A 68,970-nucleotide genomic window follows, 5' to 3' on the forward strand; every position below is an offset into this window, starting at 1 on the left:
AAGTTATGAAGGTATAGCTATCCTCAAGCCACGAGATTGAAGCTTGTTTGGCGAAAGGAAATCGTTATTTAAGGCAAACACATCTGTGGCATTGGCATCAGCAATATCAGTGCTTGGATCAACAACATTGGAACATTTCCCCCCCTTGCTTCCATCTTTCTTACAAATTAGTATAAATTTTAAATGAAAAAAAACTGGAAAATCATTTGCTGAAATTTGAATTAAGAAGAAATTAAGTGGATAAGAATGCCTTTAGCTTATTGGTTTTGCAATTAAAAGTTTAAATTTTTATACTCACAAAAAATTTATCTATTTCGGACTTTACAGAACAATTTTTTAAAACTTGTGCTTCTGAATTATATGTTTAAATCCAGGTAAATATTGTTTACAAAATTAAAAAGAAGGACGTCCTCATCCACAATTCCACACGTACTACTCCTAATATAAACCCATTAACTAATTTGATTAGATTAAGGAAGTTAGGTAAGTTAGTTAATTATAAAAAAGTGACACATTTTTCCTAAAACACTATAATAATCTTTCTTATACCTCATGTCCTTCTTCTACTTGATTATAGTTGATGGAGTATTCATAGGGGTAATTTAGAGAAAATTGATAAATAGAAATGGATCTATATTTAGGACCAAAACCAACTCAAGAATGGGTCTATATTAAGGACCGGAGGAGTATAATAAAACCAATTACTTAAAGTCTTGCGAAAGCTATTATTTTATTCCTCCAAACAGAATGTATGGTTAACGTGTTAAGGGGAAAAAAAAGGACTGGGCGTAAATTTAATCAAAACCGAAGTAAAATTTACTGAGGGAAATTCGCTAGTTCATTGGCCAAGAAAGCGAGTCAGAGTGTTTGGAATGAGTAAACTGTAAAGTGGCAAGGGAAGGCAACTTGAAATTAGGCCGTCTTATTTACAGATTAAGACATCTCAGTGCCGAAACACACAAGGTGGTCCAATCCACAACCAACGTAACTCCCACCGCCTTAATTTGCCCATCCTCTTTCTTCCTCTGTTTCATTCCTTTGTTTTTCACATTTTGATGACTTTACACCAATTTGGGAATTGAAAATCGAGTCCTTCACAATAATCAAACACCCAACAAAAAGGATACAACCCTCTTGGATTCGTCCTCTGCTGTGTTTAATTTTGCACAGAACGAGTAAGTGGGGTTATCAACCAAAGCAGGTGAAGTAGAACGCATCAGTAATGTTTCATAATTGCAGGGAACAAAGCCACCACCCCAGAAGGGATAGTAAATCTTATATGCCTCAATATAATACCAACTGCAAATTTTAAAGCTTAGGTGCCCGGAGTGCTTTGGATCCAACACCTGCAATTTCAACGAACATTTTGACTGTCTCCAATTGCGGAATTTAATTCTGTTGGTGACATGGATTTAAGGCAGACTTCCGACAAAGAACAGTGCAATTAAGAGGGAGATAAAACTATAAAAGGGAAGGTGGGGGTCTACCATGAAGTTGGGAAAAGATATGTCCGCAGAAATGAAAAAGGAGTCAAGGATGCAAAGAACGTAGGAGCTCTTTTTGAGTTAAAAGGAGCACATCAAAAACTAAAGTTCATTGTAAAAGCACTTCAATCCTTGTTTGACTCATTTTTCCTGAACTGCCTCGAATTCAAATCTTCCTCCTCAATACTCAACTAGCCATCCAAAACATGACATCTGCAACGATCCATTGGTTTGCAAAACTTAAACTGAGTTACTATAATCATCTAAAATGGAACAATTTGTGAACAAATCTACATGCCATAATGGACCGGCCTGCCCAGAACAGAACCGGTGTTTCATAAACTCTCCTTTCTCACCTAAATCCCATCCAGGAATATTCCTAATGGCACATGAAAATAATATATAGAGTATTCATTTGCAGCAGAGAATCATTTTGGAGGGACTAAGATAAACAATGAAAATAATTTTAAATTATAAACTTCAAAACAAAAATAATAATATGTACTCGCTGTTTAATTTCATCATGAAAAAAAAAAATTGTACCAGTGCATTGCTTTAAAAACATTTTGTATTATGACTGTAATTGTTAAGGACCACATCAACACGCGAATCACTTTCTTACTAGAGACTGCTAACTATGAGGAACTAAATGATCAGATATAATCATGTGTTTGAAGGAATTGATACTTATACTGGCTAGCTTGCCAAATGCCTAGGTGAAGGAGATATCAACTTGTAAATGCTATATGTTCATTGAATTTGTTGGCAAATACTACATCTGGTTCTTAATATAAGAACTCATTTGACTTTTATTTTGATCCTAAATATAAAATTCAATTACTTTGTCTCTCATATTTATCCATTTTTTTCAAATTAATTCTTGTAATAATAGTGGTTTGAACCAATACACTTGATTAGTAAAGATATTTTAGAAAGACAATACCTAATTATTATAAATAACTAATTTAATTAATTTTCTTAATATGTTTAAATTAGTTAATTAATTTTTATTTTAAAAACCAGAGATAGTTTATATGTATTCCGTGAATTTGTTATTTCTGGGGTTATATTTAACTATCCCCCTCCCTCCCAAAAGAAAAACATGGTCATGATTCCATAGCCGTTGTATTTAAAAACACACACATTTTACACTCTTTGGAGAAAAAGATGTCTCTTTCTCTCAACAAAATTTTTCTTTCATATTATCCCATTAACACATATGATCAAATTAGTTCTTGTTCAGTGCTCTTTTAAAAATGTAAGCCAATGGAAATCACTGATTTTGGAGCGCATTAGAGGCACAGGGTACTTAAAGGAGACTTTATAAGAAGTCACTTGAGCTTAAAGAGAGAGAATTCCCTTTGCTTAGAGAGAGATTGCAGGTAAGAGGTTCCTTATTTCTCATGTTTTTTAATTTCCTTACTTGCACGCCAAAAATAGTACCACTAGTTTCATTAATCTGGATTATTATTTTACATTCCCAATGTCTAAAACTTTAAACACTACGAGCACCAGCACCATGTTGCATAAATAATTAGCTAATTCAGAAATCAATGCGAGCAGGTTCTAAAAATAATAAAGGAACCTGCACTTCACTTTTTAGTATATGAATCCGGCAGGCTCTGGTCTGCAATATCTCTTATATCGTGCCAAGATCAACATCATGAATGCCAACTCTAGTCTGTAAATTAATTATTAACATCTTTATTATTAAATCATATATATATAATAATAGAAACAGAGGTGGGGAAAGGGAGAGAGATTTTAAGCGGGTCCCTCATAAATACAAGGATGAGAGGCATCACGGCCATGGCGGGCCACCCTGCTGGGGACGAAAGGGTAAATATGCGAAAATGGCTAAAAAAAAAAAAAGAAACGAGGAAAGCTTCTAGGACATGTATTTATGGATTGGCATATAAAGGAATATTCACTGGGTGGACCAGATATCATGGCTATAATTAAGAATAAATATTTTGAAGTGATAAGAAGAGTATTAGCAAATTAAAGCCAGCTCATATGGCCATATCTACAATTGATAGAGTGACAAATTAAACCATAATAAAATGGATGAGTCGCTATCACCTTTGTTCAAACCTCAAATTATACAAAAATATCGTGTATTATTTATGTATCTGATTCAATATCAAAATGACCCACTTCAGACGTTAATGTATACGTGCAGGATCAACTAATTAATCCAAATATTACTATTTGACCAAAACATAACAATTCAAGTATTGTTGGAGTATTTTAATTTCTTTATTGTTTCTTCAAAGGCCTTATTTTCTCTCGGTTTGATTTTTGAGAGCCTTGAAGAGTTTCGCTCACTTCCCCTGTAGCTCTACATGGAACCGAGACATTTGGTGCTCCTTTCATTTGCTTTTAACTCGTCTCTTTTCATTATATTATAGTATCATCAATATAAAAAAAGGTAATTGTTTGTTTTTATTTTTATTCTAAAACGTAAAGAAAAAATTGCCTAGTCATAAAATTTAGTTTTATCTGGTATCCCAAACGCAGTCCAAGTGTGTGTCTGGGAGGGGTGAAGCTTGTATTGGACGGCTAGGGCGGTGGCTTTTTGGTTGGGGAAATGGACAAGGGAGAGACCCAGGACTTTATAACGAACAACGATATATTTTTTTTCCAGTTGGCGCGACCGCCACCACCGCCATTTCTAAAGATTCTTATTTTTCTTTTCATATTTTCTGTTTTCCGATTGGATCCATCAATTGTGTTTTATATTTAATAGTGTAAAATTCACATTAACCCCGTAGAAATATTAAAGTTGCGTGGATTTTTCGTGACGTTGGCGTATTTTAATTTCTTTATTGTTTTTTTAATCCTCTCCATTGGTATGATTTTTTTCCTCCGGCCAACTATCCGTTGATATGATTAAATCCATTTCAAGTACATGTATAATATAATTCTATACACAATTCCGTAAGCATTGTAGAGTATTATGCACGGATAAATCTTTTGATGTTTAAAACTTCACAACGAACCTCTTCAAACTCTAAAATTAGGGGATGTTTCATCAGCAGATGACTAATTTAGAAAATTAGGCAACAAATTTGACTCAGTTGACTTATAAAATTGGTTTATCAACAAGCAGTGAAAACTAATTATTTCCATATTATGGATATCCATTTTTATATCATTATCTTGTAATGTCGCAATTATATATAAAAAAATTTCAAATAGACGAAACAAATCAACCCTGTACAAGTGATAGCAGGACACCATTTTTGTGTCATGACAACTAAGTTGGCGTGCTTTCCTGTCAAGATAACTTGCGAGGGTGTGATTTGCTGTTCGCTCAATAATTTCCTCCTTTTTTTAAAAAAATAGAAGAAGCTACGTACGTACTTTCTGTTTAAATTCTTGAAACTTAAACGTATTATTTAAGATAAGTGTTTATTTAAGATTTTTTTATTGGCGTTATAATAATAAGTGCAAGTGATCAATAAAATCTATTCTAAATGTCTTCTGTTGTTAATTTTGATTTACACCATTACTTCATCCAAAAGTTATGTAATACTCTTTCGGTTTTAAATATAAAATCCTTATACTAATGTGTAAAAAGGTTTTACATTTAGGACCGGAAGAATAATACCTGATTTTGTCTGCAAGATTTTACGTGATTTTTATTTTTTTATTTTTTGAAAAGTTAAGATTTTCATATAAACTGATACAAGTCTACGTTAGTATACGGATTTTGAAAAATAGTCATTATTTAAATACTGTGGTTTGTCAAGTGTTAACTAGAAGAGTGACCAACGATTTCATGATAACGAACCCACCACCAAGATGTGCCTTTTATGATAATAATCCCACCACCAAGACGTGCTTTTTATGTCATCAAACAAGACATGAGTCGATATAACAACTTGTTTGGTAGTATAAATTTCAACCAAGTTAACACCAAAGAGAAGCAAAGGAAAACAGGTAAATTAACACTGAAGATTATAAGACGAGTACAAGGACTGACAGTAGTATAAATCCCTTAATATGAACAAAGTATTATGTGCTGGCCAAATAAAAAATCTTCTCATTTGGTTTGTTATCAGCTAAAACTCCTAATAATAATTTAGATTCAAATAGTGATGCCAAGCACTTCAAAAAAATTCTCTCTTGATTAGGCCAGGCTGATGTTAGATTACGCCACTGCAGGTTTTCTAAGGGAAATAATTTCAGCAAATGTGCTAAACTGCACACACATGCCCAAACTCCCATATCAAAAACCTGATAAGTGATAAATATATCCAAACCAATACATAGAAAACCAAAAAAGCTGGCGCAACCAAACTATCAATCATAGTTTAGTTCAGGTCAAGTCACTCCATAATAATGTACTACCTTTTCGGCTCCACCGGAACACACCACCGATTCCTGGTCAATCTATACATGGATACATTGGACAGCAAATACTAAACTATGCTTTACAATTGGTTTTATGGATTCATTAGATGGCTTGTATCTCGATGACTTTTTCTCCGCCATCATTAACACTGCGGCCATCTTTTTTTAAAAATTTTTTTTTTTAGTTATATCGCTAAATAAAAAGGAATTTAATAAGTTCTATATATCTACAAATGTATTTGGCCAGAACAATAAATTATACTCCTCTGCTCTTAAAAGTACTTAAAAGTAAAACCCATTTTGTAATATACTTTATATTATAAAATGAGTCCTACATTAAAGACCGGAGGAATATATTAATACCTGCAGCTTCTAATGTCATTATATTTACCCTCGAATGTTGCATGGTATGAAAAATTTTCCCGTCGGACCTCCAAAAAGGAAGCTCGTTGGTGTCTCTAATTACATCATATAGTGAACTTCTTTGGAGGCTGCAAACAACGCAAATTTTATATTTGCTGAAGCTCAATTTTTCTTGCATTTACATTTGTCTTTGATACTATGCTTGCAAAAGAAATATTCCTAGTCGAATACAATTGATGAAATGAGCGTGTTCTTACTTGTATTTCAAGAAGCACCGTTAATAGCACAGCTTATTGGTGCTGCCGCCTCAGATGAGTTTCTCATATGGCTTGCCCATGCTTCCAGTTTCTCCTTCAAGTCACAAAGGGTATTACTTACAAACGCACTTGTTTCCTCAAATTCAGCAGCAACTTCAGCGACAGAGTCAAATTGCTTGCACAACAGATCAAATCTTTCAATTCGAGGTTTGAGTTGTTTAACAGTGTAACTGGTCCTAACGTATGCGTGTCTCCTCTTTAGATCTGTTCTCCATCTATCCAAAACATACTTACATGGAATCTCTTTAACTCGCTCTTGGGACAGTACAGCAAGCGAGTGCCTACATATTATTCCTCTGAACTCAAACATGTGGCAAGCGCACTTCACATCATAGTTTATCCTGTCAAATATAACTCCAAATGAAGCTTCTTTAGGTTTACCTTCTACCATCACATCTTCAATAACATTATAACGACAAACAGAACCTTCATCATGAACAACCACCATGTTACAATCAGCCTTTCCAACAAACTCTTGCTGAACCTCCAAAAACTTTGCATGAGTGTAAGCAGTTTGAAACTGCCGCTCAAATGGAGACTTAGTAGCACAAGAAAGACTAATGCAAAATGAGCGGAAATCAGCTTCAAACTCTTTCTCTGCCCTGGCTTGCAATGCATTATCATATGCATCAAGAAATTGTTTCAATGTAGTTTGGCACCCAACAAAGCCATCAAAAAAAGGATGCATAATTTCACCATATCGAATGGTAGACATTCCAGCCCAAAATTCACTCTTTACAAAGGTAGGCACCCATCGATGTCGCTCAAGGTACAACTCATCCAACCATTCATTGTCCTGTAGACCAAATTCCTTCATGGTTGTTTTCCAATTCATCTCAAATTCATTGGGAGTAAGTGTGTCATATATAGCAGTTTTTAAACGACAACTTATCAACTTGTAGTCAGCACGCTGACTTAACTTTTCAGGAAATCTTTTCATTATATGCCATAAACACCAACGATGTCGAGCAAAGGGGAATACAATTTTAAGTGCATTTTGCAAGGCCTTGCATTCATCTGTTATGATGCCTTTTGGTGACACACCATGCATGCAATGTAACCATGATTGGAACAACCAAACAAACGACTTCATGTCCCTGCATGACATCAACCCACAACCAAAAAGTATAGATTGCCCATGATGGTTCACTCCAACGAAAGACACGAGGGGTAATTTGTATTGGTCAGAGACATATGTTGTATCCAATGTTACCACATCACCAAATGACTTGTATGCAGCTCTACTCCTAGCATCAGCCCAGAAAACATTCCTCACACATAAATATTCATCCAAATCAATCACATAGAAGAAATTGCAATCTTGTTCTTGCATGCGCATGAAATATTTATAAAGAGCATTACCATCTCCATTTGCACCAATCAACCGGCCTCCTGTCCGAATATAGCTTCCACAATCATTTGGACACAATGTCACATTATCATAAACCCCATTTCCAACCACTAAAGACCGGAAACTCTTGTTCATCTGCTCCTCAGTTTGATCTTCTGGGTCTAGTTTCCTCTTAGCTCGCATGTCAATATCCTGACCTGGACTCAGTTCATGATTGTGATTAAGCGTAACTGTTTGAATCCTGTAGAATCCATCTTTACATAAAGAAACGTTGATCCTGGCTTCACACTTCTGTTTCCTTGATGGAACACTTCTGATGGGATTTCTTCTACTGTTTCTTCTAAATCCTTCTCTAGAACATGCAAGTATAAAATACCCAATCTTGCCATCAGCTACCTTCCTTGAGGTTCTTGTCATGACGCCAAAACCTACTTGGCTGGCATATTTTGCATAGTATGATCTCACCTCATCCTCCGAACCAAATATCATACCGTTATGTGGTGTAGGAACAACATCATTTTCATCTGAATTACGGATTTCAGGGCCACGTTCCTTTGGTGAATGATATGCCACATCAACCGCACATTCATTGGCATTAATGTCTAATGGAATAAGTGAATCAGTGTGATTAGCCATTTCCTGTAAGACAAACAACTATTTTAAAGTTCAAATGATCGATAATCATGTAGTCTAAGCAAGTAACTTGAACAGTGTAACTTTTGCCTAGTTTAGAATTCGATTCATAACCCTACCTTTCATACATTGAATTATCACTAGCGGGAGATTCAATAACGTTTGCCCTTCAACATAGTGACTTAATGCTGGCCGCAAGATCTTTGGATTACTCGCTACCAAATTCAAACTTACAGTTAATAAATGCAAGCCCAGCGAAATTTAGCTCAATTCAGAATAGAACAGAGAAAATCAAACACTACACCAAACCAACCGGAAAAAAAAAAATTCAGCAGAGTTGCTAAAGAAAGAAACCTACCGAGAATGTAAAAATAACACAGAAATACAACCAGAACTTATCACAAAGGTAGCTAAATATTCTCCTTCCGTGCCCTAATTCACTTCTGCAGCGTGAGAACTGTGCGTGATCCTTGCCGTTCTTCAATCCTCACGCCTCCACAAGGGTCAACAAGGTTCGTTGGGCAGACCCAAATGGGGAACGAATTGAGATGCGCGCTGGGTGGAGGCAAATCGTTAAACGCTGCGTTTTGAACAATGTGAAGCCACGTGAGCGGGTTTGGGGTTTTTCTTCCGGGGCTCGTTGGCCCAATACATAACGAAGCCCACGTAGATGAAAAAAATCCAAGCCGGAGATCTACGAGACAGAGGGACAAGAGTAACACTATGCAAGATTGCAGGTGCCGGAGCACTGTCCCTGGGCGAGCTAGTTGTTGTTGAAGCAGGGTGGCTACTGAACAAGGAATGACGACCTCTGCACTGGAACAGAGCAATCTGGATGTGTCTCACTTCCATCACACTCCTTATTATTGGTAAATCTCTCTCTTCAGTATGTGATTATTTTAGGGTTTTCTGCCCGGGATTGTGATCATGCAAAGTTCTTTTTGGTGGCAATTACTGACTACTTGAAAGGTAACGTTATAAATGTTGATGGTAACTAAGTTTTTCATATCAATATGTGCAGAAACCAAATTCATTTTACAAATTTATTCTTCTTTGGGTTTTGTCTTTGGTGTTAAACAATGATTCGGATCCGACTTTTGCGTTTTATTACTATCTCAACGTTTTGAGAAGTGGTAGTTCACTCCGTATCTGCTATTGTTAAGCAACTGCAGTTAGCATTTTCATTTTCTTTTCAATTTTGTAATATAGACTATACTGCATTTGGCATGTAACTTGAGGGGAGGATTGTCAATAGCTTATGGAGCTTTCTATAGATTTTATATTATATATAAATATATAGATTCAGTAATGTACGATGCTTGTTGGTCCTTGGTAGTTGTTTTAAGGTTTTTATCTCTGTTTCAGCTGCTGTATCAACATATGATTTTCCTTCCCTGTTTTATTTGTAGTGAGGAGAATGTATACCTGCTTTGCAAGAAGTTATGCGCTGATGGAATAGCAGATGCTGACGGATCTGATCTTTTTGTTGTTTTCATTTCCAATGAAAAGAGACAGGCATGCTTTATTTGTTTGTTGACCTTATTTGAATGACACAATTTTTTGGGCTAGAGTTCAGTTCTTCTGAAATATGCCAACTTTATTTGTTGACATCATTAATAATCTATTGATGATGATGATGATGATTTAGAACATATTTACACTCGCACACGCCCAAGGTGTGAATGACAGTGAGAGTGCCACTGTTCTTGCCGGTGAATTAGGAACTGTCAATAATTGCTATTTATAATGTATCTATTTCTTATCTTTTTCATATTTGCTGTTGCTGTTGTGATGACATGGAGGCAGAGTACTGAGAACATTTGTAACTATTCTGCACTGCCTTTTTTATCCATTGCTCAGTGTACTTGACTTGTAAGGGTTGCTTTTTATTTGTTCAAAAAATGGAATTTGCTTTTCACTAGCATTTGTTTTTAACTCTCTAGATCGCGCTGTGGCATCAAAAAGCTAGCAAAAGAGCAGATGGGATTGTTCTCTGGGATTATCATGTCATTTGTATTCAGGTTTGGCTCAATACTTTTTGACTGTGAACGAGTTGACAAAGCCTGTTTACTAAGTTATATATCTAGATTTGGTGATCAAAAGGGTTTTTTTTTTTTTTTTTTTTATCATGCTTCTTTATGATTGATGTTACAGAGAAGTAGGGGAGGTGACTCACCTCTAGTGTGGGACTTGGATTCAAGTCTTCTGTTCCCTTCACCTCTAGCTTCATATGTGTTGGAAACGATTCGTCCATCTTTTCAGCTATTTCCCGATTATCATAGGTAATGCACCATCAATTTTTCTGTGATTATGTTCTGCTTTATCGGCATAGTATGGTGTGTTAAAATGTAGCTTCTTGTTCATGTGGCAATTAGAAGTCATATTTTCAGCTCTCTTTTTGTTTATGGGAAACGATTACCACGTTAACCTGTAATATCCTGATCGGTTACATGTTGATGTTGCTTGACTTGGGAAAATAACAAACAGTTGACTTTCTTTTTTACATATATTCTTTTGGTAAACAATGATATCTCATTGTTAACAATCATATCTCATTTTTTGTTTGAAGACAAGCTTAATTTTCAATTGATAGGTTTTGTCACCTTTGTTTATGCAATACTAGCATGTCTAAATACTAAATATGGGAGTACATGAAAAGGCTTCTCTGATTATCAGGTTATTCCGAGTTGTGCATGCTCCAGTATTTCTTCGTTGTTTTGCATCTGATAGAAGGCACATGAAAGACCCTGATGGAAAATGGATTGCAGAACCTCCTTTGCATGAGCCCATTGTCGCTGAAGGTAATGGCACAAGTGTTAAAAAATTGACTATTGTAGCTAGAAGCAAAATCAACCGCGTTGGATCATGACTATAATTTGGTAAACTTCAATCCATGGAGAACAAGGTTCTCCTAAAATCTTTTCTATATTATGCTCCTCGTTTTTTGAACATGATGATTGATACTTTGGGTCATACCCTGCTATGTATGGGATGGAATGAAAGGATGCCAATTTTAAGATGGTATAGTCTAATTTATGTATTTGGCATCAATAAATTTATTTTTCTGGATAAGTCGAATCCCATTTGTTTTGCTCATTAAGGAACTTTAACCACGCAGATGGAACAACACACAACCTGAATGAATACTTCACCATATCTGCTACCGATGCCAATGATGCTAGCATTGATTCTATCAAAGGTGCAGTTTTTACTCAGAAATACGGTGTGGTGGTAAAGGAAAATCGGCTGGAGGAATTATTCTCTCAGACCGCCTCACAGTAACTACCTTTTGATTTCTGGACATATACATACCAATACTTGGCTTTAAATGTTAAGATGCCGGAGTTTCTTTCTAAATTTTGGTGAACATTATTTCACATGAAATGTTTTTAAGTACAATTGTGTGCGCTTGAGATTGTGGGGGAGAAATGTACCGAGGAAAGCTTATCTAGCATGATTGTGTATATTTTAAACTCAAGGTTGTAAATAAAATGTTTACAATTATTCCCTGCGACCCCGCAAGTAATGATGAAATGAAAATAGGATTCATGTAACAAAAGAAGAGTTTTTCATTCCTTAGCCAATCTAGTTTTCGAACTTTTTTTTTTTTTGGCCTACTGGAAAAATCTTCCGTGATGCTATTGAGGTACTTTCCCTCTCTCTTGATTCGGTTCAGGCGGACCGAATTGAAATCTTGTGCATAAATTCTACAGGAGCATTACAATGTGTCTCGGCTTGATTGCAATAATCTGTTTTAACTGTTAAAGCATTTATTTTGAGGTGGCCAACGAAGTACATTCAGAGAAGGCTTCTCATTTCGAAGCCAGAAGCAACTACATAATCATTACCTTTTTTCTTTCTGCTCGGGGCAAAAACAATCAATATTTTAAAAGACCTGACATAACAGTATGCATGGTCATATAAATCGGTACATATTAAGATATTGATAAATAATAAGCATAAAGAATCAGCAAAAATCATTATGGTACTCTGACGGAGGCCAGGGAATCTCAGTAATCAATTCTGCTCCCCTTCCTTGGAATGACCGAGTAACCTCGAATGCCTCATCTTCACTGTCTGAAAGCGATCAATCTGAACCTAAGTTTCATCTTCGCTGTCTGAGAGCAAGCAATCTTGTATTTGTTCCCTGAAAACAAGAGTATTACCGTGTCATGATCCGACAGCAGAAGCTTTGAAGTTTACAAAAGTAGATCACAACCAAGAGGATATACTTTGTGAGTTGTGATCCAACAGCAGAGAACCACAGCAGAAATTATGCAAATTATATCGGGCCCCATGAAATAAAGAACGAGTCGACCTGTTAATTATTTGTGAAGATGATAGCTCACTATGGGTTATTAGGACGCGGGATGTTTTGCAGCATAACTGACGCGAGTTTCGATTGACAGAACCCCTTCTCAGAGAAGGAGGCAGAACCTGGAACGCAGTACCACAACAAAAGAATGCAAATTTCCAAATGATACGCAAGATTTTAACATTTTATATTTAATTTGGAAACTGTACTTCCTCAAAGATTAGAATCAGTCATGATAATCAAAATGATCCACTCTATTTGAGATATATCAGCCAGGCGATGGAAGACGGAACCACAGATTATATGAGAATTCTCAGTATTCAATATTTCTTCTGCTCTCCTTCCATTCTTTCCATTTCAAATACCGGTGAATATAGGGTAATGTGAATGCAGATTCTTATTCGCACCCTACTTATTCTAGAGATGTGCAGAAAATCCTTCGTCTGAAATATCACCGAACTCAAATTTAACCTATTGTGTTTTCAGTATCACCAAACTAAATACTCACCTCAGGAAACTCAAATTCTTGTTGTTTACTTGCTTTGATCGTGCAAGCATTAATTGAGGTAAAAGTGTATAAAATTGCTCCAATGACATGGTATCTCTTGGAAGTATCTGAAAGCGACAACTAGAACAGCAGGAAGCGCCAAAAATATCACTACTGCCGCAGTTCTCAAGATTGCTTAGCTCAACAGTCTCAGACTTGTCAAGAGGGCTATTGCAGAGATAACAGAATGATTCTGAGGAAACAGATTCGTTGGCCTTGAGATTGTATCTCTTCTGGCGTCTCTGAGTTGCCAAAGGAACCTTACCATCGACAATCTCAGGAATCCTGTTGAAATGGAATGGAATGAGTTTTCCAGCTGTTCTTACAATAGTGCTCTCTCGTGATGGGTTTTCTTCCTGCAAACATATTTTCTATTAATGACTTGCTTTAAGTTTAAAGGAAATAAACGCAACCTTGAATTCAACTGAAAAGGCAGGTATAGTTGCAAGCATAAGCATGTTATTCCACCCAAAATGGCAAACCCTAATGATGAATGACTAAAAATCTCATAAAAAGCACTTTCCAACCAGAGTTTAAACTAAAAAAGGCAAGCACTGAGCAGAATAACCATAGCTAACAAATAATCTTTTTCAACCCTGACGCAGAGAAGTGTGTTCCTAATATAACTTCAAATTCAGCGTTACAATAAGTTGTTCCCAAAAGAATTATACTCAAACTACCTATGCACTCGTCTGTCCATTAAGGAAAGGGGAGAAAATACTAACTCATACCTGCAAAAGTTGCACAAAGGATGAGACCAAGCTGTTGATGCCAGAGTGAGGATTAGCAGACAGCACCGAGGTCTTTAGACTGCTCTGCCAAGGACCAAGGACATCAGTTAAGAAAGGGATATATAATTTTTTTTGGAAAAATACGCTCACATGGACACAATACCCCTAAAATAATGTGGAATTTTAGAAAAGCTTGAGAAAAATGAAATTAGAAGAAACCTTTTTCTTTTTCCAAAAAAAAAAAAAAGAAGAAGAAAAGTTAGAATGTAAAAGGCATAGCCATGTAACTACAAACCCATCAAGACGGCAAAGCATGTTGATCTCTTGGGCAAAACAGTCACGAAGAGGAAGCACAACAGGGATTCCCCACCTCGCATCAACATACTGAATTCTGCAGGTAAGGAATATCCTTGGCCCTGTCAAAACATATAGATGGATATGAAAACCCGTCAATTATCCTGGAATTCAAGAATGCTTACTGACAGTCCTCCTAATTTGGAATGAAAATGGGGAAACATGGGTGAGAGTAAGGATTACTATAAAACGCAAGCAATTTGGTGGAGTGCATAACAATTAACCGCCAGTAACTACTTGTTGGAGTAAATCACATTAGAACAGGCATACTTATGAACAAGACTTCACGATTTACAACCTTACAAGGACTTCAAGTCTTCAACTTTATCAAAATTCAACAACATACCTTCACAGTGGCCGAAATAACGTGGCGAGCAATTCTTGAAATGCAAGAACCTAATACTAGTCTGTTGTATCCAAATTCTGATGCAACCTAGATGATGATAAAAAATTTCAAATGGATGAACTTTTCCAGCAAATGTAAGTTTGAGGCTAAAATGAGTTTTGAGATTCAGATCCCAACCTTTTGCAGGGCCAACATGCGAAGATAAAGCAACATATCTTCCTTTCCAGTTGAATCACTTACACCGTTGACCAGTTTGATTAACCTGTCCCTTCTATCACTAGATTCCGAAGAGTAAACGGCCTCAATTGGCACAACATGCAACTCTTTTGTTGGCGGAGCTAGACTTGCCACAATCGAAGTGATGTCTTTGACTACCTTCTCTAGCTCATTAGAAGGAATTGGAGAAACGGCACTCTCGTCAATAAATACAACTCCCACACCGAATACTGGCAATGACCTATCTCTACTTGCATCAAAGTTCTTCAGGGCTCTATGTTGCATGTCATGAACAAACTGTAACGCTACCCTGAAAAACATGCGTTTTCATTACAAGGATGATCGAACAAAGCAACCCTTTGCACTCTAAATCGTTTTTTTTTTTTTCAAATCAATTTCTCATCATTATTATGCTTGAGAGATTATTTATAAAACTGTAAAATATTAAACATATATATATCTTTGTATCTATCGCTGAATTATGGGTAATCAACAGTTTACTCAGCAACAACTCCACTCACCTACACACACATACACGAAAAAGAAAAAAGCAATTGCAGTAGACGGAAAGAAAGGAAAGACCTAGAAGAAGGGCCGCCTGAGAATGCGACGAGAACCTTGTCCGTCGGAGTAATCATGGCATTCGAAGTGACGGCGAATCTAAACTTCCCAAACAAATTATTCCTGAAGCAATCAGCGCAAAACCGCCCATCATCAATGCCACCGTACCCGGAAATGGACTCCTTTACCTTACACTTGATGCAGAGAGTGTTAGTGATTGAATTGGCTTCTGCAGCGCCTGACTTGGTCCGCTCAGCTGATTGGGTGCATGAGGCTACATCTGCTACTCCCGCTTCTTCGTCGTTGTAGCAGTTGGACTTGCATGCCAGGCCATTGCATGCCATGATCGTTGACGTCCCCCGTTTTAATTTTTTCCCCCCGGTTCGGCTAAGCTGATAGGGTTATAGGCGTTAATCGACCCTCAGTTCAGGGGATGTCGGGACGGACCGATCCTTTGCAGAACGACTGGTATGACCCGGGAAGCCGACCCGCACCTGATTCTCTCAAACTTTTCTTAAAAAAGGGCCAGCCGTAAGGTTTCAAAATTTATGGGCCGTTATTGTTATTATTCTTCTAAACCTGGAGACCCAATGAGGGATCCTTGGCCCAATATTAAGCCCGGAACGACGAAGGATAATCTTGCGACGACGGCTGAGCGTGCATCAATGGCCAATGTTTAATAAAAGGTTTTATAATTCTACCCCAAAAAAAAAAGAGGGTTTTATAACGTCTCAGTGAGTGCGCTTCGTCACATTTGTATGAAAGTAGTGAACTTTGTGCTGTAAATCCAAAATCCATCCATTATACATCCAGAAGAATGAAGAAATAAGATGAGGCCAGTATAAGAAATTGCAAGTATGCTAAAATACAGGTAAAAACAACATCAACTTTCTCACCACTGGCTACCAGTCCGCTAGGCATTGAATGGAATAGGAGCAGAAATGAAAGAGGAGGGAGAGACAGGAAATGATACAAGGGCCATGATGCTTGTCTAGTAAAGAGAGAGGGCGGTCTCTGTCACAAGAGATTCCACACAGAAAAAGGGCCATCTGCTTTTTTGTTTGTTGGAGGCCATATGCATCTCAATTACCCATCATCCATGCACATGCATTAGTGGAGTCATGTCTTCCTTCTTTTTTTTTTTTTACAATGTTTTTTTTTTAAATTTTCTTCACTATTTCCATTTACTCTCAAATCCTAAATATAAAGTTAGTAAAAAAAAAAAATTTTCTTGATCCTAAATATAAGATTTTAATTTATTGTGCATCTTCAAAGTATAATTAATTTAATTAATTTTTTTTTCCATATTTAGAACTGCAGGTAGTATTAATTAATCATACTTCTCTTGCTCAGTACATACCAAAGGCTCGTTTCACCTGCTTCTGTCATTGGCTGTGGCTTACAGGTGGGTCCCTTGTTTTGTTTTGGCATCAAACAAGGGTCTCATCATCCAAGCGTCACACCTATTTTGCTCTCATAATCATGTCCTTCTTTTGCTTTCCTCATTTTTCTCTCCCTTCTCCCTAACCTCTCCTCGTCAAACCTCTTATTATCTTTTGGCCAAAAACAAAAAAAACAAACAAGTTCTTGTTATCTCATTAAAGTATCATTTCCTTGTCACTGTTCACTCAAGTGACAATCATTCATCAATTTTATAATTAAGTTTTAACCCACTGGTGCAGTAACCCACCACCATCCATGTCAGAAATCAAATGCTCATTATAATATTCACATCTCTTTTTCTGGACCAATATGTAAGTAAGTAGATTAGAGATGATGTATTAAACGAGTTGAACCAGAAGGGGAAAAAAAGAAAAAGAAAATCCAAATGTGGGATGATGATGCAGAAAAACATGCAGGCGGTGGGATGTCTGCATTATTTGAAGTATAAAGTCAATGTATGTTTGTATGAGTATGTTGTAATATTGTATTATCAAGCAAGCTACTTCTAAAGTATCGATACTTCTGCAGAATTTCTGCCATACTCTGTCTCTACGTCCATCTTCTTCCTCTTCTTCTTCACACTTTTGTGCCAAAAGGAAAAGATGCTTTTTGAAAACGCAAGACCTTTTTGAAGGAATTTCGGTAATAATCAACAGGAAAAAGGGGGGAAAAATGGGAGAGGGAGGGAAAATGAAAGTAAGAGTGGTAAGACAAGTATGATTGTGTCCTTCCCTTTTTCTCTCGTCTAAAGCTAAGAGATAGCCGAAAACTTTGATCAGAGGGAATGTTGAGTTTTCAATTTTTATTGCTAGATTTGTTTATTTATTTATTTTCACTTTATTATAATATAATATATATTGATAATGATAATAATGTGTGGTGGTGGTCGCTTACTGTCACACAGACATGTCTTGACCCTACTTGTCTGCAAGATGCTTCACTCCTTCCCCCATTCCTCATGAGGCCCCACCCACCCCCATTTCAAATCACTCTGCCTTCTGCTTCTCTTTGATTTCTCTTTTGTGAGACCAAAATAATCACAATAATGACTACAAATGTACAGACTTTGATTATGTGACTCCTTCAATTATTATCTCAAGCACACATTAGGTCCTTGTTTGGGGTTCATGTATTTAAAGCTGTACGTATTTACTGTTTACAGTTTAAAATTTACTTTCACACAAGTTGTTACTGAACACAATCATTTCAGCTCACATCTTAGTGACCCTTCACCTTATGATAAATTTATAGTGATGCCCAGTATACTTCATAATAAAAGCCGTATCAGATTGCAGGGTTAGATAATCAGAGTCCAATGACATGTATCACCATCACTGATGCTCATGTGAGATTGGTAATATTTTAACAAAGATAAATAGCAGTTTATTTTTGTCCAGTTGTGCCCATGGTTGCAGTTCAATTTTTGCAGCAGTTTACTATTATTTCTTTTTGAGCCTGCAATGGAATCCATTAAGCCACTTTTCCAGTTGTTCTCTTCTTTATTTTCAGGCAAATAATGGTCCACACTTCACACCTCCCGCATTCATTGTGATTGACTTTGTGAAGAAAGTTTGGTACTTTATGGATATTATAATACAGTTTCAAGCAGAAAGCAGTAGCCATACCTTGTGTAGTAATTAACGGTGGCAATAATAACAATTAAAGGACAAAACGTGCTTTTTAAAGTAAGCTTTTGAAACCAGATACAACAAACGTTACTTATACAGTAATCATGTATAAACATGTTTAGTTGTAATTTCTTATTATGTCTTTGATCTTTTGTACTAAAAGGTTCTAATAAGAAGTCCCAGGAAAAAAAAAAAATCCAACCGAAAAACATTGAGAAAGCATAATAGTGTAACTTGCTGGAATGCACATTGGCTGTCTCGTATTATTTTACACAGCCATACTACTGATATTTTTCTTGCTCAATGTGGATCCCTTTGTTTTGCTGTCTTCAAGAATAAAGAAATGCCTCCGTTCCTAGCACACAGGGGAGGGTCGGAATCAAGAACCATAGGAGAGAGTAATTGGACAGTTTGATTGCCCAATCATGTCCTTTCCCTCTCGACCAATAAAGCTAAGTTGAACTTAATTAGGAAGCTAAGAACTACAATCTGCACCTATTTAAGTGAGATAATCTCAAGGATGAATCTTTGATAGTATAATACTATACACAGAGATCGATCAAAGTTAAAATTTCGTGACATGAACAAGGAGAAAAAGATGGGTTTTGTAAGATAGATAAACAGTGTGAAATACATCTAAATTACCTTATAATTGACAGTGTAACTTGGTGATGGAATCAGCGTGGTTTCATTCAAGGTATATGGTGTGCTCAAACTGACTTGTACAAATTTTTTTTCTGATACACGCCCCCAGTCCCTTTGATGCTTACTTGTTATGATTTTGTTTTTCATCAGAACAAAAAACGAAAACCAGGGGATGTTTGCGTAATCTGTTTGAGTGTAAAATACTGAATCAGTAGGGGAGACCCACGGATGGGACAACTGAGGGAAAATGAATATAAAAAAAAAAATGAAAGACGGTTCTCTGGTTTCTGCCTGTGCAGAAATTTGTTTGGGAATATTTAACAAATCTATTGCAATGTCTTCTGAAAATGGTACGTCTAATCTTAACGCCTAACATAAATAAAATAAGCTTACATAGGGGGAATCCTAGGATTAGGTATTATGGACAATCTCATTGCCTTCTCAAATCAATTTGCCTTTAGGGCATTGCAAGTAGATTCTTCTGTAGGGTCCTTTCTCATTAACCAAATCTTTTTTTTTTTTTTTGCCATATTCTTCTTTACTTTTGCTGAATATGTTGACTACGTCTATTCGTTTTAGCAATACTGGTAATTAAAAAGCATTAGGGAAGTAATTGAAACACACTCTTCTCTCTCTACAGTCTGCACGGGTTTTCTGTTTTCAACCATTAAGCTCAGATTACTGAAAATAGGGGAGTTTTGTTTTTTGTAAGACAAGAGTTGATTGCATTCCAAGAATACTCGTAAGGTATTTGTTTCCCACGACGCAATAGTTCCAAAGTATGTGGGCAATGTTGCGATGCTTAAATATATGCTTTAAAGGGTAGCGACCCTCCATGAAGGCGCAGTCAGAGAGAGAGGAGTTTTATGCAGCTTTCATTCACTAATCACTGCCTATTTCTCGTGAAGCTTACAACTCACAAGGCAAACAATTTCCTTCCCAATTTTCTCCAGCCCGCAAATCTGTCTCTCTCATTCACTGGCTCTGTGACACAGAGAAAAACACCTGGTCCGTGAATCCTGACTCCTGTACCAAAACATTGTACGCTGGAACCTGCTGCCTTCTCTCATTTCTTCACTTTTATTCAGGGAAGTCGTTGCTTCTTCATTCTATCGCCCTGCAGTCATTTTCTTATCTTGGGGAAGCATGCACATATCATTCGCAATCCACTCTTCATAATGTACCCTTCTCCTTGTCTTGCCCCATCGTTCTAATATTCCTTGGATATGGATTTTTAACTTTAGACCCTTAAATCTTTCGGGTATGCCTTTTATGCCCCAGAACTAAGGAGTAGCCACACTCCGTTGTTATCCATAGGTTTCAGCCTTTCAAGCAATCTTAACTTGGTTTCTTGAAGGAGTTAATGTGTGATATGGGGCTGCAGAGAAGCTTGGAATCTTCATCGAAGGAGGTGATGCATGCAGTAAAGATTAATTTTTAATTCTAATTCCTCGGGTTTGCAAGGAAAGTGGGATTTGTTGAGGGTGAAGGGGGGAAAACAGAAGAATCAAAGTGGTGTTGATGCTGTAGTAGTACGGTTAGACCTTTAAGCGAAGAAGCTCTGAGACGTGAAGGAAGAACATTGTACGGTGATGGAAATTCCGCACTTGTTGTGTCTTGTGGTCGCTTGGTATGTGTCAAAATCTGGTCTTGTAGTTGTGGGTGCTGAGCTACAGGATCAAACTATACTTCTTGCCCTTAACCAAGAGCTTAAAGTACCAAGATGGGACACCAACAACTCAAGTTACTGCTCTTGGCAAGGCGTTAGCTGCAATGACCGCTCAATGGTAGTGAAGATCGATCTGTCTCATGCAAACCTCCGAGGTAATGTCACTCTAGTGTCCCAGCTCAAAGCTCTTAGGCAGCTTGACCTTTCAAATAACAATTTTCATGGTTACATTCCTCCGGCTTTTGGAAATTTATCCGATCTTGAAGTTCTTGATTTGTCTTCAAATAAGTTCGAAGGTTCAATTCCACCAGAATTGGGCGGCCTAAGAAATCTTATGTCGTTAAACCTTTCCAACAACGTGCTTGTGGGAAAAATACCAAGTGAACTTCATGGACTAGAGAAATTGCAGGAGTTTCAAGTCTCTAGTAATCAACTGAATGGATCTCTACCTTCTTGGCTGGGAAACTTAACCAATCTGAGAGTTTTGGCTGCCTATGAGAATCTTCTAGGTGGCATGATTCCGGATAATCTTGGCTTGGCTTCTGAGCTTGAAATTCTTAACCTGCATTCAAACCAACTTGAAGGCCCTATACCGGCAAGCATTTTTACTTCAGGAAAGCTGGAAGTTCTGGTTCTGACCCAGAACAATTTGAGTGGTGATCTTCCTCAAGAACTCGGGAATTGCCAAGGCCTTTCCAATATCCGAATTGGGAACAACCATCTAGTAGGTGCTATTCCTAAGACCATAGGAAACATTAGTAGTCTCACCTACTTTGAAGCAGACAATAACAATCTTTCTGGTGAGGTAGTGTCTGAGTTTTCTCAGTGTTCTAATCTCACCCTTCTGAACTTAGCTTCGAACGGATTCAGTGGAACGATTCCACCAGAACTTGGACAGCTTATGAACTTGCAGGAATTAATTCTTTCTGGAAATAGCCTATTTGGAAATATTCCGGAGTCAATTTTGAGGTGTAGGAATCTTAACAAGCTTGATATAAGCAATAACAGGTTCAATGGAACACTACCAACTGACATCTGCAAGTTGTCCAGGCTGCAGTTCTTGCTATTGGGTCAGAATTCCATTGGAGGGGAGATCCCTCATGAAATTGGAAATTGTGCAAAACTTCTTGAGTTGCAAATGGGCGGTAACTATTTGACTGGAATTATCCCTTCCGAGATTGGTCACATTAGGAACTTGCAGATTGCTTTAAATTTGAGCTTTAATCATCTTCATGGATCACTGCCTCCTGAGTTAGGAAGACTGGACAAACTTGTCTCTCTTGATGTTTCGAACAACAGACTCTCAGGCAATATCCCAGCTGAGCTGAAGGGTATGTTGAGCTTGATAGAGGTTAACTTTTCAAATAATTTGCTCAGCGGCCCAGTACCAGCATTTGTGCCATTCCAAAAGAGTCCCAATTCAAGTTTTGTGGGTAATAAAGGGCTCTGTGGAGAGCCATTAAACTCTTCATGTGGAGATATTTATGATGACAGCAATAACTACCATCATAGGGTTTCTTACAGAATCGTACTTGCGGTAATTGGTTCTGGTTTGGCAGTTTTTATGTCAGTTACTGTGGTGGTCTTGCTGTTTATGATTAGAGAAAGGCAAGAAAAAGCCGCCAAAGATGCTGGGATGGTTGATGACGAAACTAATAACAAACCAACCATAGTAGCAGGGAGTGTCTTTGTTGAGAATCTAAGACAAGCTGTAGACCTTGATGCGGTTGTTAAGGCAACCCTCAAGGATTCTAATAAGCTCAGCAGTGGTACTTTCAGTACAGTTTACAAGGCAGTCATGCCTTCTGGGATGGTTTTATCTGTTAGGAGACTCAAGTCCATGGATAAGACAATAATCCACCACCAAAACAAGATGATTAGGGAACTTGAGAGGCTGAGCAAACTCTGTCATGACAATCTGGTTCGGCCCATCGGATATGTTATTTATGAAGATGTTGCTCTTCTCTTGCATCATTTTTTACCCAATGGAACATTGGCCCAGTTTCTTCATGAATCTAGCAAGCAACCTGAATATCAACCCGACTGGCCTACTAGATTATCCATTGCCATCGGCGTTGCAGAAGGTCTGGCTTTCCTGCATCATGTGGCAATTATCCACCTTGACATTTCTTCTGGTAATGTTCTTCTAGATGCAAATTTCAAGCCTTTGCTTGGGGAGATTGAGATATCAAAACTTCTCGACCCAACCAGAGGTACCGCAAGCATTAGTGCTGTTGCTGGTTCCTTTGGATACATACCACCAGGTATACAATTTTCCAACACAAATATTACACATGATAAAAATAAGGACATTTGTTTAGGCGTTTCCCATGGGTTTTCTGGTAAAAACTTGAAAAGTCCATGTGTTCTTTTCCTGTTTAGCATCATGTGATTGGACCATTAAAAATTTCTTACATATCATGGTTCTGTTGGGGAATTTGATAGCCATAAGAAATACATCCATTCTTTTTCTTTTTTTTTTTAATCGCATCTTTCATGTTTTATTTCTTGACGCAGAATATGCATATACAATGCAAGTCACAGCACCTGGCAATGTCTACAGTTATGGTGTAGTTCTACTTGAGATCCTGACGTCACGACCCCCAGTTGATGAGGATTTCGATGAGGGCATAGATTTGGTGAAGTGGGTTCATAGTGCTCCAGTCAGAGGGGAAACTCCAGAGCAGATACTCGATTCAAGGCTTAGCACAGTATCATTTAGTTGGAGGAAAGAAATGCTTGCTGCTTTGAAGGTTGCATTGCTCTGCACTGATACTACACCTGCTAAACGACCTAAGATGAAGAAGGTAGTGGAAATGCTTCAAGAATTGAGGCAAGATTGAGCACACTGGAATTAAAGTTCTCTGGTGATATGATCCGTGTCGTTGAGGATCTCAGATATCTCAAGGCCATTACTGACGTTAGATCTTCATCATGCTCCTCCTACATGATTGTCCAAGAGGATTAGTTTTTAAAATGAGAGGTTCGTTTCTGAGAGGCTGAAAACTGAAGAAGATATATACACTGCAAGAAAGCCTCGTGATTAAGACAGGAAAGCTCAGTTCATCTATCATATTAACTTCCCCGCAGTTTGCAACATGTAATTTTCTGTTCTGGGAGACGCATACAACAATTAAATGTTAGTATTGATCGAAAGTTCCTACTTTTATGTTGAGTTCGCAGTTTGTGCATTTGAACACTCATCCATGCATACTATAAACAACCATTATAATTTACGTTCATAATAGCCCAATGCAGTGTAGACAAATATCTTGTGTGATAAAACGTGGGTAGCTATCAAGTTAAATACCAACGATCCTCATCTCTCAACATTTTAATGTTACTTAATCAAATTTTAAATCTTCGTCAGATTTAGATGTTTGGTTCATGTCCCTCCCTGCATTTAATGCACACTTCACAAGAAAAGACAAGCAAAACATCTTGAGAAATACCCTCGGGCATTTACGTAGGAACAATGGCGACCTCATTTGACCATTAGTTCCAATTTAAAAAGGAGGGGAAAAGGTTGGGGGCAGGAATATGAGAATCAAGGAAAGGAATTTGAAAGGGGAAAGGATTTGGAGTTTCTCAACTGAGCATGGTCTTCGGCCAACCTAGATTTTACTCCACCGGCGAGGCAGCCTTCCTTCCTTTGCAGATGATTTAATTACAGCCACACCTCTTTGGATGCTAAACTGAGTTGCCGGAACCCCAAGAGCAGAACTGCTAGTCTGTTTGGTTTCACATTTATAACACCACAGCAAGTGGCATCCAAGGCTCAATGTTGCCCGAACCCCAGGCTCATTTTCAACATCCGAACAATAATACGACGTGGTAATTTAGGGAACATTTGCTTTGGGACGTTGAAAGATGCTAATAACTGAATCATTCAGCATTTAAATTTGAAAATATATAACCAATTATTGATTGTGCAATTTAAACGAAAATTTTTAAACTTGTCTATTTGAGTACCCGAAAATAGAAATAAACTAAAATGGTGTTTGGATTAAATAAGAGGTTGCATCCCATTAGTTGTTCCAAGCTAAAGCTTGAAACTACGTAATAATAAACCAAAATATAGCCCATCATCCCAGCTATAACGCCTTCAGGAACAATGAATATTCAAATTTAAATTTCAAGCGGTGCAAAAGGGAATGAATTTGAGCCTTCTCTACAATATTTTTCCAGTGCAAGGGCCTATCACGCGAAGCTGGATATCAGATCTTTCCATCAAATGGCTGCCTACATTACGGCAATAAAACCGCAAGTTGCTGTTGAGAATGAACCATCTCATAAACCACTGATTGCTTATAAGTAACATCTCTAAAAAAATCATCTAGTTCCTTTACTCGGTTCTGCTTCTCACTGTTACCTTGGCACAGCATGGAATTTGAATGACTGCTGAATATTATTTAGATTATAGAGTATTCACACGGTAATTAAAATCCGAAAAAGCAGGAAAGAAATGAGATCAAACTAGAGTCATTGACTCATACAACAATCTCGCATCAAATAGAGTTTGGCGTTAGAGACATATCTCCCATCAACAAAGAGTCTATCAACCATCGAAATCTTCTTGAAGATTCATTCAGAGCGGGACTTGACAATGAAATTTTGGCGACTAATGGGGTTCATGACCACTGGTGGACCAGCAGTACGAGGCCATGATTGAAATTTTTTGTCAGTCTCTTCCCACCACTCCTTATTTGAAACTGTATGGGGGGTAGTGCCTGAATATAACAATTAGGTATTCCATCAAAACTGCTGAATCGGTTGCAAAGCAAAGGAATGTCCAAGGAACACAAAACGTACCTCCAAATATCTTTCGATCAGCAACAAGTTGATCAAAGACCCATGCAAGTGCAAATGACCCTGCTAGAGCAGGTATAATGTACTTGACAGCCATGCTCAAAGTCCAAACTGTTCAGAAAGAAATAAATACATCAAAACTCACAAGACAAATCGACACTTGAAGAACGACCACCCAATTCCAGGAGTTATGAACGAAAGGGAAATTGGATGGTCAACAATCAAGGTATAAAAGACGCATAGGGGAAACATTAAAAAGCATCTGAATCTGCCGTGCTTTGTCAATAAAAGATTGTCAACATTATATCCTAACAAACAAATTGCTGGTAAAGAAACATTTATATGTCCGCAGGATACTGAATTATGTATCAATTGTCATAATGAAGGCCATAACCAAGGTAACTCAAATTATTATCACACACCAAAAAAAGAAAGGCAAAGGCATATGAGGACTTTGAAGTTATCCTTATTGAAATACAGCAAGTATTGCAAGCACCAAATTCTATAGCGAAATCCATACATGCCAAAACATTCCAAGGGAGGCTTCCAGGATGGGATCTTGAGTCTCGACTAAAATAGGACTGACAGGATTTTTGTCACAAAATTTTCGCTTCCCAGTAAACAATATGAATGGCTGGTTAGGCAAACTCAACTACTAAAAGAACGTCTTGTTCTCTTTCTTGGCCCCCTAATACAATTATCGAAGACAAGAACAACACTGAAATAAATTCTGCACAGCTATCACCAAAAATTTGAGACTTTAGAACTTGTCCTTCCGATGAAAATCACGAGAAGTATGCCAATACAGCATTATCACGAGAGAGGTAGGCCAGCAAACACAATACATAACCGTATCGAAGAACAAAAATCAGTAAGCCAGCATGCCCACTCAATGAACAAAAATATTGCACAATCACGAGAAGGCAGTGTTTAATCACAAAACCAATACACCATAGTGTGAAGGCTGGGGAATGAAACCTAAGAACAAGATCTGGAATCCGATGAAGGTCAACCAAAGAAAAAAATTCACATCGTTACATATTCGCACTAGTTACATCAAACCACCACATATTACAGATTCGCACAAGATCCAACGAATGAAGTCGAAGGGAGAGAAACCGAAAGTCCATGCTTTGACCTACGCGAAGGAGAGTTACAGTGTAAATCTTACCTCAACGGCGATGGAACAGCACCACCGGCGTCTCAATCGACGTTCGAATAGCTAGCGCTCTCACCTCGTGCGTACAAGCTCGCTCAACAAAATAGGGTTTTGCTCACGACAGGTCCAGATCGATAAAAGCATTGAAGGGCATCAAGCGTTCTTTCGTGTTGTACGTGGAGGGTAAAATGGACTTTTCATAAATAGGCGGAGGCTGGATAGAAGTCACCAAAGACAGGACAGGACCCAGCTATGAACATGGGGTGAAACACTCCGACCAAAATGACCAGCGCAATTGCCGCCCGAAAGCGTTTTGTTGGGTGTTTAGATAAGATTAAAATCAGGGTTTTAAAAGTATTTTTATGATATACGAGATAAATATGTAGAAGAATTTGTCTCGATCTGTAATAAAATACTTCTAAAAAGTATCCAAACACTCCTTGGTCAAATTCTTTTAGAATTCAATTTTACTCGTCAATCAATCAAATTCAAATCAAAAGCTGCTTATTTTATTTCTCTTCAAATAAAATTTCGAAACTAATTTTGATATTATACTATTCAAATGCAATTTTAATGATTTAAATTTAAAATTTTTAATTAATATTTTTTAAATAAAGATTTTTTTAAAAAAATCCATAATTAAGAGATTATATTTGTTTTGATTATGTATCATTTTAAAAAAATATTTTTCTAAAAAAAATTAAAAAAATTAAAATCTTGATAGTCCATATTAAATTTAAATGGTTGTGATTTGATGAATAACATAATGCTAATTACCCTGATGAGTACCAAAATTAGTTTCTTGAAGGACTTTTCATTCTTTGATTTTTTTCCTTCTAAAAAATCAATTTATACATATAGAGTACTATTATTCATATTTTGTAATAAATTATATATTAATTTTGAATATAGTTTTTCCTTTTATTTTTAAAATATAAATTAATTAAAAAAAAATTTCCTGAAGTTTCTTGCCCAAAACTATACAAGATATTTTAATCAAAGAAATCATGAACTTAGATTGATTGAGACTATTCAAATCGAAATAAAAATAAAATTTATTTTCAATAAAATTTGTTAAGTTTAGTATACATCTTTTATAGACCTTGATCTTCGGTAAATTTCTCTTGTAAATATTCAAACAGATCTTTTGCTTCTCTAGCTCGAAAATATTGATAAAAAATTTTCTCCAACTAGAGGCTTCTTTGTTTGACCAGCTCCAACTAGAGGCTTCGCTATGCATTTTAGAATTAAATACTAGTAGAATGATGTCTTGCTCTGACAAATACGACTACGAGTCTACGACTTTTCATAAATGACAATGATAAAACTAATCGCAAAAAATAAATGGCTTGTTTGGTTTCTTTGAAAATAATTTTTTTATTTTTAAAAACAAAAATACTTGTTTGGTAATTTGGTTTTAGTTGATTGTTTTAAAAAACAAAAATACAATAATATGTTTTTAAAAACTGAAAAACCAAAACAACTTTTACATGTTTTTTCATTTTTGTTTTTGTATTTTGTATTTTTTATTTTGAGAAATTGGAGAAATTTTCTTCTTTTTTCTTTTACTACTTACTACTTATCATTACCAGTAATAACTACCACTTGTCAAAATATAATTTTTATATTTTTTTAAATGTGATTTTTTTAAAATTATTTTTCAAACAAAGTTTTTTATTTTGTGTTTCCAAAACTTGTCCTTAAAAACAATTTTATAAAATTATTTTGAGAATAAGAAAATAAAAACAAACAGGCCCAAATTTTCCGCGGATGCATTTTTTTTTTCCCGATAGACTCATCGTAAAAGTACAGTTCTCTGTGTGTTTAAAATAATAGAATAACTCTTGACAGGCGCGGGGCAGCTAAATTCTTGTTAAAAGCTAAAGTTGTCAAAAACCCTGCAGTGTCTGTTATGTACATCGAAGCAAGAAAGCGAATAAATTACTCCACAATCACAACGACGCACGAAGCCTACTCAGCTGTGAGTAGAAGCCGTAAAAAAGAATAAAGAATTAAACACACAAAGTTGGAGCAACGCTTCGCCATTATCAGAGATAGCTGGGTCTTGAACCCACCAATTCCAGACTGCTTAGAAGCCTTATGATTGGCCGATCAACTGCCCGATTGAGTATGCTTTCTCGTCTAACCTTAACCTTCCAAGAACATAGTTTATACTCCAATTTCAGGATCAACAACCAGCAGCTTTTAAGAAGTTATCATATGGACTTGATGCCGGCAGATGGAAGGAGTAAGGACGGTTCTGATACTCGGCTGTACACCGCCGTGGAGGAGGTTTTTGCAAGTCCGCGCTCAAATTCTTGTCGAAGAACGAGTTGTCCCCCTGCATCTTACATGGGCAAATTAGATGCTCAACTCAACTTTTGCATGCAGTTAACATTAAAATGCTGAGAGTTTCAACTTCAACTTTCACTGACTGTAAAAACAGGAATACACACACACACACACAGAGATATATATGCCTCGTACATTTAGAGGTACAAATATAAAATATATTAATTCAGGATGCAAGTTTCATGACGTAAGTAGTTACCTTCTGGGAACTCACATCCAAGTTGGGCGAGGAGTCCGTGTTTATCAGTTGATTGTTATGATTTTGTGAAGGGGAGTCTATCAAGCATTCTGGCTTTTGGTGGGGACTCATCAAGCTGGACATGTATTGCTTTCCCATCAGAAGAGCCTCACAGTTATGAGCCATATCCTTGTAAGGCACATCGCATACAGCTGATTCAGAAATTCTCTCAACTTGTTCAAACGCGTCCAAAACCTACTCACTCACAAGGTGTTATGTCAGTTTTGTAGTTACTGACATGGGAATGGCTTAAAACACAAACCAAACAGTACAGAAAGAATACAAGAGAGCATGAAATGGCCACGTACTGATTCTAGAAGTTGATTAGCACTCAAAAGAATTGGGACTTCTGCAGTCAAATCCAAGTTGTGCTTTGTTTGATTATCAAATAAATCAGGAATCAAGTCGTCTTCTATTGATAATTTTGAAGCTTCCTGGACAAAAGAAACTACCTCAGTCACAAATCAATGGCAGAAACAAAAAGAAATAGGGAGATATGAATAGCCATGGTCACAAGATCCCGAGAGCCCATCACTTATAGCTTGACATACCTGTTTTGGCGAACCAACTGTCAATTGGGATCCGAATTGACACAAATCATCTGGGGAAAATTCTTCCTGCAGTTGCTCTCTTATTGAGGAAAATGTAGGCTGTGCAAAAGACTGTAGGGTCATTAAACAGGAAAAAGCAATATATTTTTTTACCCTCTGGCTCAATCTAAAATATACAAGTGAAAAACATTACTTTTGACAAACTCTCCAAGCTCCTAATAATTTCAGAAGCAAAGAAATCCTGAGTTTGGTGCTTGGTTGTTGACAATTCTGCAAGGGTGTTTAGGGCCCTATCATTGTCTTCTTTGGACCCATAATTAATGGTCAGATTGCCAGGCTCAGAGTGGACAGCCTCCAACTTGTGATCTCCAACCATATGGAGGAAAGGGTCAATCTGAGGGAAAAAAAGAAAAAGGATAAGGTGATATATATTTACTTTCAGGAAGTGAAAGCATGTAAGGAAATAATTAAAAGAAAAGTAAATTATAACATCTTTCCACGCATAAATATATAATTTTGAGGGACAGCTTGAGAAACGACTCACATTTTTCTCAGTAAGCACAGCCTTGGCACTGTGCACAACAGGAGCAAGATTGTATGATTTTGAAGAAAACAGAATCATCGAAATTGCCAAAGTAAATATTGATCTTCGTTGTGATGGTGGCAGCATCCCTGCAATATAAATACATATTAAACAAGGCTGAATATTCCAACAGCACATTCAGTTCTTTCCTTCATAAACACACCACAAAGGTACTGGTTCTTTAGCAATACTAATCACTGTCCAGTTTCACACCCAAATGATATCTCAGAATTACAATGCAGTCCTCCTTGGTGTTGTCTTCTTTATTGGGTTGAAAATAGGAATTCATTGAGAGGAAAAGAAAATTTCAAAAGCCACGAGCTAGCCTGTAAACTCTGCCCAGGACAATCAAACTTATTATTGACATGGCTGCCAGCTCACCTGCATCCTTTAGAGAAATACTCCACAAAGAAAATGCCAACTGAAAACTCCGCACCAGTATCTCATGAAAAGAATTCTGCACAAGATAAATTTGTGAAAGTATGTTAAAAGGGGAAAATGGATGTACCAGTCTTGAAGAGGAACAGATTAAAATAGGAAGATTTAGATAATGTCAATAATGATATAGACAACCGCAAACCTTTCTTCTTCTTTAGTAATATGACCCCCCGAAAAAGCAAATTTACATACTAGACCATAGTAAGATATTCCACAACTAACTATTTTCAAAGGTATGAAATGGACGTTTTATTGCAGGATTGCTGTTACTAGGGAAAAGCAAGATTTTGGAGCAGCATAAACTAAACCAGAGCTTGAAAGAAGACTCTCTCAAGCAAATGAAGTGTTAAATATGAACACATTGAAGCTGTAGATTGCAAAAGGACCATGTAAGAACTTGCTAATTTGATCTCAACAAACATCAATAACAGCGTAATATTTCTGCAGGCATTACATTTTACCATGATACAACACAGAAATAAACAAAAAGAAGGACCCCCCTTGTCTGAAGGTCATTTAATGCTTTGCATGAGTGCCTATGGTACCTTATCTCTAGAAAACAGCAATACCAAGCTGTATGTATGAGCAATGGCTTCATAATTTCCGGGCATATTTCCAGGAGAGATGGACTGTGCCCAAATTGATGACAGCAAGAGGTTTATCTGATGACTCCTCAGCCTGAGGGAAACAGCCTCCTGTATTTGAGAAAAAGGAAGCTCATTACATACCACAATAACAAATCAAAATTAAACCCATGTATAAAGGCACACTGAGGTTGAAGTAGGGGCTATATCACTCTTATTGGTACTGTGACATGTGCCTGAATCTCCTACCCATCCAAAGGCCAACCATCTCACACGCTACACACCATGGGATTAGTCAAATATTGTGTATTGCAACACAACCTAAACTGATTCTTTTCTGGTTTTTCAAGGGAAAAAACAATATACAATCGCTTCAAAATAGAGCTCTTAATTAAAATCTAAGTTCAAGTGCAAGGGTGTCTACATGAGAGTGTGAGAAAGAGAGGGAGGGAGAATAAGCTTACTATGTGAAATCATATAATAAGCAGAAAGCCAAGGATGTCGAAGCATCAAGACAACTGCAGGACTTACCAAGTTCATGTTGGCAGTATTTCCAAAATTCTCATCTCTCGCAGAACTGTACACTCGACTGTAGGTTGATTTCAACCTGCCCAGGATCCCACTATTGTTGTTAGCTGTTTGCTCCTCTTCTGCAGTGACATCTTTGTCATCGAAACTAAGATTTTCCCTTGAGGAACATTTCTCCTGCCTCAGTTTTTCAAACAAGGCAGCAGAAGAAGAGAAAACAGAAACTGTTCTTGAGATGGTTCGTGGAACCACCAATGCCTTCCTAGAGTAAGAAACAGCCGAGCATGGACAAGGGAAAACTGATGTTGGTACAAGAACCACAGAGAAGATGCGATGAGCTCCCACTCGTGTTTCATGATCTGGGTGGACCATAGCCAGGACTAACTGATGAAACAATGTCTCAGGGAAACCCTAAAGAAGGGAAGAAGAGTTATAGCAGCAAATTTATCCTTGAAACTCACATTAGCCAATGAAATTATCACAAAAAATTGAGGTTACTCCTTGCCTTGTTCTGGTAGGACAAATTTGGTAAGGAGGCTACAATTTGGGCAGTTCGATAAACAGCAGAAATTGTGGTCCTGGACATTGCTGTAATACTTGAGATGTTCTCCAACATCACACCCATAACTTCAAGAATTGGTCCTGCTTCTCCAACCTGTTCATGTACAGCAGCCCATTTATTCTCCTTTTTATGATAAATCATTTAATGAGCTGCAGCTTATTTACTCTCTCTCTCTCTCTCTCTCTCTCTCTCTCTCTCTGATAGCAAAATATTCAACAGTTTAAGGAAATCTTTGAGGTTTAAAATTTGAAAGACAACATGAAACCTGCAGATTAGTAATCCCAAGCATCAATGGCCAATGGCTTTAGAGGTTTAGCCATAAATTGAATAGAAAGATAAAGGAGAGACAAGGTACTTTGATTGATAACTGTACAAGGCATTCATCCACCGCTTCTCGGAACTTCTTGTTCCAATTGAGTATGTCAGCATCTAGATTTGTCTCAAACGAGCATTGTATGCTCTTCCTCAAAAGCCTCAATAGGTCACTTAATGCACCTACTATTGCCACAGACGGTTGAGCCTTTGTATGTTTTGCAAGGGAAGAAGTCACCTCAACAATGTCTAATTGTAAGTTGGGTTGTTTAAGGACAACTTTATTATCAAGATGCTTAACTAACATTGACAGTAAAACATGTGAATTTTTCCCTGCAACAAATTGAAGGAGGAAAATAATGAGAAAACAGAGGACCAGAATCAGCTGACAACATTACTATAGAACATCAGAGAATTTTAAAATGAAATTAAAAAAAAAAAAAAAGGATAGTATACCCATATTGTCCATTATAAGTAGCACATCCTTTAAAACGGAAAAGGCAATGCCATGTGCCATGGACCATGAATTTCCATTATCACAGTATCGGAATAAAGATTCCATTACACGACGTACAGTAGTGCCTTCTTTGGCTAAGTTGGCCATATGGTTTAGACAAACCCCAGACCAAAAGCATGGATTCTTGGCATCTTCCCTGTAAGCATATCATCAGAAGGTAACGAAGTAAACAGAAGAGAACTCAATGGTATTTTAAATATTTTCTTCTAACAAAATAAAAAATTACATTGTCACATTTATTTTGCCTTTATCATCCACTATTTCACTCCAGGGTGGAATTCTCATTCTGACATCTGGCAAAGCAGAATTGCGGCCATCATTTTTCATCACTTCTTGAACCCACATATTCTTAGGACCGTGTTGCTCAGGATCAAGACTTTCTGAAGATTTCTTGTGACATTGATAATTTTCCAAGACAACAGAAACAATCTGTTGAGTTAAATCGAGGGGAAAAATCATAAGAGATCTAATAGGAAAATAAATGGCATTTAGTTTCTATAACATTGGTATAAATTAAATACAACAATATAGTCAACAGCAAAAGTCAGTTGCAGTGAACTTATGTACAAGATGCAAATTGAGATTCTATACAACAACAAGAAGAAACCTTATCGCACTAAGTGGGATTGGTTACATGGATTACACGATGCCACTGCACTCTATGAGCAATTAAATCCTTAGATAATTTGTCAACCAAAAGGTCCTAATAATGACTTCATTGAACTTTCTCTTCAGTCTTCCCTGTCCTTTTCCATAGGACTCTACATGTTGGTCTACCCTCCTCACCGACTCCTCCCAATTTGTGAACAACAAGGGCATAAAGCTGGGGTAGGAGAGATGTGGATGTTGCCATGTTGGGGTAACAGAGATGGGGTGGCAAATTGGGATTCTATAGTCTTAAAATATCAGAAAACATTGACTAGAAAGTTTTGTCCATTTTAACTTAATGATTTTAACAATCATATACATTCTAACCCACACAGCTACACACATGAGCATAGACTTAAACTTGTGACCATCCTCACAAGAAGAGTTGGTGTGTCTTGTGCCACTAGACTTAAAAAGGTTTTTGGGAAAACAAAAAAACAAAAAACATGCTTAAAAGAACGTTATACTAATAATCTCTAATAGCCCAACCTTCTAAAAAAACATAAACCATTCAGTAGTATATTTGCAAACACAAAAGCATCACAAGAATAATTTGTAAGAACTACTTACACTATCAAACTCAACCGATATGTGGGAGTGTTCGCCCATAAACCAAACCTACACAGAGGAAAGTATATAGTTCAGTTCTGATGCATATGGATACATGATACAGTTCTCCCCAAAAGAGCGGGCAAACTTAACTGAGACATCACGTTTTTTAAATCCATTTCATTCCAACAAGTTCCCAATTTATAAAATAATGACCCAAGATTTAAACTGAAAATAAAGTATGCATTGAATATGTTGATTAAAAAATAGCACTTAATTTCAAGGACGTAGACAACAGGCTTTTATGGGCTCAGACTTGTCTTCCAAATGCTGATAGGTCAACTCTCATGCTAACCAAATATGAACATTACTAAAACCAATGAAAAAAAAAAAAAAAGAAGGTTCTTTTAGTATTAAGTATGGACTGGGAAGTTGAACTTATACAAGTGATTTCTGAGCAGTGGACGATTCAACAAAAAACACAAGTAGAGATAGAGATGAGTCATGGGCCATTGTAAAATAGTGGAGAGGGTAAAAAAAAAAAAAGGCAGGGAGAAGGGTCAAAAGCGATGTAAAAGGCACCAAGGATGATGTGTGCAAGAGGAAAAATATGTGAATTCCAGATATTAGCGGAGTGGAGCTTTAGACAGGACCAATGCCAGAAAGATGTGCGCAGATCATTGTTGCTGTTGTGTCAGTATGCAGAGTGAAAATCTTGGACCACAGAAGATTTAGGCAATTTGTACCCTGAAAGACAAGTACTTGTGAAAGATAATTCTCTTTGGAAAAATGATATTAGTAAAATTTAGAAGTGTTGAGTGCATATGTCCATACTGCAAAACCATATGCTCAAAGGTTTATGTATTGGGAACTAATAGAATACAATTCAATATACTTATGTCAAAGGAGAAGAACATAACTCGATTGGATTGCCCCCTCACATTTAAACCAAAAAATTCAAAATGTCGTTCTCATTGAAAGAATGGAATATAAATGTTTAAAGATCATGGTGGCGAATACCATTGATGAGAGGACTTGCAAACCAGCTGAACGTAAATTTCTTCCCCTGTCATCATCCCTACCTCTTGAGCTAGTTGACAGAGTTTTGGGATAAAACCTTCTAAAGTGAACAAGTAAGTCCCATCAATCTACAAAATTTAAAAAATAAAAAAGGAAAATTAGGACACAATCAAAGTTTTTGTTTTTTTATTGTACGTGCTGAACTTAAAAGTTGTAACTATTGAAGAACCGTCAAGTCCAACCTGATTATTTACAAAATCAAAGAGAGTATGACATCCTATAATTCTCATCTCATCTTGCCGCGTTTGATCCAGCAAAGTGTGAATAATACTTAACAAGCTACTTGCAAATAATGGCCTATCAAAAAACAAAGAATAAAACCAGTGTTTGTGTTAATGGTGCAAATTAAGATATGTATGAAAACGATAGCTGCAATCGTTTAGAAGCAGATAAGGAAGCAAAAGAATTACACCCCACATCATTAATCTGAATCATGCACTAGTGATTCTTCTATAAATGCAGTGACGTGATTATACTTTCTTTAGCCACTTATTTTTTGGCTGTGGGTTATGCATACATGCAAGAAACATATTTGATAATTGCACTTGCCTATCTCTTCCCAATTTTAACCAGTGCCAACCAGTCAACAACAGGAAATGTGTTAGAGCAACAGGATCGTGATACGCAAAAAGCCATATGCACACACAAAGCAATAAGCCATTCATATATAAGCCTAAAGATAAGACAAGTATGAACTCACATTTGCTCTTTACATGAAAGCAGCAATTTCTGGTAAATGCACATGACTATTTTTGTTGCTTGGAAGTTCTCAATACGCAGTTCCTTGTAACACTTTCGTTCAAGGGCATTTGTAATCTGATTAACCATACAACTTAGTGAGAATAGCAACAACCCTTGAGTATTGAAAATTTTGAGCTTATTTTAATATAAAAATCAGGAAACTTTATGATCTAGTTACTGGGAAAGCATTTAAAAAAACATGTTAAAGAAATAGATGAAGGATACAACAATAAAAAGAGTATAAATCACTTGTTCTAGACTACAAATTTTTTGTAATTCCTCAACATGTATTAGCATGATATTATCATGCATTGGCACAAGATAACCTGGAAATTTGATGATCATTTAGACAAAAGAGGCAGCAAATCCAAGGACTTAATTGCCACAATATGCTTCACATCAGGTCCACTATCAAAATGTCAAACCTTTTGAAAGGGGAACATTGTAAGGGGTCGATGGGTACATGAATATTATGTCAAAGCCGATGAAAACATAAAACAATGGATGCCAAGCCAAGGTAAAAGAGATGAAAATAAAGAACTTATTTCCAGCGGGAGAAAAAAGAATAGAACGTCGTTTTCTTTTTTTTCTGTAATAAGTCAGTTCAAAACAGAAAATTTCAGAATGATATCACCAGAAGAAGATGAATCAACATTCCCTTGTAGATTTTTTTTGTCGAATCCTTACCTTTGGGATGCGTAAAGGATTTTTGGCAGCATATTCACATAGTTTTCCTATTTTCCTGTCATTTGGCCCCTCCTCCTGTCAATTCATACAAAGAGTAAACATAAAATAAAGGCAGCAAGCCAGCAAGCATTTTATTTGAATGAATTATAGGATAGCACCAAAACAAACAAAAAACAATTAAAGAGGCACTTTAGTCATGCTAAGAATGGATATCACAAGGGATTTATCAAGAATGAAAATCTTCTGAGCCTGAATGGTTAAGGTAAAAATTGCAGAAATATAACATTCAATGTTCAAACTTCAAACTAAAAATGCTAGAAGAAGCCACAGAAAGATGGGAGGCAAAAATACTTCGAACTTTCAACTACAGCATGCCTCTTAGACACTTAAATCCCGTTTTGGCTCCGTGATGTTTATATTCCAGGCGCCCCATCTGGGCAGATCGGAAAAATATAAAACAAGGACGTGGATCAGTTCCTCAGCCATTTTCCATCAGCTAGAGGACTAAGATTTCATATCACAACAAGCATTTTTGTTTAAGTAACACAGAAAACAGAGAAAGGAAATGGAATTCACATTCAGATGCTGTTATCATGCGGTCTAATCATCTGCAGAAAGAATATAATTGTCTTCAATATCTGAGTATTACCTTAAAGCTTTAAGGTAACATGAAACTTTAATAATTGTGGATCCATCTACACTAGAGGATCAGTTCCATCGCTTGACTAGAGGACTGTGGTTTTATAACAGAACAAGCTTTTATGTTTTAAGTAACATAGAGAACAGAGAAAGGAAACAGACTTCACTTTCAGTTGCTGTTATCATGCTGTCTAGTCTTCTGCAAATAAGAATATATTTGTCTTCAATTTCTGAGAACTACTTTAAACAGTATAAAAGTAAAATGAAATTTTAATCATTGCGGATCCGTCTTAGAGCAACATCTTAGAGACAAGCAACTGCTCTTGTAATGACAATGTGACATGATTAGCATATAGAAAATCAAAATAATAAGGAAAACACACCTGGTTACGAGGGAAAATGTCAGCAATCAGCTTCTTGTACCTCTTCACAGGCTGTCTCGACCTTGCCCGCAGTGATGGGCAGAAAAAACAAAGATTCCCGCAAGCAGGCAAAACTTGACGCGAAACTACACCGGAGACCGTAGCCATGTTGGAATTCTAGCGATATAAACAATTCGGCGAAGGCGAATAATAACAATGTCGTTTGAAAATTATGCTTTCTTTCCCTTATTAAACAATCAGAAACTCGGATTTGCACCCGAAGAAGAGAAAAAAAGGCTCAAACGCAGCTCGACACTCTCAAATTCAAACACCAGCCTGCAAAAGCAATTTTAGAAAAATCCAAAATGAAAAGAAAAACAGGATTGAATTCAATAATTGTGTGAACAGAGAAAAGGTTTGACGAAATTAAGGAGGGGAAGAAGCCTGTACCAATGCGGAACAAAGGCTGGAAATCCCTGAGACATGCCAAAAAAAAAAATGCAGTAGGAGTGTAATATAATCTGCCTTCGATCCGAAGCTAAAGAAAGAGAATAATTATCGCAGTTTACGTCGGAGGCTGCCGGAGAGATTCACAATTGCCGCCGAACAATGAACTGCGGACAGATTAACAATTGCAGACGATCAACGAACTGCGGGAAACACCGCGTAGCTGGCGCCTGCCAATGATGGTGGAATTTTTGCCCACAATGCAACCGTTTGGGGGGGGGCCATTTACGTACTCTACTTTAATTATTCATAATTATGAGACGGCCCCTTGACTCTCTTTTTTCTCCCTTATAAAATTATTTTTTTATAAAAAAATAAGAATATAATTAATGCGAGCCAATAGATGCTCACGTTGGCGCCACTGAGAATGGCGGCAGTTAACCTTCAGACTCCTGTTTACCCACTAAGGACAAATTTTCTTCGAGACAAATTGTTAAGCTTATTTCTTAAGGAATATCATGTCTTTATTAAAAAAAAAATAATAACAGAAACGTAAAAGATAGTATTTAACTCATCGTGTAAGCAGTGGGGGAAATGAAGAGAGATTAGAGAAGGATAAAGGAGAGAAGAGAGGATGAGAACTTTCCCGGCGGTGTTTGGCCTTTACAATACAACGTTGCATGCTTTCTGGAAAGAAAGAAAGAGAGAGAATGAAGTGGGCTTCATCATGTCATGTGTTGATAAAGAATACCCAAAACTTTAGCTCAAAAGTCACGCCTCTTTCCTCACCCCAGCCAGGCTGTACTTGGGGCGCTTCTTCTTCAAGTTTAGAAAATAATGATCTCTGCACTTGATTGGATTTAAACAAGATTATTCTCAACTAACATCATTATAAATGATTGTTATTAATCCCACAAAATATAATGACACTTGCATAATGACTCCCCAAACCATAATCGAATTCTTGGCGGTCTCAGAGAGGCGGCGGGAACATGGGCTCGGAGGAAATACAAAGGTAACATGTTTCTTAGAGACGTGTTGTCTGATCGCAATCCCACTCATTGTTTATTAGAGACGAGATACAACCCCCTCACATCTTAATTGAACAGCAAATTCCTATATGGCTTAAATTATTTTAATTTAATTAAGCAATCCTCTTGAGAAGAAACACTCGCCGGAAAAGGAAAAAAAGGCGGTTGTTAATGTTCACACTATTAAGTCAGTCTCGCAGCTCACTATTAACATACTTAATATGATCTGAAGAGTCCAATGTTTATGAATAAGATGGTAATGTTTTATTGATTAAAACAAGTAAGGAATAATGGTGATGCAACACTACATGAAAGACTGTCAAGCCAATGACACTAATAGCCATATCTACACACACGCACACACACAGAGTAACTGGGGATGGAGGCATGGGATGAGTTTGTGTGTTCCTATGGGCAGCGAGGGGTTACGTGTCCAACGTAGGACACTTGAACATTGTCGCATGAAGCTTTGGAAGCTTGCCCTGTTTCCAGTGTCAAGTCTACGTTCTGCATCACAATCCCCTGGCATGGAAAGCTCTCGCTGCAATCAAACCTCACGCTTACTTCTGAAGCACTCGAACCTTTTATGTTCTGGTATAACACATTCTTAATCTGAACCGCTGACTGCTGCTAAAACCAAACTGATCATTGTTAGCAACAATTTCATTTGATACGCATGTTATGTGTTAATGTACGCATCTATTTAATGTTTACCTTTTGTTTGCATGGATCCTTCTGGTCACAGTAGTTCTGGTCTATTATTATGGGGTTGCTCACATTCTTCATTTCTATGTTCTGAAACTTGATGTCGCTGGCACTTCCTGACCCACCCTTCAATAAAGGATATATAACTCCATAGATTAGCAGTAAGGCAAATTCATCGGAAGTCAAGTTTGTAATATATATACCTGCCATGTCTTAATTCTTACTCCGTTTGTAGTTCCAGATAGCTTAGCTCCATTTACTGTTATGCCAGAAACAAAAGCTTCGGTTTGTTTGGCCCCTAAGCTTCCGATGCTGAGATTCATCGTTGCCAATTAGTTTCATTTTCTATTATAAACTGGACACTTCGGTGTGGAGATTAATGGGAGATTTTGGATTTTAATAGTAAATTAAATCAAAGGTAAATTACCTGATACCATGGCCTGGTCCGCAGGTTATATCTGCAGCTTGTACATTCCGGGATCCTCTTGCATTGATATACAATCATCTCCTATAATATGTTACATTCACTTCCAAAGTGTGATATATATTAAAAAACTGAAAGCTAACATTTTGTTATCTATACCCTCTTTAGTCTTTTTTTATAAGTTTTCAGTTTTGTTAGTTTACATAAGTTAAAAAAATTAGTTATTTCCTATAAAAAAAGAAAATTCCTTTAACATACATATTTATGGGTTATTTCAGATACAAAAGGTTCTATTTTAGGGGTTGAGGACGCTCAGTAAATCTTTTTGCGTTTTTTAATAATGAAACTTATTGAAAAAAAAAGAGAGCAAATATGGTATATTTGTGTTTTTAATAATAATAGTGTAGTAATTTTCAACGTAACATTGCTGCTGCTAATATGCATGTTATGCTTACAAAAACAAAAATCCCAGGAAAGTGACGTATTAAGAAAAAATTAGGGAAAGTACATATGAAGTAGGGAATTTAGATGACTGGCCAAAAAATTATTACCAGTTCCTATAGCAGCGTTTGAGATTTGGATGTTTTGTGTATTAGTGACATGAATTCCGTCAGTGTTAGGACTATCCCGTGGTGCCTTCACAGTGAGACCCGAAGCTCTAACGTGCATGCAATCCTGGAACGATACGTGAATTTGCGGTGCATTTCTTATCGTCAAGTTCTCAACCACCAAATTCTCGCACTTATCGAACGTCAGAGCCTGCAACCGCCATAAACAAATAAGCTAACCAGCCATCAAAACACAAAATTTGAGAAAGAGATTGATATGATCAAGGAGATATGTACCGTAGGGGCATTCTTGCAGGGCTACCAGAGGGGAGAGCAAAAGCAACAGATAAGGCATGATCAGTACGTAGTTCAATAAGATTATATGTATATATATATATATGTATGTATGTATGTATGTATGTATCTGTATATATATATCTGGTGGGCTAGCTTGTTTCAATGGCTTACAAGCTTTTTCTTCCTTTTGCATGAGTTTTGCCACCATATGTTTCCATTTCCATTGATGGTTCCATCACCTTCAACTGATAGCCTTTGGACATTCTTAAACTCAAGCCAGTGTGTGGGATCATGGCTGTAGTCTGAAGGATTATCAGACGCTTCGAGCACTCCAGAAATCTGAAATAAATTCATTGTATTTGCATATAGTTACAACTTCTTTACTCATACTAGTATAGAGAGATATGCAACACACTGTCTCCGGTCCAAATTATAAAACCTTGTTTATATAGTCTACAAACGAGGTGTTATAACTAGAACAAGAGGTAGTACTAATTAACCTGCACTGTAATGTCAGATTTGCATGGCCCCAAGAATCTTATCGGCTTGAGTAGATAATTCTGCTGAGGCACCACAAGAGAAACTGCTTCACCAGAAGAAGAGCATGCAACTTTCCAAGCCTTCTCGAATGCCTGAATTGACCCACATCACGACAAGATTAAACAAAAGGACCAATTTTTATCAGGAAAAAAAAAACAGGCTAAGAGATAGAGGGAAGGTGGATATACCCGCGTGTCGTCAGTAATACCATCCCCTTTAGCTCCGTAATCATTGACATTTAAAGTGTTAAGCGAAAGAAAAGGGCCAACCAACTTATCCACTCTCTTCAACCTCAAATCATCTGGGCTTTGCTTGATCAAGTTCTTGAATGTCCCACCGTCATCAATCGCATTAGGTGAATCATCAGGATAATCATCTTGTGGGTCCTCTTGCAAAGTGCAATAACAAGCAACTAAAGAGACTATGATGACCAAAAACCAGAAGATTTGCTTTTGGTTGGCCATCACTCGACTTGTTCCCTTTGTGCATAAGCAAACTAATTGATCCTAATGGTTAGCTAGCTAATTACTCGGTATATTGAGCTTACGGGAATGTCATGAGTATTTATAGACAGAGAAAAAAGGTTTGGGATTTTGGTCTAGACCACATGAAAACAATACACGTTAGGGAAGGGTGGGTATGAGATTGAGACTAAAGGGACACTCCACTTTTTTCTTCATACACGTTAAACGTACTTCCACGAATAAATCATCGATCTAAGCATAAAACATAATCATCTCCAGGAAGAAAAAATTAAAGGTCAAAAACGGAAACGTAAGCACACACCTTAGTCCCTTCTATCAGTTCTATGAGCTCGTCGTTAGCATAAATGGGAAATGTATATATGCACACATGTCGTGATTTTAAAGTTTGTTTTATAAATGAATACAAAGGTGGCCAGCAAATTTGAAAGCTGATTTCGCTAACCATAAATGAAAACATCATCTGTGCTTTTATTATATCATCGGTATCCTTATTGATTGGTATAATAAAACGGGAAATCGATCAAACCAACTATACCATATGCTCCTTTAATTTCTTTCTTTGACTCCACGATCGAGGTTTTAAGCTCAGGGCATTATAGTGCATATCCGTGTTTGCTGTCTCATCGATTTTAGGAGTTTCAGTTATTATTATATAAATTACCATAAGATGGTTAACTAATTTTAGGGTTCATCATGGGTTGCACCACACAAAGGTCCACTTAAATAATTGGCCTCGTTTCATCATTCCATCTAGAAATAATTTGAAAAAATAGCTTTCCAAGTTGGCCTAGTCCATACTCAAAAATAAATTGAGATGTTTGCTTGTAAGAATTATGGAAATACCATAATTACTTCGCATATATAATTATAAGCACATATACATGTATATATATTTATAGATTAAAGAATGTGAATTCAAAGGAAACCATCATATGAATTAGGACTACTGATGAGTTCTGGTACCAGTTGGATGGTTCCCATCCTTTCTCTGCGTAATCATTTCGGATTTTGAATAAGGTCCATGGAATTGCATTGGCTGGTTACGTGAGAATGCTTCTTAATGCATTTTGAAAGCCATTGCATGGGATCTTTCAAACTTTTGAGGTTCCCGGTAAGAATCTAAACTTAAGGCGATCGATTCAAATCACACTACATATTAGTATGAGAATATCATTAGTAGATAATTTATAAGTACTTTAAGCGACTCCTTTATTTCTTTGGGAAAAAAAATACAAAGACATCATAAAAGCTGTTTTCCCCCTCCATCAAACAATTTGTAACGTACACTGTTGAAATATCAAGGCGGACAAGAATTTTGTGATTTTGATCAACTAGAATATGATGCAATAATAGAAATAGAACATCGATCTCATTGTTGAGAGTGGCTAAATCCGCAAAACTTGTGAATTAGGTTTCCAGTTCCATTCCTCAATTTCCTTTCAAACTTTCATCGGGTTAAATCATTGGGTTCGGCTGAAAAAGGATGAGAAGTAGAAGAAATTCCATTTTCCCTTTGAATATCGCAACTTTACGTGGCCTTAAGATTCGTGAATCCTTCATCACAAGGTGGCATCTCCTTGCATTTCTTTCCCGATGTCTTTGTATTCACGTGCATTTTCATCATGGAAGAGTTGATGTCTTGATATAAAAAACCAAGTACGAAATAATTAGGGAACGTTTGTTTTCAAATGGTGGTTACGTGGCGATAACTTACCGATGCTGTTAGGCAAATGAGGGTATATAATATCTAAATGAACGATCATCGTGAGCAAAGGTCATAGACTTGGATTGTTTGAGCTCATCAAGATCAATCATGACGATATTGATAATCAATCAAATATATATTATATATAACAGCATGCCCCCTTATTTGGCAATTTTGCTACGTTAAGAAATGTTCATTTCGTATTAGATATGTATGGTGGCTTCATTATCCGGTAAGCATTATGTGGCAATTTACTCCATGACTTGAAAACTACTGTACATATGTACAGTTACTTCTGCAAGATTATTTGGTTTTAGCGTGAGAAAGAAGTCTCATCGGTTGAAAGACATTAAGGAAATGGACATCAAAAGTTTTGCAAGTAGATTATATTGTCCTATAAATAATTATAAATAACATATATATATATATATATCTATATATCTGTTTATGTCCCATAATTAAAAATACTAGTGCTGCCTGCCACCTTATCCGCTAATGTTGTTCATTTTGCATTTTTGTTTGTTGCGGGGAAAGGCCTACAAACTCTTGCGGGGCTTGTCGCTGTTCATGCTACTATCCAATCTTAAAATCGATCCATGTTGTATAATTCCTTGTTTTTATTGGGTATGTCTTATCTCAACGTATCATTAGACTTCGCTGAACTTTATGAAACCAGAGTACGAGTGACCTGGCTTTTATTCGAAAAAGAAAAACCAGCAAGATGGTGCTGATTAGGCTATTGCTATTGCATGCCACTATCCCAATGCAACAACAATTTCCCCAGATACAAGACTCAAACTTGGATGAGAATAAGCCATCTGTACATTTCCTGTGCAGCAACTGGGACGATGAAGGTCATCAACCCACTTTCTTCCTCGTAGTTGAATTCTGTATCAGTGTCACCTACCACACACTTGCATGGCCTCTGCGACAAATACACACCAAATCTCCCACTCCCCTTCACTCTCAGCTCTATGCTTGCTGCTTCTGATTTTCCTAATTGTCTTTTATGGATCTCAACCTGCTCCACTGCTCCTCCACTGTTAAGCATATCCATCAGCCCTAGTGCAGCAAATGAAACACCTGGTGCAATTTCCTGTCCACCGAACATCACCCACATTCACATAATGACATTGCTTGCTATACGGATATCACGTCAGGAAAAGAAAAGCTTACTTTGATTGGGCAGAAATGGAAAAGTTCATACTCCAGAACTTTAAGTGTCACTGGAACTGAAGCCCCTTTTGGTACCTTAACTACTTCCCCTGCAATATTCTTCTTATGAAGCATGCAAGGAAAAGTGAGAGTCTAAAAGGAGTTGTGTAATGAAGGGCAACTAAGTACCTGATCTGAAGGCATAAACAATAGCTTGGCCATCCCAATCATAGCCAGCGACTTGAGCGATGAGGTCAACATCAGAGGCAGAAACAGAGCCAGAAAGAGTAGCAGGAGATGCATCGTGGACGCGGGTCTTCTTTTCAATCTTGCACCAACCAGCACCTTGGCAATTGAACACACCCACCACTCCACTGCATTTGTTCATGTTCCATATTTTCAGCAAGCTGCATATATTGCACGTTACAATTTAGTTAGACCATCCATCAAATGATGTCAGAGACGGAAGGAGCTGAAGAACCTAGTCCCATCTCTTGCTGGATCGACAAAGAGACAATCAATGGTGGGCCTCCCATGTAATTGAGATCGCAGAACTGATCCATCAGGCAGAACCAGCTTCTTTAGCAGTTCGAAATTGTGCTGTCCTGGCTTATCACTGTAAATTAATACAGCAGTGAAAGCACGGTTCATCCTGCTTTTATCCCGCAATATACAAGACAAGATTTGCAACGGACTTCGATCTCATACCTAACGTAAATGGCACAGCCACCAATTGCCCGAGCTGCAGCATGATACTCTGCTGCTGGATGCAAGCTCTGTGAAAGCAAGAAAAGAAAAAACATGCACAAATTAAAAACCTTAAAGTCGAATAGAGATCCTTGAATCAGGAAGATGCTGAACAGGTAAAAACAGTTGGTGCAACACAATGACACGGACATGGGACAGAACAAGCCAATAGATATTGTCACACTAAAACCTAGTATTATTTACTTATTTCACACAAATGATCATGTAGAGCAATGGAGTTGAACTTACATGAAACATATCCCAGTCAGGCTGCATAAACTCTCCGAGGAAAAGAGAGTTATAGGCGACAGATGAGATATGGACCGTGTGAGAAGCAGGATCGTGTGGGTAAAAATCATCAGAAGCCCTCACAACGGCGGTTTGCTTGGCATTATAAATGCCATCAGTATTATGACACATACAGGCAATGCATCCATTATCTGGAAAGTTACGAGCAATGGAGGACTCGAGCGCCTGGAGGTAGCTGCGCGTGAGGGACACTCTGCCTCCATAACCGGAGCCAAGGGTTTCGATGATGTTCTGTACATCCACTTTGACTCCATCTACTCCGCACGAAGCTAAGTATGCATGAAGCTCGTTGTAGAAATAGAGAACCTTCTTTGGGTGTACTAATCCTAAGCCATGTACGGACAAGCAGTCCATGACGATGTCTGGTTGGTTACCTAGTACACCATGACATGGTACGGGGTACGCCAAGGCTGTCTCGTACTTTTCCATGCCACTTGCCGCTGGCTTCACTCCACCCCAGTATCCAGCCAGAGCATGCCATACATATACGTATCTGTTCATCACAAAAATTTAAGCCCCTAAACTGATTAATGAGGAAATGCCAAAACATTATGGTACAGTTCAAGATTTGACGCTGCGGAGATCATACTTCACATTGTAGCGGTGTTTTGATCCGTCTACAGCAATCTTCAGGCCAGAGTTTTCTTCATCGTTCGGTCGAAGTTTTTGAAATTTAGTGTTCTCTTTTATGCCAATCAATCTGCCAGCGAACCTGAAAGTATCGATCCCATTTGCCAAAACATCAATGAGCTAGCCAGTTCTTCAATCAAACTAATCACTAGGTATAATGGGAAAGTGATGTCACGTACTGAGCTCCTTCTTGTACGACCGAATCAGCATCATTTGGTCTGCTTTCAATTTGTTGCCAACCATCATCTATGATGAGGAACCTTGGAGGTGTTCCTCCTTCTGATAGGCTGCGAGTTTTTTTAACCGAGTTTCAGTCTCTGAAAATCTATCTCTTTGTTCATTTAAGGGGGGGAAAAAACAGCATGCACGTCAATTTTGTTTATAAATACCTTTTGAGGCCTTCCTCAATACCCTCAGCAGTGACATCGGTATAGAAAGCATCCCAAGTGCACCAGCCAAACCAGTCAAGAAAAGATGGCAGCTACGTATATAAAACCAACAAGAAATATTAATAGGTCCCAGTCGATATTTAGCTATGAGTCTACACGGAGGAAAGAAGCTATCGGCACTTCAGCGAGGAGAATCGGAAAAGGTTCTTACTTTTTTCTTTTCAAGATGAGTGAAAGTCTGCATGTGTTTTTCCACAGCCCTGGTATGAAAAAAGAGTAAGAAAATGTGCCCATATGGGGGAAAGAAGATGCTTTTGGGGGGGGGGGGGTTGAGAAGGATGGCTCACTTGACAGAGTGGTTGATGACCTCAAAGGGGTTGGTGCCAGCATGCATGTAGACCAAGTGATGCCCTTGATTGGTCACAACAGTGTCGTCCCCTGCAAAACCGAATCACACGGGAAACACAAAATCTCGTTTCGGTTCTTTTGGAGTTGGTATTCCGCCCAACTGATTAAATTCCATCGTGCCGGCCCATCCAAGCCCAAATGAAATGAATTCACGTTAAGGAGACTGTTTTGATGGCCGAAACTCACCACTCTCAAGGCAGATCTCCAATTCGTTTTTGGGATTGCCTTGTAGAACAGCACGGAACTGGCCTTCCAGCAGAGGAAGCAACACCGTATAAATGGTTCTGGAATGCTCATCTCTGCTCTCCACCAGCATGAACTGGGTCTCCAGAGGCACGTCTTTCCCACAAGTTCCCATTCTGTTAGTCATCCACCATAACTTGAACCGGAAACAACACACAAACTTATGTCCCCTGTTTTCGAGAACAAGAACAGAACACGGTAGATGAGAAATGGGTACAGAGTTGAGTCCAAAAATGAAGAATAAAGATGGGGAAAGAAGACATACTCAAGGACACCCATAGGAAACACATGGAGGCTTTTGGTTTGAGAAGATGTTGCGCCAACAAATGCACCAGAAACAAGCCCATTCCCAGGCTCAGGAGTCAGCACTATATTTTCTGGTACTCCTGTCAGAATGGTCTTTCCATGGACCACCAAGTTCCCGTCGTTAACGAATATATCAGGTGTCACCGTCATATCTCTCTGCACTCCACCACTGGATTACGACGCCAAATATTAGAAGAATGATATAGATATGGGACGTTGAGAGAATAATAGGACAAACGAAAAGCAGGGGCGTGATATAGATATGGGACACTCAGATGGCCGGCCACATCAAGTCATTTCCAAAACTTGAGGAAGTTATGGACGAAGCATCTCGTTTCTCTGACAAGAAGAGATGCCCACTCGGTCACCGACAACACCGTTTCAATTTTGGAAGTTGAAGGCTTCAATTCAGAGTTCCCGTTTATGAAGTAAGGAGAATTAAATTATTATATGATGTTGGATTTAAATTCAACTGTAATATTTCTTTTGCATTAAGATATGTTTAGATGAAAATATTTTGCTCGCCCTGCCACATTGGCAGTAACTGATAAAGGCAGAGTAAAATTATGCATCAGAAATTCTAACTTTGCTAGAGGAGAAAAAATCGATGTCCCATCTTTTCCTCTATTCTCCCTACATCAAACGTAACCTCATCCTGTTACGTCAGTGAATATAGTTTTCGAAAACATGCAATATCACGTCGTAACAAAACAGTAAGTGAAGCAACTAGAAACTTTTAAGAAAGTTACTTTCATTAAGAAACCAAAATTATTAATCTTGGCAGATCGATCAGAAGTAAGAAAACTAAAAGCAATCAATTATACATTGGCCACCGAAGCTCACCGGGGGAACGAAGTGCTTGGAGCTACCTACTGTGAAGAAGCTCAAAACAGAGATAAGGCGAGAGGTAGAGCGGTTAAAAGGGAGAAATTAATGAACAGCTCAACCAAGAGAGCCCTCAAATAGAAGAATGTCTCTTGTGAGGAGTATGAAAGATGAAGAAGACAGCGGGTGGGAATGTGACGGCACCTCTTTGCATATGCTTGAAGAATTTGAATACCAAATAGAAGATTTTATAGCATGCAAAGTGTTAAAAGTCGAGCAAGTTTGAGGATATGGATACCTCCAGATTGACCCTAGAAGGATTCTTAAATTATAGAAAGATAAGAAAGAGAAGAAGAATTTCATTTCCTAACAGCCGAAAATATAGAACAGGGGACATGTGACAGTGCAGAAGTTGAGGCCATTGCCGTTGAATTGAGAACAATGTCTGCAATCGTTATCTATTCTCGACAGCAGCCTAAGCTTCGCCGCGCAAATACGTATGTAAAATAACTCCCTCTCTCGTACGTGCATGCATGAATGATCGCCACCTTTGCATCACTCGTATCTTCAGAGCCAGTACTGAACATCATCCATCTCAAGTCGGTCTTGGTCCATAGTTTCCGAAAGTCCTATAATATATAATGCCACATCCTTAATATAAAAATATATTTAGGTTGGAGTTCAAATTGACCACAAATTATATTAAGGATTGGAGTTAGTATTGGATATGGTTAGGGTTTAAAATTAGCAAATAATGTGATTTTCTATCGATTTATTTCTTTGTAGCTGAGAGTAGTGTTTTAAATTTAGTGATGGAAGCTGCCTCCACACAATTTTTTTTGAAAAAAAAAAAATCCTACGTTCTCCCCATGAAAAATCAATAAATAATACTCCTCCGGTCCTAATTATAAGACCCAATTGACTTATTTGAGGAGATTAAGGAAGTAAGTTAAGTTGGTTATTTATAATAAATAAGTATTGTCATTCCTAAAATATCCTTGCTAATTAAGTATATTGGCTAAAACTATCATTATTAGAAGGATTATCTTGAAAAAAAAATGCATAAATATAAGAGACAAAATGGATTGGGTCTTATAATTAGGACCAAATAAAAAGTCAAATTGGGTCTTATAATAAAGACCGGAGGAGTAATTAAATACACATGCGCGTGTATATTTATCTCTATTCAAAATCACTTCCAATTCTCCTCCCCGTTGCCTAGAGGATTCTAATGCAGATAATTTTATTTAACTAAATAATTTCATTTATGAAAATTATTGAATATGTTGTACAACTGAACACAAGGTGGCTTCTATGTGCTCGAAATAAATACAGAACAAACCATATATACCAAATTTTAGCCATGTTTTTGCTAATACATTTCTGTTCCGTCACACGTTTGTTCTAATTCTCCTTTGGGTCATCCTCCCCACGCCACAGTCAAAACGTCAGCAAGAACACTGAAAATTGATTATTCTCAAGTAAGATGATGCCGTCGTCATTGCAGGTAAATGAGGAAGTGCGTCTATCTTCTGCCTCTAAAACATCATCAAGGTTTCACTAAAAATGCCAGATGGCTCTTCCTTCCAATTATGACTCGGCCATTAATCCTCCCACAAAACCGGTCGTTTCTCCAGCACCTCCATCAACAAACAGAAGAAACACAGTCCAATTCACAGACATCGCATGCTCTTACCAATATCCCACTTCACCTCAAATAACAGGGTTTTCTTGTAAGGATATGAGAGAATTCAAAGGAGAAAAGAACTGAAATGAAAGGACAGAAATGGGAGGCTAGAAATTCATCTCAACGACCCATCCCTCATCAACTTCAGACTCAGACTACTAAATCTCTCTCGTGAATACTGCCTTGATGCTTTTCTCCAATCTGTGCCGGCCTTCATCATTGCATCGAATTCCTCATAGCTTATTTTTCCATCCTACAAGTTCACAGACAAGATCAAGGGGTAGTTCTATATGAAACATAGATCAGTAATAAATCCAGGTTTTTCGAAATGAAAATACAGAGAATATGTTGTGTTGAATATACCAACAGGCTTGAACAACAAATTAAATCCGTTGGGGAAACTACTAATAAATGTGCTTATGATTATGACAATGGATGTTTGCAAAAAAATTCTAAGGTCAAGTACCTCCTGCATTCGCCACACACAACCAATTCAAAGTATTTTAGAAGAAAGCAGTTAAAATTTGGATTTTGTCAAATCACAAACAAATGCTCAACAGGAAAAGCATAAGGGAAGAAATTACTTATCAAATTGACTCAACATAATTTAAGAGTATAAGAAGGGAAAACAGACTGACCTTATCTGTGTCCACGTCATGCATAATTGCATTGATGACTTCATTGTTTGTATCAACTTCATCGGCTAAGGCCTGACGTAGCTCCTCCATTTCTATATACCCACTGTTGTTCTTGTCAAAAAATTGGAAAGCTTTGTGAAGGTGCTCATCATTGCCCATCCTCTTCAGATGAACTGAGATGGCAACAAATTCTCCATAATCCAAGTGCCCATCCTTATCTACGTCACCCTGCAAAGGAAGTCTCCGAGGATTAGAAGATGAAGTCCAGCTGTATACATTTCCAAAAAATAATTTAGCAGGAATAGTGCAGTCAACATTTTGTTTCTGTTCTGTTTTTTTTTTTTTTTTTAATAAGTAAGGAAGACAGAAAGTAAACAAGGAGAATTATTAATTTCAATGCCTCTGGCTCTTTATTAGGAGGGCTTGGGGGATGAATTAATGCAGCATTCTAAGCAATAAGTTTGCATCAGCATTCCTCATAGAAAATAAATTGAACAAAATACAAAATCAAGTGTGACAGAAGAACCGATTTTAGAACCTTTGACTTTGACTTCGACTTCCAAACCTTCTCTGGTCCCCCCCCCCCCCCCAAAAAAAAAAACAGACGCGCGCACACAAAAGGCTTCCAAAGCTTCAAAGCTCAAAACTCGAAACATACTGTGAAATAAAGACTCCAGGTAGAAGGGTATACTCACAGCTTCCATCAGAATGCGGAGGTCTTCATCAGGAATAGGATGCCCTAATTTATGCAACCCTGCTCGTAACTCATCACTGTTAATCTTTCCTCTGTTACTCGTATCCATCAGCTGGAATCTCTCTTTTAATCCGGAAACTTCTTCTACTGACAAGTACTCTGCTATCACCTGTTGACATGAAATTTCAACAAAAATTGAAAAACAATGGTGAATTAGAATGATCAAATAGACCAAAACATATAACAGATGATCCTTAAGAAATGTTCAAATGTCTTTTCTAAAGCGTTACCCTTAGAGCTCTTTTCTTAAGCTTGTTCATGGCAGAGAATTGCTTGAGCCTTGCCCTTACAGTTTCTCCCAGTGAAACATTAGGAGCTTTTTGGGCATTCTGTAACCATGGATGATCTGCGTTCAGTGAACAAGCACGTTTCAATTTCACAAATTTGAACAAGAAAAATGTGATGCTGGGCAGAATTTCAATGCAATCCAGGTTAATGATATTAATATTTATCTCCATGAAGCCTTTTGTACAAAATTTAATATACCTAACACTTCCTGAGCAGTAAGACGCTGCTGTGGGTTGGGATTAAGCATCCTCTTCACGAGATCTTTTGCATTATCAGAAACCTTAGGCCAGGGGTCCCTTTTAAAATCAATGACAGATCGTATGATTGCCTGTGCAACTCCCTGTTCAGTTTCTGCATTTGGAGAGAGATGATTTAGAAAAGAAATAGCATGAATGCAAATAAATAAACTGAAACTATGATGTCTTTCTTATGTGGCAATGGAATGTGCGTGCCTGTGTCTATATATGACAAGAAAGTGAGATAGTTGTCAAACTTTATAAGAGTTAATCTGCTAGTGTTGCTAGTAATACAAATAAGTCATCTCAGCATTCATAGTCATTACACATAAGTGTAACCAAGGAATAATGTACACCTTTTTGTCTTTCTCTTGACAGTCAAAGCAGATGCCATAGATTTGTTAGAAAATAGTATTAATTCAGTCACAATCTAACTACTCTTCATCATATTGAAGGTCATTTAAAGACACGCATTTGATTTCCTTTAGTTTTGCTACTGTTATAAGTATGGATTAATTTTAAGAGATTAGTTCATCAAGCCCAAAGTGACTTTAAAATGGGTTCATAGCCATTTAAGATCTCACTCTTGCAAAAGCTTAAAAAATATCAGTCACAAAAGAAAACTAACCTGCCCAAAATGGTGGGACACCACAAAGTAGGATGTACAGAATTACTCCAGCACTCCAGATATCTACTTCTGGACCATAATTTCGTTTTAATACCTCGGGTGCCATGTAATAGGGGCTTCCAACTATCTCGTTAAATCTTTCACCTGCAGGAAATGGCTTACTTCAGTTAACTGTTCAATCACAGATGGCAGCCAGCCAGCCACTAATGATGAAAGTCAAACAACAATATAAAGAGATTCAATTGATAGCCTAAGGCATTACCAGGTTTGAAGAACACTGACAATCCAAAATCAATAACCTTCAGAGGCGATGTTTCCTTCTTGTTTGCAAACAAAAAGTTCTCAGGCTTGAGATCCCTGTGCATCACGCCATGTTTGTGACACACCTGCAACACCATAAAATTCAAATCCGTCAAACCCAAGAAAATAACTAAGACGTCAACAGTCCAAAGGCTTCATTGCAAATGACAAGCTAATGATCCACACAAAATAAAAAAACAGAGTAAATGTGACCTGATACATTAACCTCGTAAGTTACTACGAATGAGCAGTTGAACAAGTAAACATAGATGATTAAGGCACAGGACACGAAACTCGTTTTCTTTAATGATATAAATATAATTGAGCATCGTAAACAAGACACGAGTGGGCTATTTCATATTTGTTTGTGTGTGTATCTCACATGAATGCATAATCACCGTAATGTCCTAATGAGACAAAAGGGGAATTTCACGAGAAGCAAAAGCTAGCCCAGAAGGAACTCTGCACTAATATGGCTGTATATCCAGATAATCAGATCATCAAAACAATAATAAATACACTACCTCCACTCCTTAATATAAGAGTTAATTAACTAATTTGAATAGATTAAAAAAATAAATTAGATTAGTTATTTGTAACAAATATGAATTGATTTTTCTAAAGTATCAATTTTAATCATAACTATCCTTGGATGAAACCCGTGTATAATTAATAAAGATATTTTAGAGAATTAATTACAAATCTGGGGAGGAAAAGTGAATTAAATTTTTATATTTAAAACTAAATTCAATTTACAGCTAGCTCTAAGACCCGAAAGTACTATAATATAAAATATAAAATTTGCAGTAAACAACTATTCACAGGTCATAAATACCGTGCTTGTTCCTTAATTAAACTCCATAAAATGCACCAAAAAATTATTTTTACGTATTACATGCAAACGTGCCAATACGAGCGGTACTCAATTTCATTAAAAGAAAGATCGTGAAACGTTTGTTTAGAGCTATTTCTAGATTTGTAAAATCTTCATACCAGACACCAGTAGCAGATTGAATACTTCACTTAGCAAAGTCCAAGAAACCAAACTTCTGATTTGAAGTTTCATATTCTCAACATCTTACCTGAACGACTTCAACGATTGTCCGTATGACAACTGCGGCAGCCCTTTCTGTGTAGTGTCCACGCGCAACTATCCGGTCGAACAATTCTCCTCCCTCGCACAGTTCCATCACAAGATGGACAGCATTGTCGTCCTCGTAAGTGTCCTTTAAGCTCACAATATTTGGGTGCGGTGGCAAATGCTTCATGATCTCAACCTCTCTCCTAACATCCTCGATATCAATGGCTGTTCTCAGCTTTTTCTTCGATATCGATTTACAAGCGAAATTCTCACCGCTCTCTTTATCGGTGCATAGGTAGGTGACTCCGAATTCCCCTCTTCCAAGCTCGCGACCAAGCTCGTATTTGAGTTCAATTTCGCGGCCTGTTGGGTCCTTCAAAACGTTAATTTTGCTTCCACCATTTCCATAATTTTTACCGAAATCAATCGCAAACGGGTTCTGTTTGTTTTTATTCCCCTTCTTTTTCTTCTCCTGAGTGCGAAATGGAGTAATGCAACAATTACCCATGGATCTCAGGAGATATCAAGCCTGAGAAGGTGAGCAAGGTCGGATATGTGCCAATAGAGATCCAAATGCATTCAAATCCGACCTCGATAAGCAAATTATGGTTTTATGATATAATTGCTGGCGTTCCTTTACCCCAATTGAATCCCGGATATATTCAGGAGCTGTTGGGGAATTAAAAACGGTGACAATATTTAGACAGATAGAATTATCGGAGGAGAGAATTCTTCAACCGAAACTTGGTCTTTTGCTACTCGGCTAGATGAAAATATTGAAGAAAATTGGTTCGACGAAGAAATTGCTTAGAAAGATATATAGAAGAGGACGGAATGATGATTTAAGGAGGCGAAAGGAGGGTTTTGGGAAGGAGAAGGTGGAGAGAGGGATGAATTTCAGCGCGTGAGGGAGGAAGGCGATGGTCAAATTTGCTTCGACGACACCTCCTCCATCGTCCTTCCTGCGAACTGATAGACTCTTCCTCTGAGATTTTCTCCACGGAACTCCTCGATCTTTTAGCAAGAAACGGCAACTAACTAAATTACTCGCCTAATTTGTCCAAATAACAAATCATAATTCCATAATCAAAATTTTCATTTTCTTGAAGATATTTCCCCGGGGGGATATTTTGTTAACTTTTATTAGGACGAAAATATGCATCTAATTTCGCGAAATTAATAATGGACCATTGGTAAAAATTAAATATCATTTAAACTCAACGATACTCATCTGATCCTTAATATAAGATTTATTTAACTAATTTGATTAGATTAATAAAGTTAGGCAAGTTAGTTAATTATTAGAAATCTGACATATTTTTTTCTAAAACACTATAATCATCTTTTTTAATAACATCCTTCCCTCTTCTACTTAATTATAGTTGAGGGAGTATTTATAAAGGTAATTTAGAAAAAATTGATAAATATGAGAAATAGATCTTATATTTAAGACTAAAATCAACTTAATAATTAGATCTTATATTAAGGACTGGAGGAGTAATATTTTTCTGCTAAACAATAATAATATTTCAAAAATTTATCCCCACCAATCATACGATATTTCAAAATTTATAATTTATTATTTCTTTTTTAAAAAAAACCCGCAGTTTATTATTTCGTCACAATAGACCCAACAGACGTATTATACACAGCATATCAATTTCCCTGGCGATTTCCGTTATTAATTCTCAATGTGAACCCTTTTAACATGTCGCTGCTGGCTTGGGAATGAGAATGGGAGAACGAGGAACGTGAAGGTAAATCAAGATTCAGGAGGCGGACCACATAAACATAGTCAACCGCCCAACTGCCAACTGTCACATTGGCAGTTTCCGTAGGTTATGAGGTATGGGAGACATATTGTTGTCCGCGTAAGGTCTTCTAGAAGCGCGCCTTTGATTGCTTTCGGCCTTCTGGAACGTTAGTGAATACGCAAACGATGACGTTGCTTCTTGGCTCTTGCAATCTTGCCCCCGAGCCTGACGGAGGCGCGAAGGGTGCGATGCTGTGAGAATGAGTCTTGCTTGGCGCTTTCGGTCCCCAAGAGAACCCAAGTGCCAAGTTATTAATGTTGAACTATAAAATCAACTCATCATAGTTTTTTTTTTTTGGCCATCATCAGCTCATCATAGTTTGCGACATTATATTTGGCGCCGTTACGCTTCCTTTTGATTGGTCTATAGTACGCAGCATAACTCATTTTTTTAATAATTTTAAATCTACGAATTTATTATACCTCCCTCACAAAAAGACAATATTTTTAGTTTGATGCAAAAGCAACAGCCAACATAAGGTTTTTTTTTCTCCCAAGCATAAATATCTATCGATTAGAAGTAATTTTGTTTAATGTACTATTAGACACTAAATGTAGACATATTTTTCAACGTAGATTTAAGTCTTAATTCATTATGTTATAAGAAACTATCCTCTTTTCCTTAATGCAAATACGTTGGTAGTTTTTTAATTGATCAAATACATGAATAGAAACACACTAATAGTTGGTCCAAAAATGGAAGCAGAGCTTGACTTTGAACTGGATCATCCCAAGTCGCGGGTGCAGTGTCCCTGATTCTGTTTTCACGTCCAGCCCACCTCCACAGGTTGGGCCATCGCCCAAATTCACTTTTTGCCTCCTGCATCCATCAGGTTTCTGTTTTCTGGAAATGGGCGTGATGAAGTTGAATATTGGTGAGCTAAATTACTTGAAGAAGCAATGTGAAAAATGGTGGAAGATTAGGTAGAGGGATTTCTCTTTGGATGATATTGACATTATCTTTTTGGCGGGTAACGAACTTACCAGACCAAGACATCATATCTAACCCTCGTCTGTTTCTCTGACAATGTCACTGGTGTCGGCAACCGATCCTTTTCCAGTTTAGCAGTGCTGAAAATTCCCTCCCCACTGGTGTCTCTCACCGTCCAAATAAAAAGCGCACTACAAAACAATACACTTTCAATTATTTCTTTTGTTTCTAACCTTTTTAGCTTTTCGCTCCTAGCTCTGTGGTTGATTGTATCCAGCCATTTCGCTGCTCATACATGTTCAACACCGAAAACAACATTGAAAAGCTTCACCCTCCTCGCTCAATCATATACCAGTAAAGTCGTCACATGTCTAATCCTAAACTCCCCCCCCCCTTTTGTTTAACTACGATTCATCGATTTCCACGTAATTGAGGGATTCCTTTGACGCAGACGAATTAATCTCGCCATGTTCACCAGTCTTGGGCTATTCACAGGGGTCCTACAGCATAGTTTTATGGTAGCCCGTGTAATTATATATCCCCGTGTTTCACACAAAAGAAGCAAATTGAGTAAACAAAGGAATCAATATATCAATCGACAGAGCAAAACCCAAAAACACTTCAAATTGTAGCTAGCACTCAAAATCACCCCAACTGGCTTATAATTACATGACAGACACCCTTCTTTTGCGGGCACCCACAAACATGACATCCGGACAACCATGATCCACATAATAATATGCATCTTTAATATATTGTTTGTCCAAAAAAAATGAAATTCAAAATATAAGATATGGCAAAGATTAAAAGAAGGATCTTTTGGCTGGAAATTTTCCAACTGCTCTCATGAGATGGGCAATCTCGAGGATCTTTGCCACTTTAGTTCCTCTTTTGCCTTCCGCTGATGCCCTCTTCTCCTCAGCTTTCCTTCGAGCTTTTGCGATGTCGTTTTGCATCTTTTCCAATGCTCTCGCCTTCTTCTCCTCCAGCCTCCTCTGCATCACCAGGGTTTTTCACAGGCAAATTTGTTATTCTATTTGTCTGCAGAATTTAAAGTTCTGGTTTCCGTGTTGTTGTGCAATCCATGACCGTGTAAAGTAATCTTAATCAGAGCAAATAATTATGAATATCATCTTATTAGACACATCGCAAGTTGCCAGCGCATTAATTTCCAACTCCTACTGTCGTCACTATTGGAAGAGTAGCTTCCATGACAGGCAATTAATGAACACCAAGAGTCCTACTAAAAGAAACTATAGATAACGATTCTACGTCATGAGCGATGTTTTGGTTTGAAATCGCCATGAACGCGCCTTCTGTGCATCGAAAAGGGACAGGGGAAAAAGAGAAGCTTATTAGTTAGTCTCAATTCAGCTTTACACAGAACATTTTCAGATGATCGGCGAACAACACGGCACGGCACTCACTAATTTGTCAATCTCATTCACCTTTTCTTATTGCTTTCGTGAATTTTAATGAATGTGATGAACAATCGAGTATTCGAGAACTCAAGAAGTAGCACCATATCTCAGCAAAATTCAGAATCAAGAGATAAAAGAAGTTGACACATTACCACATTATACAAAGGAACATGCGTATATACCTCGAATTTCTTCATCCAAGAAGTAGCTTTCTGAACCTGGTCACTCTCCCAACCAGAGATGACAGCGTCTTCTCTCTTGAACCTATTATTGATCTTGGCGATCTTAGCGTTCTGCCACGCGGATATCTTGGCCTCCACCTCCTCCTTCTTCACTCTCTGCACCGACAGTACTTCACGCTCACCATTTGAAGCTGACCCGCCTCCCATTCCTAACGGGTTATGATCGGGTACGATCGCCAAATGGTTCGTCTCCTCCGTCGTGTCCTCTTCTCTGATTCTCCCCAGGTTGTTGCCTCCTTCGTTTTCATGGCCGTTCAAATGAGTGCTAAAATTACGACCGTTAATGCTCGATCCCGCTATAACCAGAGCACTGAATTCTCTGCTCATGCTGGTGAAGTTCTCGACGGAAGCAGCTTCAGTGCTGGCCACGGAAAGAGACGACGACCGCCGGCTATGTGTTTCCCAACCATCTAGTCGACGGCCACGGTTTGCAGGTGGGGGAGCCGGCGGCGGCGACAAGGCGTGGATTTCTCTTATTTCTTCTTCATCTTCTCCATCATCCTCTCTTCTATGGCTAGTGGAAGCCCTTTGATGATTCGACATGGTGGAACAAAGTGATTAAAAGTAAAGAGGAGTGGACAGTATAGTGGCAGCCCAAGTGACTGAGTTTTCCAGCTTTCTCTGAGGGATATGCAAAGCAAGAAGATAGAATCCTCTGGGGCTTATTTAAAAGTAACTGTCATGTAAAATAATAAATCTGCATGAATTTTATACACCCACAAATGCAAAAGCAGATACGCGTGTACGCGGTTAAATTTCGGATGATATTGTTGTCTATATGCAGGGATGTCAGTTTCATACGTTCCACCAGGGAAAGCGATTTAATTAAATATTAGTTGGACTTTTGTTTCAGGCTCATTAGAAAGGATGTATCCATTCCAGGCTCATACAGGTTTTGTTTCCTGAGCTCATGGATGCGGACACTTGTCTGTTTTTGCATAAATCAAGGATCTTTTCATACGTAATTAGGTTTAAGCATCTAATGGTCTTATGCTGTTCTCGCGCTATTATGGCCAGATTTTGCTTGCACCTTAAGACATTTACATTTTCCCCCTCTTAAACCAATACTCCCTCCAATCCTATTCTTCTGTCCTTATATAAGGCTGATTACAAAATTTAATAAAACATTTAAGATACATTTTTGAAAGGATTCTTGCCTTTGCCACTCCTAACTTTTCCGCCCACTCATTTCCCCTCATTGAATTATTAAATTTTTTCATATTTGATTACTTAACTAACTGTGCAAATATCACGAAGTTTATACTTTTTGGTGGCTGGGTCTCCTAAGAAGAATTTAAAAAGTATACCTCTTAAGCTAACCAGTTGATTAGCTAGTCACCAATTTCGTTAGGTCCCCTCTTACTTGGGAATAAGGCATCATCCTTCTTCATTTTAAAATTTATGATGTGCAGTCTTATGTTTGATCAAAGGAAGCTGTTGTACATGATATTGGCCGAAAACTGCAGTTTGAAAACTGCAGCTGAACGTTTTAAGGGGTAAGTGGAAGCACACATGCCCTGCGTTCCTCACCGCCGAAATTCCAATGGCTTGCTTAAACCTTCAGCGTCAACAGCTTGTTTAGTTTAATTATGACTATAGGAATACGAATGGATGTGTACGTGTCAACTCAAAAACAAGCACCCCCACCAATGGAAATCGATCTTTTCTTTTCATATATAATGAGAAATGTTCAAATTTTTCAGAGTCCTTTGCTTGTGACATTTGAAGGCACTCTCGTAGTCTTGCCGCACACTCGTACCCAAGTTTTTCTTCCTTTCTGACGTTATGGGCCGTATGAATCGGCCACTCCATCCCTCATGTTGCGGACCATTACGTCCGACAACGAATTTTCTTACCCAATATATAAAATTCAGCAGGATCTCATTTCAATTAAATTTTGGGTCAATTTTTATTTGTCTATTTTGTGTCTGTCGTTAAGTAATGTAATATACACTAAATATTTCATAAAAGTGATTTCTTTTATTAAAAAGAATTAACAAAATGCAAACGTCACGCATGGACAGCAAAATCCAGGCTTCTATGATTTCCATGACGGGGTCTTATCATATTTATTAGTGTTGGGTGAGAACTGAGAACAACTGGCAGGAGCCCAGGAAGATCATCTGGTGTATAGTCAGGAACCCACGTGTCGTTATCCCGCAAATAAATCTAAGCGGATCCTTATACACGTGGCACATACATCCGAGTGGGGCCCATTTGATTGAGTTACGTACTTTTTCCACGCAACTGCTGACATCACTCCCCTTCATATTACGCCACGTGTGAGATTGCCGTCCCCACGATGTTCGTCACTTATCTCTCCTTCTTTCTTTCTTTCTTTCTTTCTTTCTTTCTTTCTTTTTTTTAACTCCTTTTGACCAGATGGCTCTTCGCTTATCATAAAACACTCACGTCTGACCTTTTTCGGCCAATGGGCGCCTCATGTTGTTGATACTTGAATCCTTCATGTCATCGGGTATGGGACGAAACTCTCTCTCGTCTTCATCTTTTTAAAAACATTCATATCCACTTTTCTCAGATTGGGCTACGCCGTCTCTTGTGGGCTTTCCTGAGCCCATGTGTTGTATGGGCTTTAATGCTTGCCAACTCCTCTCAAAGCCCAGTGATGAATTGTATAAGATGATAAACTATCGTGTGGACCCAATTGGTGGAGATCGACCGGGAATGCCCATACGATTTAAAGTTCCATGCGGAGTGAGTTCCATACATATGCAGGAAAATTAAAAGAAAGCGTATCGGAAGTAGTTTGCGATTATATGATGGATATTGAGTACCTTTTTGATATTTTACATCAGAACCGATAATTTGATATTGAAATTATAATGGTTAGAGGGATGAAGTTTCCAAGGGGAGCGGAGTGGCAGTTGGGTGAGGAGCAGTGACGTGGTTGGGTGTGAGCAAAAGACAAGAGGAGAGGTCTTTGGTGGGCATGGGCAGCCACGTGCTATTCTGAAAGAGCACGGTGACCAAGTTGAAGTGGTTAACCTCAGCTGAAGAAGCAACCTGGAAACGGCGAACTTTATTTTGTCACCTTCTTCTCCTTACGTCGTTGTCATCTAACGTTTTCAATTGTCACCTTTCTTTCTGGACCATATCTAAGCCAATGAGCCAGCCCCCTTCTTCTTCGTGACTCAGAAACTGTGCCTGAAAGTGCCTAACCTTTCACTACCTGGTCAAATTCACAGGGAAAAAGGAAAATCATTTCTTTTCTTTTCTTTTTTCTTTAGAAAAAGCAACCATGAATCAGATATATCCGGATTTTGATACTGCCCGGAGGAAATCTGATGTTTAAATTTTACGAATGAAAAAGTTGGCATCTTTTTTGAATCGAAGGAAGGACAGGGTCGTGGTGGGGGGGGGGGGAGTGGAGTGGGGAGAGGATAAAGTGGGCATATGATACGATGATTCATTAGCCAAATCCACGGTACTATTAAATTAATTAATTAATTAAAGGCGTCTTTGACGCGCTCAGCAACATCCTTAAGACTTTTTTCCCGACCAAATTTTGGCGCCATCACTTACCCAAATGACAAAAAGACATAAAAGCCCCTGTCTTCGATAAGATGTTTGCATTTACATTATAAAACAACTATATTTGGTCACCATCATTTTATCAAGTGAAGGAATCAGATGGGTTTTTGACCGTACCGGATATTGATTTTATTCCTGCCCACGCTGACTCCACTTTTTTTTGCCCACCCCTAATCTAATTTTAACTCTAATCTTATTTTTTTTAGATATAATTTTGTTCTTCGTTTTTTTAGTGGTATAGTTTTGACCCTATTTTTTTTAAATTATGAAATCTGACTTTGAGGAGTAAAATTACACCAAAAAATCAGAAGCAAAATTGGAGATATTTATATTATGCATGCCACCTTCTTTAGTTAAATTATTCGAGCATTTTTAAACACATTCATTTTTTTTTCTATTTAATGTTCATATAACTACATGAATTAAGATTAGTTTGAGTATATCAAACATAAGATATTTTAAAATGAATACATTTGCCAGATCAAGTCTATAAAATTGTAAAATTATTTCAGGGGAAAGAGCAAAGGAAAGTTTTAATTTTTATTTTTTCCGTTGGGCAAGAGGAGAGTGAGAGCGGAAGTCCGTGAGGGCCTAAAAGGGAAGTTATGAGGGAGAATAATAGGTAATAGAAATTGGTTGGATGGTCTGCTTTGCTGGTGGGGCACTGGATTGACTAAGAATTTGGAGTCAGTGAGGCATTGCCAGTACTAGAGAAACGAGCCTGCCCTGATGGGAAATTGCCGGCTTCAATCCAAATTTGAATGCTTCAAAGTGGGGGGGGGGGGTGTTTCTAGACAAGACAGAAAGTCCAAATGATAAGACCTGGCCCAACCAAAGGGCCCCATCCTCCAATGACCAATCTCGTCGCAAATATTCAAATTGGAAGGGCCACCTTAATTGGGCATGTTGCCGATTCCAACTTTATCACTTTCCCTCCTTTTTTTCTTTCTTTCTTTTATTTTCCTGTCCCATGATCATATATATAATCAGTGGTATATTTGACAATATCTCATAAAGTGGGAATATTATGAGTTAAATAAATTGCTTTTCTAGTGTTGACGAGTGGGAGCCAATGTTACACATACGTAATCTAATAAATAAAAAATTAACTTTCTGGGGTATGTTTGACTCTACCTTTTAAATATTGCATCCTGCTCTCTAGATCCTGATTACGGGTTTTTTTTAAGTAAAAAACACCTCTAGCTTATGAAGAATTTTAGTTAAAAATGGTTATTCTTTTTAATTTTTTTATTAATTAAGAGAACGATAAAAAAGAACCTGAACTAGTATTACATTTGAATTATAAAGAATAATATTTTATTTCTAATCATATTTTCTAATTATAGGCCTTTTTGAAATTGATATGACGTCAATATCAGTTAATCACATTTTAAATTCTGACGTTGATACTGGTATTAATTATAAAATTTATTGCTACAATTTATGTTCCAGCCAATCAAGTTTTTCTTTTCTTTGTGTTTTTTTTTTTTTGGGGGCCTCCATTCGAGGGGATCCTGGTCCACAGTACGTTCCGTTCATAAATTCCAATTGAAGCGCCTCTTCTCCCCCGCCTTAAATTCGTGTTTTGTTTGGAAACTCACGCAAGAAACCACCAAAAACCTCAAATTTCGTGTCACATAAATAAATAAATTAGTTTCCTAAATTAATAAAGAGGACAAAAGGAAGAAGCTTCATGAGCACCGCACAAGAAAACGGAGTCCGGTCTACCTAGTTCGTGAATTGAACGCGACCAGAGAAGCCGCCTCTCTTTCTCCTTTCGCCTACAAATATGAAATTTCTTTTCGCAATTTCTTGCAACTCCCTCCACCTCCCTCGTGATTCTCTGCATCCCAAGTTTGTTTCGATTTGACACCTCAATAATATATTCCTTGTTTGTGAGGGTAGAGGGAAGTTGAACTTTGAGTATCATTCTGTTAAAACCTCCATTCAGAAAAACAAAAGACACCAAAATCCCAGCTTGCTCTTTCTGTGCAAAACTTGCAGCTTGTTGACATTCTAAGGTGACTTTAACATTGGCCTCAATCTCTTAAAGTTTTCTGCTTTTAAGGCTTAACGATCTGGATTTGTTCCGTAGCTTTCTTCTGATCCATTCGTCCTGGTTTTAGGAAGTTAATTTCATCTCCTTTTCCCTTTTTATATCTCTAAATCGCCCCCGTTTTTCTGGCTGAAACCGCACTTCCAGTAGGATTGATGATTTCTGGCATTCTATTTCTCTGGATTGCGTGCTTTCGCGTTTGTGTCTGATTGAGCCTGGACATGTCTCGGAAAAATTCTCATTTACTTTGTATTATTTGTTGATCACAACGGAATCTTTGGCTCGATGATCTTGCTAGATCAATTGGTGTAGCTCTAATCTTTGTTCGTGTGCCTTGGCCAGGGTCAAGTCCAGGATTGCTGGAACAGATTTCTCCATGGTAAGAATTCTTTATCTCTTCTATTTTGTCGATGATGTGGAATGGTAGCTAAACTGTCGATTTTCAGGATAATGTAGTTAGATTATGATATCAAAATCTGCATCGAAGTGGTTTTGGCTTTTATGTATCTAATCTTTCACTATTGTGATTCTCAGGGCGAAGCACCGGCATTCCTTGTGGACAGTTTGGAGAAGGGACATGCTAATGGTTTTAAATTAGAAAACGAAACTCGTAAAACCGCTACAATCATTGGGGATAAAACGGTATGGCCACACCAAACTCTCTGAATATCATCTTTCAAATTGTTTCTACTCTTTAACAAGATATGTACCCAGAGTATAATTATCTTCCTAAATGAAAAAATGGTCCTCCATTTGTTTGATAGTATGTCATTGGTGGAGCTGATGATGAAACTTCGTACATTGAAGTTCAAATCTTTGACGGTGGTCTTGGAGAATGGTCAGTTTAAGGTTTATTGGCTTCAAAGCTGCTTCTCTCTGGCTCTTATTGCTGATTTTCAATTTTATGTGCAGGGTTAATCCCACTGTGCTCGGAATCAAACCAGTCTCATGTAAAGGCCATTCAGCCGTGCTTCTGAAGGATCGGATATTGATTCTGAAGAAGGGTGCTAAGCCAGATGATTACACTTGGTTTTTGGAGGTTGGTGTTTTTTAGATTAAACCCTCTGATCTATGCCTCTACCACCCTATTGCCATTTGTTTTGCGTCACAGTTAGGCATCCTCATACTAGTCCATGCATAGTTCCCTTCTTGGTGATCTTAAGGGTGCGCTCTCATATATCAATCTCAAAATTCTTACAGAAGAAGAGAATCTAGTTTAATGGGACACTAGCTCTTCTTACCAACAAAAATACCCCTTTGTTTCGTTAAATGTTTGATATTTTTCATTTTCTCAAAATTGGCAGGTAGACACCCCATACGTTAGGCAGCAACAGGAAGTCTCGGGAACCCAGGTTGTTGCGTGGAGTAAGGGTGTGATAGGCAGTGCTGAGAAGCCTATTGTTATCAGTGGTCCTTCTGGAGTTGGCAAAGGAACGTTGATATCAATGCTCATGAAGGAATTCCCTTCTATGTTTGGTTTCTCTGTGAGCCACACTACCCGGGCCCCCAGAAATAAGGAGGAGGACGGGGTGCATTACCATTTTACTGAGAAGAGTGTCATGGAAAAAGAGATAAAGGAGGGAAAGTTTCTTGAGTCTGCTTCCGTTCATGGTAATCTTTATGGGACCAGTGTTGAGGCTGTGGAACTAGTAGCTGATGCAGGGAAAGTAAGTTCCTTTTACTCTCATGTTCTCCATTACATTTATTTGAAGACGAGAATTCAGGCAAAAAAAAGTATTTTTCAAATTGAATTTGATGCGTCTGGATGCCCTTGAGGCTAATCCAAAAAAATCTTTCTGGAGAAGCCTCACTGGAAGGCTTATTTTTGCCTATTTCTGTAAGCAGAGCGTAAAAGTAAATAACATTTAGCCCGAGCTACTCTTAATAATTAACTGATTTTACAGACACAAACTTTTGAAATGCAAAGATGACCTTAAAGGCTTAAACTTAAACTCATGTTCTGCTAATGTAACTGTTCGCTGCCACATGCATCATATGAACACTTTGACTGTTCTGATGTAAAAAGGTAGCACCCTCGTCATATGCATGACTAAATCTCATGTTGCATGTTGTGTGGCCATTGTTACTGACATTGATTAATTGATGATAACTTTGTGAGAGCGCAACTGAATTTCTATCAAATAATATATTGTACTTACCCCTTTCATAATTATTCCTTTTAATCCATATGCCTGGCTAAATACGAGATCCATATCCTACTTGGCAGCAATAGTAAGTAGCAAGTTAGATGTAATGCAGTCCTTTTTTGGTTATTATAGTCATGAATTTTAGTTGTCTGTGAGATGATTTGAGGTGCCATGGTATTGCAAGTTTGCAACATCTTAAGTACTGTCTTAAAGAAAGTTTATTTGATTCTGTTTTAAAAAAATTCAAAATAGTGAAACCATTTTTCCTTTTGAATCAGAGATGCATTCTTGATATTGATGTCCAAGGGGCAAGATCTGTGAGGGCTAGTTCACTTGAAGCCATATTCATTTTTATTTGTCCCCCATCAATGGAAGAGCTTGAAAAACGCCTCCGTGACAGGTGAATAACAATGACCTTTTCTTTGTCTCTCTTTGTAATGCCAAGATTCCCGACAATGTTGATCCAAATCTCCCTCTTGAGCAGAAGGACAGAGACAGAAGAGCAGATCCTGAAGCGGCTGCGAAATGCTAAGGCGGAGATTGAGCAAGGGACATCATCAGGCATATTTGACCATATCTTGTATAACGACAACCTGGAGGAGTGCTATGAGAATCTTAAAGTAAATCTTCATTGCTTATTCGTACGTTTCTCTCCTGCAAGAAATTTTTCTATGCAAGTATTCTGATATAAAATATACATTGGTGTAGAAACTATTGGGACTGGATGCTAATGTCACAACTCAACCTAAGTCAGGTATGAGAAACACCTGAGTTATTATGATCTTGGTTTCACAGTTTTTTAACTGTCATGAGGATCGATAAACGTGTTTAATATATTAATGCAGGACCCAGAGAGATTATTCTACCCGTGGATCACACTTCGTCAAAAATTGATGGCAAAATTATCATAAATTGCCTCTCCTCTGGACTTGAAAAGGAATCAAAGAACTTGTAAGCTTGTGAAAACACTACTTATATATGGGGATCAAGTGTGAAATTCTGTCCTAACTGTGCATTTTGGGTGATCAGGATTGTTTTGCACGTTTCCTCGCTTAAAGGGGGTGCACCTGGACGGACAAGAGGGCTAGATTTTCAGGCCATAGGTTCGTTTTCAGATGGCTTGGTGGGGATGGATAAGCAGAGCTAACAGTTCATGAACTTGGCCACTAATGACTTCGGTTTCTCAATTCATATATAACTTCAGGAATTTGGAGAGGGAGAGGGAACATTAAATTTGATGTTTTCACCTGTGTTTTTTCCTTCTTTGATTGTTATGACATTTGACATGATGCTTGGTGGCACCATTAATATTGGCCTGGGCAGCAGCGATTATATTTTTTGCCGCTTGAATTAGATATGTTCCACCAATTGTCTATGGTCTCTTTGCTTTTTGGAAGGACCTGAACAACTGCAAAAGACTTACGAGTCGGCAGTTTTACCCAGTCAAGTGATTTGTGATGGCAAATTTATCTGATTATGGGGTGTTTTAGCTTTTTTGGAAAGTGCTTTTAAAAAATATTTTTTTTAAATTGAGATAAATTTTTTTATATATTTATTTTGTATACTGTAAAAGTATTTTTAAAATTATAGTTTTGATTCTATTCAAATACTCTCTATATGTCTCCATACTTATTGAAAGCTGATATTTTTATTATTATGACTTGAATATTTTGTTTTGTTATAGTATAGGTATTTTTTTTA

At 37.6% G+C, this 68,970-nt stretch overlaps 11 protein-coding genes across 16 annotated transcripts; 3 read left to right on the forward strand and 8 right to left on the reverse strand.

The window, feature by feature from the left end:
- Positions 1-5,450: 5,450 nt before the first annotated feature.
- Positions 5,451-25,943, reverse strand: LOC114720102 (protein FAR1-RELATED SEQUENCE 6-like). Of its 4 annotated transcripts, none has more exons than XM_028905713.1 (4): positions 25,932-25,943; positions 8,866-8,964; positions 8,627-8,722; positions 5,451-8,513 (listed from the first exon to the last, which is right to left on the reverse strand). In XM_028905713.1, the coding sequence occupies exon 4, from the start codon at positions 8,508-8,510 to the stop codon at positions 6,471-6,473; it is 2,040 nt and encodes a 679-aa protein (XP_028761546.1). In that variant the 5' UTR covers positions 8,511-8,513; positions 8,627-8,722; positions 8,866-8,964; positions 25,932-25,943; the 3' UTR covers positions 5,451-6,470. The 4 variants fall into 4 exon arrangements, with proteins under 4 accessions (XP_028761546.1, XP_028761547.1, XP_028761548.1 ...); XM_028905714.1 differs by lacking the exon at positions 25,932-25,943 and having other exon boundaries at positions 5,451-6,334; positions 6,464-8,513; positions 8,866-9,055; XM_028905715.1 differs by lacking the exon at positions 8,627-8,722 and having other exon boundaries at positions 25,932-25,937.
- Positions 9,227-12,061, forward strand: LOC114720104 (protein N-terminal glutamine amidohydrolase). Of its 2 annotated transcripts, none has more exons than XM_028905718.1 (6): positions 9,227-9,376; positions 9,917-10,022; positions 10,451-10,528; positions 10,662-10,789; positions 11,184-11,386; positions 11,626-11,706. In XM_028905718.1, the coding sequence occupies exons 1-5, from the start codon at positions 9,309-9,311 to the stop codon at positions 11,374-11,376; spliced, it is 573 nt and encodes a 190-aa protein (XP_028761551.1). In that variant the 5' UTR covers positions 9,227-9,308; the 3' UTR covers positions 11,377-11,386; positions 11,626-11,706. The 2 variants fall into 2 exon arrangements, with proteins under 2 accessions (XP_028761551.1, XP_028761550.1); XM_028905717.1 differs by having other exon boundaries at positions 9,228-9,376; positions 11,184-11,308; positions 11,626-12,061.
- On the reverse strand, positions 12,301-15,971 carry LOC114720103 (cytoplasmic tRNA 2-thiolation protein 2). Its single transcript, XM_028905716.1, is given in 8 exon segments — positions 12,301-12,654; positions 13,331-13,725; positions 14,101-14,179; positions 14,396-14,492; positions 14,495-14,516; positions 14,801-14,887; positions 14,978-15,326; positions 15,599-15,971. Coding segments are annotated over 8 exon segments (1,401 nt in total). The 5' UTR covers positions 15,922-15,971; the 3' UTR covers positions 12,301-12,605.
- LOC114720101 (leucine-rich repeat receptor-like tyrosine-protein kinase PXC3) lies at positions 19,981-24,204 on the forward strand. The gene is made up of 2 exons (XM_028905710.1): positions 19,981-23,226; positions 23,480-24,204. The coding sequence occupies exons 1-2, from the start codon at positions 20,886-20,888 to the stop codon at positions 23,803-23,805; spliced, it is 2,667 nt and encodes an 888-aa protein (XP_028761543.1). The 5' UTR covers positions 19,981-20,885; the 3' UTR covers positions 23,806-24,204.
- On the reverse strand, positions 25,349-27,059 carry LOC114720105 (uncharacterized). The gene is made up of 3 exons (XM_028905719.1): positions 26,943-27,059; positions 25,775-25,882; positions 25,349-25,692 (listed from the first exon to the last, which is right to left on the reverse strand). Exons 2-3 carry the CDS (start codon positions 25,866-25,868, stop codon positions 25,547-25,549), a joined length of 240 nt encoding a protein of 79 aa, XP_028761552.1. The 5' UTR covers positions 25,869-25,882; positions 26,943-27,059; the 3' UTR covers positions 25,349-25,546.
- A 1,692-nt stretch (positions 27,060-28,751) lies between these two features.
- On the reverse strand, positions 28,752-39,000 carry LOC114720096 (uncharacterized). The gene is given in 21 exon segments (XM_028905705.1): positions 28,752-29,277; positions 29,482-29,715; positions 29,829-29,954; positions 30,072-30,170; positions 30,265-30,465; positions 30,616-30,743; positions 31,036-31,111; positions 31,638-31,787; positions 32,208-32,615; positions 32,710-32,859; positions 33,122-33,411; positions 33,535-33,731; positions 33,822-34,024; positions 34,814-34,861; positions 35,813-35,880; positions 35,883-35,940; positions 36,055-36,169; positions 36,573-36,688; positions 37,301-37,375; positions 38,323-38,637; positions 38,752-39,000. Coding segments are annotated over 20 exon segments (3,048 nt in total). The 5' UTR covers positions 38,470-38,637; positions 38,752-39,000; the 3' UTR covers positions 28,752-29,118.
- A 1,018-nt stretch (positions 39,001-40,018) lies between these two features.
- On the reverse strand, positions 40,019-42,880 carry LOC114720100 (polygalacturonase-like). The gene is given in 10 exon segments (XM_028905709.1): positions 40,019-40,406; positions 40,494-40,610; positions 40,688-40,796; positions 40,912-40,972; positions 40,975-40,992; positions 41,460-41,667; positions 41,754-41,774; positions 41,925-42,092; positions 42,254-42,385; positions 42,482-42,880. Coding segments are annotated over 10 exon segments (1,329 nt in total). The 5' UTR covers positions 42,758-42,880; the 3' UTR covers positions 40,019-40,187.
- Positions 42,881-45,276: 2,396 nt separating this feature from the next.
- LOC114720097 (probable galactinol--sucrose galactosyltransferase 2) lies at positions 45,277-48,820 on the reverse strand. Of its 2 annotated transcripts, XM_028905706.1 has the most exons (13): positions 48,630-48,820; positions 48,308-48,534; positions 48,061-48,151; positions 47,925-47,973; positions 47,714-47,805; positions 47,504-47,611; positions 47,284-47,406; positions 46,635-47,187; positions 46,347-46,414; positions 46,120-46,254; positions 45,828-46,045; positions 45,660-45,748; positions 45,277-45,579 (listed from the first exon to the last, which is right to left on the reverse strand). In XM_028905706.1, the coding sequence occupies exons 1-13, from the start codon at positions 48,818-48,820 to the stop codon at positions 45,277-45,279; spliced, it is 2,247 nt and encodes a 748-aa protein (XP_028761539.1). The 2 variants fall into 2 exon arrangements, with proteins under 2 accessions (XP_028761539.1, XP_028761540.1); XM_028905707.1 differs by lacking the exons at positions 45,277-45,579; positions 45,660-45,748 and having other exon boundaries at positions 45,962-45,983.
- A 1,916-nt stretch (positions 48,821-50,736) lies between these two features.
- On the reverse strand, positions 50,737-56,120 carry LOC114720099 (calcium-dependent protein kinase 32-like). Its single transcript, XM_028905708.1, has 8 exons — positions 55,109-56,120; positions 53,989-54,112; positions 53,727-53,870; positions 53,061-53,213; positions 52,805-52,920; positions 52,516-52,683; positions 51,821-52,048; positions 50,737-51,435 (listed from the first exon to the last, which is right to left on the reverse strand). Exons 1-8 carry the CDS (start codon positions 55,613-55,615, stop codon positions 51,298-51,300), a joined length of 1,578 nt encoding a protein of 525 aa, XP_028761541.1. The 5' UTR covers positions 55,616-56,120; the 3' UTR covers positions 50,737-51,297.
- Positions 56,121-58,417: 2,297 nt separating this feature from the next.
- Positions 58,418-60,182, reverse strand: LOC114720094 (remorin 4.1). Its single transcript, XM_028905704.1, has 2 exons — positions 59,455-60,182; positions 58,418-58,846 (listed from the first exon to the last, which is right to left on the reverse strand). The coding sequence occupies exons 1-2, from the start codon at positions 60,055-60,057 to the stop codon at positions 58,655-58,657; spliced, it is 795 nt and encodes a 264-aa protein (XP_028761537.1). The 5' UTR covers positions 60,058-60,182; the 3' UTR covers positions 58,418-58,654.
- Positions 60,183-64,749: 4,567 nt separating this feature from the next.
- Positions 64,750-68,747, forward strand: LOC114720112 (guanylate kinase 2-like). The gene is made up of 11 exons (XM_028905725.1): positions 64,750-65,087; positions 65,465-65,501; positions 65,657-65,764; positions 65,887-65,960; positions 66,035-66,161; positions 66,427-66,789; positions 67,548-67,669; positions 67,754-67,889; positions 67,978-68,023; positions 68,115-68,220; positions 68,299-68,747. The coding sequence occupies exons 2-11, from the start codon at positions 65,499-65,501 to the stop codon at positions 68,414-68,416; spliced, it is 1,203 nt and encodes a 400-aa protein (XP_028761558.1). The 5' UTR covers positions 64,750-65,087; positions 65,465-65,498; the 3' UTR covers positions 68,417-68,747.
- Positions 68,748-68,970: the final 223 nt, after the last annotated feature.

The sequence above is a fragment of the Neltuma alba genome, unplaced genomic scaffold, assembly GCF_004799145.2.
Source record: "Neltuma alba isolate B1F8T4 unplaced genomic scaffold, ASM479914v2 tig00011964_pilon, whole genome shotgun sequence".
Lineage (NCBI taxonomy): Eukaryota > Viridiplantae > Streptophyta > Magnoliopsida > Fabales > Fabaceae > Neltuma > Neltuma alba.

Coding starts and splice junctions, on each gene's coding strand:
- LOC114720105 (XM_028905719.1), bottom strand. CDS start 25,868: ATGGCTGTCAAGTACATTATACCTGCTCTAGCAGGGTCATTTGCACTT. Junction 25,693..25,774: donor TGATCGAAAGATATTTGGAG/GTACGTTTTGTG, acceptor TGTTATATTCAG/GCACTACCCCCCATACAGTT.
- LOC114720094 (XM_028905704.1), bottom strand. CDS start 60,057: ATGTCGAATCATCAAAGGGCTTCCACTAGCCATAGAAGAGAGGATGAT. Junction 58,847..59,454: donor CTTGGATGAAGAAATTCGAG/GTATATACGCAT, acceptor CTGGTGATGCAG/AGGAGGCTGGAGGAGAAGAA.
- LOC114720112 (XM_028905725.1), top strand. Junction 66,790..67,547: donor TAGTAGCTGATGCAGGGAAA/GTAAGTTCCTTT, acceptor CTTTTGAATCAG/AGATGCATTCTTGATATTGA. Junction 68,221..68,298: donor GAAAAGGAATCAAAGAACTT/GTAAGCTTGTGA, acceptor TTGGGTGATCAG/GATTGTTTTGCACGTTTCCT.
- LOC114720101 (XM_028905710.1), top strand. CDS start 20,886: ATGGAAATTCCGCACTTGTTGTGTCTTGTGGTCGCTTGGTATGTGTCA. Junction 23,227..23,479: donor CTTTGGATACATACCACCAG/GTATACAATTTT, acceptor TTCTTGACGCAG/AATATGCATATACAATGCAA.
- LOC114720104 (XM_028905717.1), top strand. CDS start 9,309: ATGACGACCTCTGCACTGGAACAGAGCAATCTGGATGTGTCTCACTTC. Junction 9,377..9,916: donor CATCACACTCCTTATTATTG/GTAAATCTCTCT, acceptor TTTTATTTGTAG/TGAGGAGAATGTATACCTGC. Junction 10,529..10,661: donor ATCATGTCATTTGTATTCAG/GTTTGGCTCAAT, acceptor TTGATGTTACAG/AGAAGTAGGGGAGGTGACTC.
- LOC114720097 (XM_028905706.1), bottom strand. CDS start 48,820: ATGACGGTGACACCTGATATATTCGTTAACGACGGGAACTTGGTGGTC. Junction 48,535..48,629: donor TTTCCTATGGGTGTCCTTGA/GTATGTCTTCTT, acceptor TCTCGAAAACAG/GGGACATAAGTTTGTGTGTT. Junction 47,806..47,924: donor CTCATCTTGAAAAGAAAAAA/GTAAGAACCTTT, acceptor TTATATACGTAG/CTGCCATCTTTTCTTGACTG.
- LOC114720102 (XM_028905713.1), bottom strand. CDS start 8,510: ATGGCTAATCACACTGATTCACTTATTCCATTAGACATTAATGCCAAT.
- LOC114720099 (XM_028905708.1), bottom strand. CDS start 55,615: ATGGGTAATTGTTGCATTACTCCATTTCGCACTCAGGAGAAGAAAAAG. Junction 54,113..55,108: donor CAATCGTTGAAGTCGTTCAG/GTAAGATGTTGA, acceptor ATGGTGTTGCAG/GTGTGTCACAAACATGGCGT. Junction 51,436..51,820: donor ATGACGTGGACACAGATAAG/GTCAGTCTGTTT, acceptor GTGAACTTGTAG/GATGGAAAAATAAGCTATGA.